Consider the following 72,089-nt stretch of genomic DNA (forward strand, 5'->3'; position numbering starts at 1 on the left):
GAGTCTAGCTAATGATGTTAGCTGCTAGCGTGGCCACATTGAATAGTCAGCACCGAATGCACTAGTCGTCTGCAGCGCATGTAACAAATCAGACATTGGGAGGACACGTTCACCTTCATGTCAAACTAGCTAACAACCGTAGAAAACAGTACTTCTGAAAAATATGATTCACTTGGCTTTATTCGCTATCACCTCACCTGTTGTCGTTAAACACAATACTTTCACCGTCTCCGTGGTCCGCCATTACAGAAAAATGAAACGACTCTTCCTGGAAACGCCTCCGCACACAAACTTTTACACAACATTGGCCAAATGCCCTATCGATCATACTATACGCCCGTCATTTAGAAAATCTGATTGGATGACAAAATAGTCGCCATCGTCTGCCCAGAGGGCTCTCCGTCCAGCCAACTGTGATGTCTTTGTTCAGTTAGGACTTTCCTAACTATTGATGGATAACATTTTCAAAACAGATGGCCAGACAGGCAACTGTACCATAACCTCATTTACATTTACTAAGAAACATGCATCATTGCATAGTTACATGCAAGTTATTAACAACATTGGATGCACAGTATTTGCTGTACTTGTGTAAAAATGGCCACTCTGCATGTATTATTGGTTCATTGGCATTTGTATCTGATTTCTATACAAAGAGCACAGTACTCTGAATAGGCCAGTAGTACCTATGTCTATGCCTGGACTCTCAGTCTGCATAAAACCAGCAAAGCACCCCCTTCTCCTTATAAACTAGGTATTTGTAGAACAAAAAAGGCATAAATAAATAGACTTCCTATTAAACACCTTAAAATACTGCAAAATGTAATCTTGTACAGAGCAGAGATCAATCTCATAAAACAGTATTTATCTTTAAAAAACAAATGACTTCAGAATAACAGTAACTATTAATTTATTTTTAGATCAAAACTTCTTGGGGTGTTTATATACAACACAATGTACTGATTCACTGAATCAACAAATTGTCTCTAACAGAGATTTTACTAAAGGATGTCACTTTGGTTTGATCCTAGAGAATTCTCATCACGTGTACTTCTTCCTCGTCCTCCTCATTGGTGACTTGGACCTCTTAGACACTGGCAGGGTTCTCTGGCGCAGAGTTGGTGAAGATGTTCTCCAGGTCATGCACATCCAGTGGTGGGACCTAACCCAGGAGCTCAGAGGTAGTAGGGGTCTACCTTTGACCTTGACATCTCTGCCCCGCCGAAACGGTTAGTCTCTGTTGGGAAGGGAGAACGTGGACTCGTGCTGATCGTAGTTGTCATCATAGGAGTAGCCTGGAGTAGACATAGGATTAATCATGGGGTTGGAGAACTCCTGGGGTTGGAGAACTGGGTAGGAGTATGGGAGTGTGGGTTGTGTGGGTCGTGTGGGTAATGTGGGTAAACAGCATGCTTTGCTTACCCTGGTGGATAAAACTGGGGTCCAGACATGAAGTAGGGCGGAGAAAATGGGAAGCGAGGGGTGGGGAAGAGGCCCACCGGATGTGGCATGGGAGATGGAGGATACATGTCTGGGTAAGTCAGGTTAGAGAGTGGTATTTGGAGACATCTGGAGCTGGATGGCATGATTGTAGAGAGAATCACACTGGCAGAATTGTAGTATGCCTGTTGACTGCTGATTTTCCTGGGTTTGAGAGCTTCTTCAAGGTTGCTGCCAGAGTGTCTGGCTTCACGCTTGCGTTCTCCAGGCTTACCACCAGAGGTAGTGGCTGTTGGGTGGGGATGTGGGCAGGCAGTAGTCTGGAAGAATATGGAGACTGGGCTGGTACTCAGAGGCTGCTGCTGTATCACCCTCGACATCAGAGCCTGGGGGAAGACCAAACCAAAACAACTACTGTATTAATCTTCATACTGCAATGTATTATTACAGTTCACTGTTATAGCAGCTACTGTGGCTCCTGAGGGGCGCAGCGGTCTAAAGCACTGCATCTCAGTGCAAGAGGTGTGACTACAGTCCCTGGTTCAAATCCAGGATGTATCACACCCGGCCGTAATTGGGAGTCCCATAAGGCGGCGCACAATTGGCCCAGCATCGTCTGGGGTAGGCCGTCATTCTAAATAAGAATTTGTTATTAACTGGCTTGGCTAGTTAAATAAAGGTTAAATAAAATGTTAGTTTTTTAAAATAATGCCATCCATCTCTATTAAAACATGAACTGTAGTTTTAGATTTGTCATGTTGATAAAAGTGTGTTTTTATAGTCTGTGTAAGTTGTATGGAGAGACTAAAATCTGTACGTTTATGTTTTTTTATACTTGTGCACTAAATGAAAGTGTGTCTGGTGAGGGATAGCCAGACAGTGATCTATTGCTTTATCTGCAGCCCGTGTGTATGCAACAGAGGAGCTGGTGGTATTGGTGACCATTGTCATCACGGTCATGGGACAAGACTACGCCCCAGGAACACTTGTCCCTGCAGAGCAGCAGGACGGTTGAGGGGTGAAGGACATCACGGTCATGGGACAAGACTACGCCCCAGGAACACTTGTCCCTGCAGAGCAGCAGGACGGTTGAGGGGTGAAGGACATCACAGAAGCGTAGCACTTTCTTTTTCCAGGTCTGGGCTGATAGATCCAACCGGTGATGATTATGGGTGAAGATTGTGAATACACAATTGAGATGCAAGTAAAGGTCAGTTATATGAATTTTGAAATATGATAAATATATGAAACAATAATTATACATGTTTAAATGGACTTGAATGGTGTGAGTAAGTAGACAGCCTGCGCTATGTTGACGTGCTTTCTCATAGTAGGGCCTCTTCTCTTCCTCAGTGAGCTTGCTCCACTCTGCTCCTAGCTGCACACTGACGTCTGGATTGTTGGCTGTTGGGTTGGACTTGGACAGGCCTGTGGATTCTCGCTCAGACCATGAACACATTCATAGGCTTCTTGATATAGCCATTTCTGTGTATTCTCCATGTTACTTCCACATTTTCTAGAAGGAAAATGTTCACATAGATTATTGGTTTGTGAATGAACTTAATAGGTGACTATGGTGTGCTGAAAAGTATAAACCGTCCGTATGTATAATTTAGGTAAGCTCGTATTCATACCTGCGTCTGATGGTGGCATGGTGAGATTCATCCCTCTAGTGTTCACCTTCATGTCTGGAGGTGGTGGACCATTCACCTGAACAGCTGGTGGGTATGGAACTTTACTGAGCGTTATGGCTTTACCATCCAATACTGTGAAGGTCATCCCATTTTTGTGGACAACATGGATCGGTTTGGAAAAGTCTATAGTGGGAGCTGCAGGTGGACATCCTTGACGATGAGTTTTTGGTTCTCAAGCAACTTTTACCTTGGCCTGACCTGGAGCAGGTGTGAGGATCTCCCCCTTGATGACCTGCACTTGAGAGTTCATGGGATGATCAGATTTGGCTTTAGTCTGTTTACTGACTGATGATGATGCCCTCTCCTTCTCAAATGTAACTGGTCGACCTTGAATGTCTTCCTTGAGGTGTGTTGAACTTGTGGGCATTAGATAGATGCAGGGCCCGCTCTTTCATTGGCATTTTTCTTACTGTCATCTTTGTTTTTACCTTGTTCACTTTTCTTGAATATCATTTGAGCTCTTCGCTTGGGATGCCTATCCATTTTTTTGTAAATATTAGCAAGTTAGCTCAATTTGAGAGAAAACCTTTGTGACAGACATCAACCCCCCCAAAAAACTACTGATTGATTGTTGGTTGTAACGATAAACAAACCGTCATGGAATGTTTGGGAACGATTTAAATTGTTGTGCGAGCGGCCTTGTTAAAAACCACAACAATTGGGTGGGATTTGTCATAAATAAATAATTGTTTGGCAATGAAAGGAACGCAACTAGTTTACTTGTCACAATGATTTATACACCCTAAAAAAACTAAAATACGTGTCGACAAAACAAGCAGTTTAGTCATAGCAAAACAAGGCAATGGTAATCTCCCGTCCTAAATCCTGTAGAACGCTGTCATAAACAAATGCCAATGACCGTATGACGGATGTGTGAATGTGTGCTGTACCCGCCACTGTACTACAGTTAACCACTAGATGGCGACATTAGACTAATAATAAATCTGGCAAAATGGAAATTGCAGTGAGCGTGCCATCTTTTATCACTTTTATCTGCTTATCAAATACATATGGTCAACACGAATTATTAAGCTCCTGAATTGTAAATAACATTCAGATGCCATTTTTTATTTCTACATTTCTGATGACGTTTTACTGGGCACATGATCCCCAAACACACTATAGCTACTGTTTGCCTATCTTAGGGATGGGCAACTTTGATGGGGGGGGTGTAGAGTTTTTCCATGGGGTGCAGAGAATATTTAGCAATTTTATAACTACTTTCATGCAATTCTACTAATTTACCACGTGGCGGAGAGGAAGATGAACTGTTTTACAGATGATTTCCTGCAATTATACACATTTTGCCATAGGGTGGAGAGAAATGTTTCCAGTTTTTAATATATCTGAGTGAGACTGACGAACAAAATCAAATGGGGGCCCCCAGACAGTAATTCGACCATGATAACACGTTTAGATAGCTGGCCGCCAAACTAAATTAGCAATAAAAAAAATGTTAGTTGATGGGCTCATTAACTATCAGTGTACAACCACATTTCTAAAATGCACCTTTGTATTCTACCTCGACTGAGGGCTTTCAAAAGGCACTATCTCATGGAATTCTGGTCTATCTCATGGAATTCTGGTCTTTCTCGTGGAATTCAACAACTACCTCCCTCAAACTTGCCTTCAGTGATAGGACAGCCCACATCAGTACACATTCAAAAGCAATCTTAATTCATAGGGTATAAGGCAGTTAACCCCCCACTATGGTGGAATAGTGAAAAGACAAATTGTCTGGGGTGAACATGGGTATCTAACTGGGCAGGTTTCAAAATCTGACAATTAGTTGTGTTCTATGGCAACCTTGCATGTTACACAATCCTCCCTACAAAAAAGATTCATCATTAGTCTGTAATTATGCAAAATACTGTCTGCATTTCATAAAGGTGAAAGGATGCACAACTGCAATAATATTTAAAGGGTTATATATAGTCCCTGTACATTGTATTGTGTGCCAAAACTCTATGCAATAGAATAGCCCAACAAGGAGAAGAAAGTGGAGGCCCTTACTTGTGTTGCTGGCGGCTCCGGGGAGAGGCAGTGGAGGAATCCCAGGGGACATCTGCTCCCCAGCTTCACTGACACACTTCAAGAGCTCTGCAGAACAACGCAGGACTCATTCGAATACGGTCACGTCCTTAAACACACACACACGCTTGGAGATTTATTTTCAAGACAAACATCTGCAAAGGTGCTCCAACTCTCTGCAGTCTCCCTTCCTCTTTTGAAAGCCTCTCTTCTGACAACTTCAATGAGCACTCTCATGTTCAAGTAAGGCCCCAGTCTCCTCTTCCCAGTGCCCACAGCAAAGTCACTTCTCTATTCTGTTGTTTGAGAGATCAGAGACGTTATTCCAAGTAGTAGTGATAATGAAAACGAATAATAATAATCTGTCCAAATGATGTGTCTACTGTACTGCAGTGACCTTGTTTAAAGAATAGAGAACATAGGAGTGGCCACAGGAAGAGCATTTTAATGACTTCTCCTCATATAAAGATTGCCATCTCCTGCATAACATCCTGGGAGATGAAGGCAGTAAGTGCAAGATGACAAAACCAGCAGCTGGCCGAGGTTTCGGTATGACTAGCTAGTGTAAAATAATAAACCACTCCTCGCTGTCGGAGTCTCCAGTGTGTTAGCACTGCCAACACGTTCAGGAAGAACACATACAGGTGACTCTCCTCTGCTCTCTGACTGAACAGATGCCAGGATACCCACGCTGTCAAGGCACATTGGGCATCCTGTAAACTGGTATCCCTGACACCTCAGCGCTCTAGCCAAAGGTGCCAGGGCCTTTGAAGTGACTGAAAAACCAATCAGAATTCCCCTAAGACATCACATGCTTTAATTATCCCAATCTTGTTACTAATGAATCACTTTCATGCCTCGCTATCCCACCTTCTTCACTCTCTGGTTCAACCACAGACTTCATTTGCATCCAATTTGGAACCAAAAATGGATATTTGATGAAATGTACACTATACAAGCAAAGTGACTGTTGATGTTGCTATTAGGTTTGTCAATGAGTATCTCTAAGCTCAAAACAGAAAATAACTTTAAATAAAAGTTCTGCAAGAGAATGTCCTTTCAGTCATGATTTAATAAACAGTTTAAATACAGAAATTATATTGAGTACAATCCAAAACAGTACAGTTGAAATCGGAAGATTACATACACCTTTGCAAAATACATTTAAACTCAGTTTTTCACAATTCCTGACATTTAATCCTAGTACAAAATTCCCTGTCTTAGGTCAGTTAGAATCACCACTTTATTTTAAGAATGTGAAATGTCAGAATAATAGTAGAGAGAATGATTTAGTTCAGCTTTAATTTATTTCGTCACATTCCCAGTGGGTCAGAAGTTTACATACACTCAATTAGTATTTTGTAGAATTGCCTTTAATTGTTTAACTTGGGTCAAACGTTTCGGGTAGCCTTCCACAAGCTTCCCACAATGAGTTGGGTGAATTTTGGCCCATTCCTCCTGACAGAGCTGGTGTAATGGAGTCAGGATTGTAGGCCTCCTTGCGCGCAAAAGCTTTTTCAGTTCTGGCCACACTTTTCTATAGGATTGAGGTCAGGGCTTTGTGATGGCCACTCCAATATCTTGACCTTGTTGTCCTTAAGCCATTTTGCCAAAACTTTGGAAGTATGCTTGGGGTCATTGTCAATTTGGAAGACCATTTGCGACCAAGCTTTAACTTCCTGACTGATGTCTTGAGATGCTGCTTCAATATATCCACATAATTTTCTTTCCCCATGAAGCCATCTGTTTTGTGAAGTGCACCAGTCCCTCCTGCAGCAAAGCACCCCCACAACATGATGCTGCTACCCCCGTGCTTCACAGTTGGGATGGTGTTCTTCGGCTTGCAAGCATCCCCCTTTTCCTCCAAACATAATGATGGTCATTATGGCCAAACAGTTCTATTTTTGTTTCATCAGACCAGAGGACATTTCTCCAAAAAGTATGATCTTTGTCCCCATGTGCAGTTGCAAACTTTTTTATGGCGGTTTTGGAGCAGTGGCTTCTTCCTTGCTGAGCTGCCTTTCAGGTTATATCGATATGGGACTCGTTTTACTGTGATATAGATAATTTTGTACCTGTTTCCTCCAGCCTCTTCAGAATGTCCTTTGCTGTTGTTCTGGGATTGATTTGCACTTTTTGCACCAAAGTACGTTCATCTCTAGGAGACAGAACGCATCACCTTCCTGAGCAGTATGATGGCTGTGTGTTCCCATGGTGTTTATACTTGCGTACTATTGTTTGTAAAGATGATTGTGGTACCTTCATGCATTTGGAAATTGCTCCCAAGGATGAACCAGACTTGTGGAGGTCTACAATTTCATTTCTGAGGTCTTGGCTGATTTTTGATTTTCCCAGGATGGCAAGCAAAGAGGCACTGAGTTTGAAGGTAGGCCTTGAAATACATCCACAGGTACACCTCCAATTGACTCAAATGATGTCAATTAGCCTATCAGAAGCTTCTAAACCATGACATAATTTTCTGGAATTTTCCAAGCTGATTAAAGGCACAGTCAACTTAGTGTATGTAAACTTCTGACCCACTGGAATTGTGATACAAGTTAAATAAGTGAAATAATCTGTCTGTAAACAATTGTTGGAAAAATTACTTGTGTCATGCACAAAGTAGATGTCCTAACCGACTTGCCAAAACTATAGTTTGTTAACAAGAAATTTGTGGAGTTGTTGAAAAACGAGTTTTAATGACTCCAACCTAAGTGTATGTAAAGTTCCGACTTCAACTGTATGTACTGAAAATAAACTAGTTTATGAGAGATGCTTTATCCTTATTTTTTACATTCGCATAAACTAATAATGATTGTAGTAACCCTCCGATTCATACAACATAATATAAATGAACATACTACAGTCTGTTTAATGTTAAGTATTCAAATATTAAACGTCTGTGAGCAGCAAATGCTCACAAAAACGTTTGATCCAAGACACGTATTATTATTTATTTTTTTACCTACCCCGGCCAAACCCTAACCCAGACGACGCTGGGTTAATTGTGCGCTGCCCTATGGGACTCCCAATCACGACTGGTTGTGATATAGCCTGGAATCGAACCAGGGTCTGTAGTGACACCTCTAGCACTGAGATGCAGTGCCTTAGACCGCTGCGTCAGTCGGGAGCCCACGGGTACCTTTATAGTGACACAAGCATTCTTTGAAACAACCTTTACATTTGGAGAGAGACACGAGACAGACACACCCGTTGGATCGGCCTTCACAGTGGAGAGAGACACGAGACAAACACCCGTTGGATCAGCCTTCACAGTGGGGAGTCGTGAGACAGAAACACCCGTTGGATCAGCCTTCACAGTGGAGAGAGACACGAGACAAACACCCGTTGGATCAGCCTTCACAGTGGAGAGAGACACGAGACAAACACCCGTTGGATCAGCCTTCACAGTGGGGAGTCGTGAGACAGAAACACCCGTTGGATCAGCCTTCACAGTGGAGAGAGACACGAGACAAACACCCGTTGGATCAGCCTTCACAGTGGGGAGTCGTGAGACAGAAACACCCGTTGGATCAGCCTTCACAGTGGAGAGAGTTGTGAGACAGAAACACCCGTTGGATCAGCCTTCACAGTGGAGAGAGTTGTGAGACAGAAACACCCGTTGGATCAGCCTTCACAGTGAAGAGAGATGAGGGGTACCACTGGGCAGATCAGAGTGACTCAATCTAGGCCCAATTGCTCTCTCCCCCATTTAAGTGCTAGGCAGGGATGCAGTCTCACTCATCATCATCAGTCAATAGTCTCCTCCCTCCACAGTCCCAATAACCCCCAGTATCCACATCACCACCAGGCCTGCCAGAACACTCCTGCTGACCACACAGTTACACACATCCCCACAATGACCTCACAACACGCCTCATACCTATATCATGCTGTGGCAAACATGGGCTTAATATCCATGAATATACTTAAAATGCATGGGCTGAATATCCATGAATATAGCGACGTTTAAAGGACTAGAACGATCAAGGATCTCGATCAAATACTGATTTATTCTTGTATCAGCCTTTGTGACCACATCCCTCATCAGAGACAAGGTATGGGGTTTACTGTGAGGCACCCTAGAAGGAAGGAGAGGACAGTCTCTGTCTGGGCAACACTGGAACACTGCCACTGTACATGATCCCATTGGGATGGAAAAGCAGGGAGTCCCAAATGGAACGCCGTTACCTTCACGGTGCCCAAATGGAACCCCGTTACCTTCACGGTGCCCAAATGGAACCCCGTTACCTTCACGGTGCCCAAATGGAACCCCGTTACCTTCACGGTGCCCAAATGGAACCCCGTTACCTTCACGGTGCCCAAATGGAACCCCGTTACCTTCACGGTGCCCAAATGGAACCCCGTTACCTTCACGGTGCCCAAATGGAACCCCGTTACCTTCACGGTGCCCAAATGGAACCCCGTTACCTTCACGGTGCCCAAATGGAGCCCCGTTACCTTCACGGTGCCCAAATGGAACCCCGTTACCTTCACGGTGCCCAAATGGAACCCCGTTACCTCCACGGTGCCCAAATGGAACCCCGTTACCTCCACGGTGCCCAAATGGAACCCCGTTACTTTCACGGTGCCCAAATGGAACCCCGTTACCTTCACGGTGCCCAAATGGAACCCCGTTACCTTCACGGTGCCCAAATGGAACCCCGTTACCTTCACGGTGCCCAAATGGAACCCCGTTACCTTCACGGTGCCCAAATGGAACCCCGTTACCTTCACGGTGCCCAAATGGAACCCCGTTACCTTCACGGTGCCCAAATGGAACCCCGTTACCTTCACGGTGCCCAAATGGAACCCCGTTACCTTCACGGTGCCATTTGGGAAGCAGAACAGAAGCTGCTGCTGCTTGTGGTCACCAGCCCCCGTCGTTAACTCATAATATTAACCTTGATTCAGATGGTTAACCCACTACGATGGTAGAAAGTGCAGTTTAGACATACACCAGTAACAGACTGTAGGTTGGAGATATAAATGTTACATGAAAACACAAAGAAAAGTAACAGAGGAATTGAATGACTTGGGGGACTGTTGTCCTTAAAGCACATACTTTCCAAGACATCTTTAATAGCGCAATAATACTTTTTGTTTTGCACACCCAAAATATATTTACATATTTTGCCATTCCTGTTCTGAGTCCCGGCATGAAGTATGGTCAATGTGAGGTAATTCCTGAACACTCTTCTGACATGTTTGAAAACAGAGACATGACAACATGAGAGTAGAAAAGGGACACAGTAACACCCTTAACATGTTTTCTGAAGTATTTATCTGGTGTTGGTAGAAACACCAAGAAAGTATCATGTATATGCTTTCAACCATATACAACATGTTAAGCCCTTCCCGCCCAAAACTAATTCAAACTCTTGATTACACACACACTCTCTCTGAGTGTGCAAAACATGAAGGACACCTGCTCTTTCCATGACAGACTGACCAGCTGAATCCAGGTGAAAACTATATTCCCTTAATGATGTCACTTAAATCCACTTCCATCAGATAGATGAAGGGGAGGAGACGGGTTAAAGAAGGATGTCTTGAGACATGGATTGTGTCAGTGTGCCATTCATAGGGTGTTAAGTGAACAGGGCATAGTAGTTTGTGCCAGACGCACTGGTTTGTGGCAAGAACTGCAACGCTGCTGGGTATTTTTCATGCTCAACAGTTTCCCGTGTGTATCAAGAATGATCCACCACCCAAAGGACATCCAGCCAACTTGACACAACTGTGGGGAAGCATTAGAGTCAACATGGACCAGCATCCCCTGTGGAACGCTTTCCACACCTTGTAGAGTCCATGCCCCGATGAACTGAGGCTGTTCTGAGGGCAAAAGGGAGTGCAAGTCAATATTAGGAAGGTGTTCCTAATGTTTTGTACACTCAGTGTATATAAAGAGAAGGGATTGAAGGGTAACACCATTAGATATTTCTCAAGTAGTCCGTGTACGCAGCTTTCCGTTCATAATGGTGTATTCTGAACAGAACTCTTCCACAGAAATCCTTCAGCTCGCTCATTTCCCGAAGTTGCCGAAGTTGGCGAAGGCATCTTGTTTGGTTTGCACCATGGCAGCGTTGACCATGGCAGGGTTGACCATGGCGGGGTTGACCATGGCAGGGTTGACCATGGGCTGCCCTACGCCCATCCCTGGCATACCCAGGGTGCCTGCGGGGGCCACAACCATGTTCACTCCCATAATTCCCTGATTGACAGGCACTCCTCCCATTCGCATGGCGCCCATCCCCATGGTACCCGTTGCCATGGTGGGAGGCATGCCTAGGCCCATGGCACTGGCGGGCATCATGGGGTTGGTGGAAAGTCTGATGGGTGTGGCCTGGATGTTCAGATTCAGACCTCCAAAACTCTGAGTCAGGTTGATGGGCGGCTGGACTCCTGAAAGCAGGGGATCTGAAATTACAAATATGGTGATATTACCGCCAGTTAGACCTTCCTGCAAGGACACATAGAAATTTAAAGTTGACGGTCAACAGAGAAATAAGTGATGACAGTGAGTTAATAACAGACCTTGTCGTAACATGTTGTTGAGGCTGGGCTTGCAGGTGGTCATCTGCATACCAGGAGACAGGAAGTCCAGGCTAATGTTGACGCTGGGGTCTGACCATGTGGAGGGGAGGCAGGGCTTCTGGAGCTCCATGTGCTGGGGCAATAAGCCCCCTTGCATTGGTCCAAAGTTCTACAACAACCCAAAGAAGAGACAACACAAAAACACAGGCCAGTTTATCACAATCATCTATCCTACAAATCACACTACATGAAAATATGAAAGCCCATAGGTGCTACTCTACATGACCAAAAGTATGTGGACACCTGCTAGTCCAACATCTCATTCCAAAATCATAGGCATTAATATGGAGTTGGTCCCCCCCTTTGCTGCTATAACAGCTTCCACTCTTCTGGGAAGGCTTTCCACTAGATGTTGGAACATTGCTGCGGGGACTTGCTTTCATTTAGCCACAAGAGCATTAGTGAGGTCAGGCACTGATGTTGGGTGATTAGGCCTGGCTTGCAGTTGGCGTTCCAATTCATCCCAAAGGTGTTCGATGGGGTTGAGGTCAGGGTACTGTACAGGCCAGTCAAGTTCTTCCACAACAATCTCGAAAAAACGTTTCTGTATAGACCTTGCTTTGTGCACAGGGGCATTGTAATGCTGGAACAGGAAAGGGTCTCCCCCAAACTGTTGCCACAAAGTTGGAAGCACATAATTGTCTAGAATGTCATTGTATGCTGTAGCGTTAAGATTCCCCTTCACTGGAACTAAGGGGCCCGAACCATAAAAAACATCCCCGGGAACATTATTCCTCCTCCACCAATCTTTACAGTTGGCACTATGCATTGGGGAAGGTAGCGTTCTCCTGGCCTCCGCCAAACCCAGATTCATCCGTCGGACTGCCAGATGGACAGAGGCAGTTTGGAACTCGGTAGTGAGTGTTGTAACCGAGGACAGAGGCAGTTTGGAACTCGGTAGTGAGTGTTGTAACCGAGGACAGAGGCAGTTTGGAACTCGGTAGTGAGTGTTGTAACCGAGGACAGAGGCAGTTTGGAACTCGGTAGTGAGTGTTGTAACCGAGGACAGAGGCAGATTGGAACTCGGTAGTGAGTGTTGTAACCGAGGACAGAGGCAGATTGGAACTCAGTAGTGAGTGTTGTAACCGAGGACAGAGGCAGTTTGGAACTCGGTAGTGAGTGTTGTAACCGAGGACAGAGGCAGTTTGGAACTCGGTAGTGAGTGTTGTAACCGAGGACAGAGGCAGTTTGGAACTCGGTAGTGAGTGTTGTAACCGAGGACAGAGGCAGTTTGGAACTCGGTAGTGAGTGTTGTAACCGAGGACAGAGGCAGTTTGGAACTCGGTAGTGAGTGTTGTAACCGAGGACAGAGGCAGTTTGGAACTCGGTAGTGAGTGTTGTAACCGAGGACAGAGGCAGTTTGGAACTCGGTTGTGAGTGTTGTAACCGAGGACAGAGGCAGTTTGGAACTCTGTAGTCAGTGTTGTAACCGAGGACAGAGGCAGTTTGGAACTCGGTAGTCAGTGTTGTAACCGAGGACAGAGGCAGTTTGGAACTCGGTAGTGAGTGTTGTAACCGAGGACAGAGGCAGTTTGGAACTCGGTAGTGAGTGTTGTAACCGAGGACAGAGGCAGTTTGGAACTCGGTAGTGAGTGTTGTAACCGAGGACAGAGGCAGTTTGGAACTCGGTTGTGAGTGTTGTAACCGAGGACAGAGGCAGTTTGGAACTCGGTTGTGAGTGTTACAACCGAGGACAGAGGCAGTTTGGAACTCGGTAGTGAGTGTTACAACCGAGGACAGACGGTCTCGTTCTATGAGTTTGTGTGGCCTACCAATTCCCGGCTGAGCCGTTGTTGCTCCTAGACATTTCCACTTCAGAATAACAGCACTTACAGGTGACCGGGGCAGTTCTAGCAGGACAGAAATTTGACCAACTGAAAGGTGGCATCCTATGACGGTGCCACGTTGAAAATCACTGAGCTCTTTAGTAAGGACCATTCTACTGCCAATGTCTGTCTATGGAGTTTGCATGGCTGTGTGCTCGCTTTTATTCACCTGTCAGCAACGGTGTGGCTGAAATAGCCAATCAAGCAATTTGAAGGGGTGTCCACATACTTTTGTATATATAGTATACATCCTTTGTATTCACAACGTAGACCTCTTCCATGATAATGAGGCACTTCCATCTATAACAATGGTTCATGTAGTGAGGAGTCCTGTGAGCCACCCGTACCTGTGATCTGGAGATGGGCAGGCCGGTGGTTAGGGCAGGCCGGTGGTTGGCGACACCCACACTCTGGGTACCACACATGGAGAAGGTCATGCTTTGGGAGGCGCTGAGGGAGGTGTGATTGGAGCCAATCAGGTCAAATAAGTCAGCTGAGGGTGGGGTGGGGGCCGGTGGACTGGAGAACGCATTCCAATCCCCAAACTGACCCTTCCCACTGGAGCCTGGCCCTAAGGAGTGAAGATTTCATTATCCACAGTGTTCAGCATTTGCAAAAACTTGAAGAGAAATTAACAAGGCATGAGGCATGTCCCATTTCTTCTGTAAGGGGGAGTTTTTCTACCCTGTCAGGCAGCAGGTGAACAGTGAAGGTAACAGAGATCGACCCAAGGGGAGTACCAGCTCACACAGCCCAGTGGGATCAGGACCAGGACCAGAGGGTACTGCACGGGACCAGCGGGTACTTCACGGGACCAGCGGGTACTTCACGGGACCAGCGGGTACTGCACGGGACCAGAGGGTACTGCACGGGACCAGAGGGTACTGCACGGGACCAGCGGGTACTGCACGGGACCAGCGGGTACTGCACGGGACCAGAGGGTACTGCACGGGACCAGAGGGTACTGCACGGGACCAGAGGGTACTGCACGGGACCAGAGGGTACTGCACGGGACCAGAGGGTACTGCACGGGACCAGAGGGTACTGCACGGGACCAGAGGGTACTGCACGGGACCAGAGGGTACTACACGGGACCAGAGGGTACTGCACGGGACCAGAGGGTACTGCACGGGACCAGAGGGTACTGCACGGGACCAGAGGGTACTGCACGGGACCAGAGGGTACTGCACGGGACCAGAGGGTACTGCACGGGACCAGAGGGTACTGCACAGGACCAGAGGGTACTGCACGGGACCAAAGGGTACTGCATGGGACTACAAACCAGGACCAGAGGGTACTGCACGGGACTACAAACCAGGACCAGAGGGTACTGCACGGGACTACAAACCAGGACCAGAGGGTACTGCACGGGACTACAAACCAGGACCAGAGGGTACTGCACAGGAACGTGCACACACACATCCAGAGAGGACTCTGACAATAGCAGATAAACTGCCAAAGACTTGTTGCTGGGGCTCTCATTCCCCTCCATCCTTCTCTCTTTTCTCCCATCCATCCACACATCCATCCATCCACACAGCACAGAGCAGAGGGTGGAGGCTGGGGGACATGAGCTGTGTGAAATGAGAGCTGACGTGTGTCTATCCTCATAAGGCTCAGCAGGTAGGGCCTCTGGTCTCATCCCAGACACATCAATATTACACCACCTTCACTTCCACAGGACATCATGTGGTCCGCAGCCACAACCCCCTGGGCAGGAGATGGCACGGAGAGGGACGGGAGGCGGGACTCCCCCTAAACACCTCTGTGGCATGGCTGTTCACCTCAGTTTTCTCCTCGCTGCTACCAGGTTTATGGAAAGGTTTTCTGCTGGAGTTATTGGGAAGTGGCTTGCCTCAGATTGAAGCTGTAATACAGACAGCAGAGTGTGTTCAGATGATAGAGAGGGGAAGCACTGAGACGTACCGGCTGATGAAGGGAGACTGGCTGAGGCAGCTGGGGAGGAGAAGTCAGCAAAACCACAGAGGAGGTCTGAACTGCCACCTGGATGGTACACACACACACACACACACACACACACACACACACACACACACACACACACACACACACACACACACACACACACACACACACACACACACACACACACACACACACACACACACACACACACACACACACACACACACACACACACACACACACACACACACACAGAGTGAGAACAGTATCAGTGGAGGAGATGAGGACATCGTCTCCCCTCCCTCCCTCCCTCCCTCCCTCCCTCCCTCCCAGTGTATGGCTGAGCGTGAGAGACAGGCCCGAGCTCTTTTGGTTGGAGAAGGCAACGACACGAGGGACCGCAGCAGCTCTCTGTGTGTGTGAACATGCATCATTTGCTTCCCAGCAAACACTGGCTCAGTCTCAGACAGCTGGCCATGCCATGCTCTTCCTCCCTCTCCTCTCCTGTTCTCTCCTCCCCTCCCGTTTTCTCCCTACGCTGCCTGGAACACTGGTCTGACATCTTGGCATCTTAGGCCTGCCTGCTCCCTCCCCTCTTGTTCGTGGTGATTCTGTATGGCTTTGAGCCATCTTACTTTAGAGTGCTATCACTTTATATATAGCGACCTCGTCTCAATGTGTGTAGCACTGTGGCTGACTGGCTCATTAGATGAGTGAGTGATAGGTCTCACCTGCTGGTGCAGTCTGACTGGACTCAGAGTCCACCATAAGAAGGTCTGCAAGGCCACAGCTTGAAGACTGGCTAACAGACGTCTGAAGAGGGCACAGAGAATTTAGATAAGGACACTCACACAAGCTGTTCACTTTTAATTTGAGTTGGAATAAAACACGGTGCTACACTTCCTAAAGCTGCCACAAGAGAGCAGCATTAGTCTAGAAACAGTTTGGATTAGGCATCCCAGGAGCTCCTCCTGTTCACTGGTCCTGCTGCCATGTCATTTAGTCTAGATCAGTTTGGATTAGGCATCCCAGGAGCTCCTCCTGTTCACTGGTCCTGCTGCCATGTCATTTAGTCTAGATCAGTTTGGATTAGGCATCCCAGGAGCTCCTCCTGTTCACTGGTCCTGCTGCCATGTCATTTAGTCTAGATCAGTTTGGATTAGGCATCCCAGGAGCTCCTCCTGTTCACTGGTCCTGCTGCCATGTCATTTAGTCTAGAAACAGTTTGGATTAGGCATCCCAGGAGCTCCTTCTGTTCACTGGTCCTGCGGCCATGTCATTTAGTCTAGATCAGTTTGGATTAGGCATCCCAGGAGCTCCTCCTGTTCACTGGTCCTGCTGCCATGTCATTTAGTCTAGAAACAGTTTGGATTAGGCATCCCAGGAGCTCCTCCTGTTCACTGGTCCTGCTGCCATGTCATTTAGTCTAGATCAGTTTGGATTAGGCATCCCAGGAGATCCTTCTGTTCACTGGTCCTGCTGCCATGTCATTTAGTCTAGATCAGTTTGGATTAGGCATCCCAGGAGATCCTTCTGTTCACTGGTCCTGCTGCCATCCGTTTCTATCATGTCATTAGACAGTCAGAAGAGATGAAACACAGCTTTCTTCTGTCCCACGGGAGACAGTCTCTAGAAACACTCAAAGAGGAAAATAGATTCCGCAGACAACTCAACAGTGTCTCTATAGGCTTCAAAAGCAGGTTCTGTTGAGTCTACACAGCCTATTGGCCTACATTGACATGCAGGACCACTAGGTCAGAGTGAGATACAGGGAGGCCAGAGTGAGATACAGGGAGGACAGAGTGAGATACAGGGAGGACAGAGGGAGAAATAGGGAGGACAGAGGGAGAAACAAGGAGGACAGAGGGAGAAACAGGGAGGCCAGAGTGAGATACAGGGAGGACAGAGGGAGAAACAGGGAGGCCAGAGTGAGATACAGGGAGGACAGAGTGAGATACAGGGAGGACAGAGTGAGATACAGGGAGGACAGAGTGAGATACAGGGAGGACAGAGTGAGATACAGGGAGGACAGAGTGAGATACAGGGAGGTCAGGGGTCAGAGTGAGACACAGAGGTCAGAGGTACCTTTACGTTGTCTGCGTCCAGCCTGCCCCTTTCCCCCGTGTAGTGTGCAGCGGCCCCCAGGTCCACGGTTTTGGAGCGGATGCCGGCCCGTTTGCGTGTGGTGGTAGTCTCCGTTGCATGGCTGATCTGGATGCTCGTGGTTGTAACAGTCTCCTCCTCATCTCTGAACTCCGACAGCTTCTCTGACCCCGACACCGGCCGGCCGTTCCGCGATACCCTGTCCTCCTCGTTGCCACTATGGGGGGAGAAAGAGAACAACACACACATGAAAGAAATGCTCATTAAACAGATGGATTGACTTAAGCCAGCGTTTCCAAAACTCGGTCCCGGGGACCCCAGGGGGTCCACGTTTAGTTTTTTTTGTGTGAGCACTACTCTGCTGATTCAGACAATCAAAGCCTGATGAGTTGATCATTTGAATCAGCTGTGTAGATCCCTGGGGTCTCCGGGACACGTTCAGCATAACATCTCCCTTTTCTTTTGCCCTTAAATACAGTCAGGAATACCTGGTTCTGTCGGGCGAGTCATCCCTCTCATTCTTGCGGAACTTGTTGATAGTGTCGTCGATGGTGCTGCCGATCTTGTCGCTGATTTCTCCCAGCTTCTCACTGAAGGGGAAGGCTCCTTTGCTCTTGTCCCAGTCCTCATCCCACTTCCCCTTGGGCTCAGAGTCAAACATTTCCCCCGCTGAGGGGGAGGAGAGGGGCAGACAGGGGGGAAACAGGGGTACAGGTTTATGCTGAAAAATCAAGTGTGGTTTGGTACCAATAACGTGTTTTGTAGCTATGCAGAGTGAGCCTCACTTCACGAACACAATGAGCGCCGCTGTGGGAATGCAATGCATCTATCTGGAATGCCAATTAAGATGTGCAACAGATAATTGGTTATTCTGCATTGAAAATGGATGGGCCCATTGCCAACACAAGCACTGCACAGCTACAGTATGTCTGCTGAAACAGAGCGAGCATCTCTATGTGAATGTCTCCATCGCAGTGTTATTTTTGATCCTGTGCGACAAAAATAATTCCCCCCCCCTGCCACATCATTAATTGACAAATGGGAACTCTGGTTTAACTAATGAAGTGGGACATCGCAGCAGCAAATCAAAGGGTGGAATCAATGGCACATGAAAATAAAGCCTGTCAGTCAGGTGTCTCCAACCGAATCCTAATGAAATGGCAAGGGACTCGCCCTTGATTAGATATCGGAATAGCAGATCAGAAAGCAGCGAATCAAAAACAGATATGGGGAAAATATATTCTGTTACATCGTGAGGGTGTTGAGGTTTCTCTCGTACAAACATGATCAGAAATCTCACTGATGAAGATGTGAGAAGACATTATTTGCCCCGGATTGAAAATCGCTCGAATCAAAAGATCAGTGATGAGGAGGAGGAGGCAGCGTGAGAGGAGGGAGGAAGAGGTCTGTGGGGAATAGAGGAAGGCATAGAGGAGCGATATTCTGGAAGCCTTCTGAGACTGCAGACAGAGACCTGCAACAAGACTCACAGTAACAGGGACTAGAGGTAAATTACAGGGACTAGAGGTAAATTACAGGGACTAGAGGTAAATGACAGGGACTAGAGGTAAATTACAGAGACTAGAGGTAAATGACAGGGACTAGAGGTAAATTACAGAGACTAGAGGTAAATTACAGAGACTAGAGGTAAATTACAGGGACTAGAGGTAAATGACAGGGACTAGAGGTAAATTACAGGGACTAGAGGTAAATTACAGAGACTAGAGGTAAATGACAGGGACTAGAGGTAAATTACAGAGACTAGAGGTAAATTACAGGGACTAGAGGTAAATTACAGGGACTAGAGGTAAATTACAGGGACTAGAGGTAAATTACAGTGACTAGAGGTAAATTACAGTGACTAGAGGTACAGTGACTAGAGGTAAATTACTGTAACAAGTACTAGAGGTAAATGACAGGGACTAGAGGTAAATGACAGGGACTAGAGATTCATTTACCTCTAATCCCTGTCATTTACCTCTAGTCCCTGTCATTTACCTCTAGTCTCTGTCATTTACCTCTAGTCCCTGTCATTTACCTCTAGTCCCTGTCATTTACCTCTAGTCCCTGTCATTTACCTCTAGTCTCTGTCATTTACCTCTAGTCTCTGTAATTTACCTCTAGTCTCTGTAATTTACCTCTAGTCCCTGTCATTTACCTCTAGTCTCTGTAATTTACCTCTAGTCCCTGTCATTTACCTCTAGTCCCTGTAATTTACCTCTAGTCCCTGTAATTTACCTCTAGTCCCTGTTACTGTGAGTCTTGTTGCAGGTCTCTGTCTGCAGTCTCAGAAGGCTTCCAGAATATCGCTCCTCTATGCCTTCCTCTATTCCCCACAGACCTCTTCCTCCCTCCTCTCACGCTGCCTCCTCCTCCTCATCACTGATCTTTTGATTCGAGCGATTTTTAATCCGTGGCAAATCATGTTTCAATGAACCTCTAGTCCCTGTCATTTACCTTTAGTCCGTGTTACTGTAATTTACCTATATTCCCTGTAATTTCAGTAACAGGGACTAGAGATAAATTACAGTAACATGGACTAGAGGTAAATTACAGTAACAGGGACTAGAGGTAAATTACAGGTACTAGAGGTAAATTACAGGGACTAGAGGTACATTACAGGGACTAGAGGTACATCACAGGGACTAGAGGTACATCACAGGGACTAGAGGTACATTACAGGCACTAGAGGTACATTACAGTGACAGTGACTAGAGGTACATTACAGTGACAGTGACTAGAGGTACATTACAGTGACAGTGACTAGAGGTACATTACAGTGACAGTGACTAGAGGTACATTACAGTGACAGTGACTAGAGGTACATTACAGTGACAGTGACTAGAGGTACATTACAGTGACAGTGACTAGAGGTACATTACAGTGACAGTGACTAGAGGTACATTACAGTGACAGTGACTAGAGGTACATTACAGTGACAGTGACTAGAGGTACATTACAGTGACAGTGACTAGAGGTAAATGACAGTGACAGTGACTAAAGGTACATTACAGTGACTAAAGGTAAATGACAGTGACAGTGACTAGAGGTACATTACAGTGACAGTGACTAGAGGTACACTACAGTGACAGGGACTAGAGGTAAATGACAGATTTGTGAGTGCATGGAAATGAGAGAGCATAGCACATTCTCAACAGAGCATCACAGATAATCTGCTCCCGTGTGGTGACACTTACAGCTGGTCTTGTTGAATCCTCCTCCTCCTCCAGTGCCGTCTGAGGACACGCCGATGTACTTGTCCTTGTTTTTCTTGGCCTTCTTCCTCTCCTCCCGGAGCCGGTCGTCATCCTGAACAAACTCCACCATCTCCTTCACCTTCTGACGCACGTTGACGCCCTGGTCCTTCCCATTCTCATCTGGCGATGGGAGGGGGAACAACACGATCGGACACTTTAATACACTGGCATTCACCAAATTAAAAAAGGGTGGAAATCATTTCACTTTTGGCTTCCCACATTACACCACGGTGGGGGTCATTTGAATTGAAAACTGACAATAGAATCAACACCATCCATAAACCTGACCTCTCATTCGCCATAGTGACAGGGTTAGGCAGTTAAAGGGGAAGTCAACACTGAAGAAAATAAAGTGATGTTTGTTTTGGCTGAGAGAGAGAGAATGAGAACGAGAGAGAATGAGAGAGAATGAGAGAGCGAGAGAGAATGAGAGAGTGAGAGAGAATGAGAGAGCGAGAGAGAATGAGAGAGCGAGAGAGAATGAGAGAGCGAGAGAGAATGAGAGAGCGAGAGAGAATGAGAGAGCAAGAGAGCGAGTGAGAGCGAGAGAGAATGAGAGAGAATGAGAGAGCAAGAGAGCGAGTGAGAGCGAGAGAGAGCGAGAGAGAATGAGAGAGCAAGAGAGCGAGTGAGAGCGAGAGAGAATGAGAGAGCGAGAGAGAATGAGAGCAAGAGAGCGAGTGAGAGCGAGAGAGAGCGAGAGAGAATGAGAGAGCGAGAGAGAATGAGAGAGCGAGAGAGAATGAGAGAGCGAGAGAGAATGAGAGCAAGAGAGCGAGTGAGAGCGAGAGAGAGCGAGAGAGAATGAGAGAGAATGAGAGAGCGAGAGAGAATGAGAGAGCGAGAGAGAATGAGAGAGCGAGAGAGAATGAGAGAGCGAGAGAGAATGAGAGAGCGAGAGAGAATGAGAGAGAGAGAGAGAATGAGAGCAAGAGAGCGAGTGAGAGCGAGAGAGAGCGAGAGAGAATGAGAGAGCGAGAGAGAATGAGAGAGAGAGAGAGAATGAGAGAGCAAGAGAGCGAGTGAGAGCGAGAAAAAGAACAGAACAGTGCAGTGCAGCTCCAGGCCAAAGCAGCTTTGGATGAGGGTCTGGTAGAGCTTGGGACCAGGCCTTTATGAAGCTTCTTCAGGAGGAGGAACACAGGCACCATTGTTTTACTGCCACAACAGGCCTGTCCTGGAGACAGTATTTGTCTCAGTGGGGACTTTATGTAACAGAGCCTAGTGAGTGCTCATGCCATGCACCAAATGCTAACTCTTGAGAGCGAAGCATGAAAAAAGATTAACATAGACCTACAGTAAATCTGTTAGCCCCTTACTCAAATATTTAAGTATTACCCCTTTTTTTTCTCAATTTTCGCCTAAAATTACATTCCCAAATCTAACTGCCTATAGCTCACGCCCTGAAGCAAGGATATGCATATTCTTGGTACCATTTGAAAGGAAACACTTTGAAGTTTGTGGAAATGTGAAAGGAATGTAGTATAATATAACACAATAGATCTGGTAAAAGTTAATACAAAGAAAAAAACAACCGTTCTTTTGTGGTTTTTTTTTGTACCATCATCTTTGAAATTCCAAGAGAAAGGCCATAATGTATTATTCCAGCCCAGGTACAATTCTGAGTTTGGCCACTAGATGGCATCAGTGTATGTGCAAGGTTTAAGACTGATCCAATGAACCATTGTATTTTTGTTCAAAATGTTGTATCAAGACTGCCCAAATGTGCCTAATTTGTTTATTAATAACTTGTCATGTTCAAAATTGTGCACTCTCCTCAAACAATAGCATGATATTCTTTCACTGTAATAGCTACTGTAAATTGGACAGTGCAGTTAGATTAACAAGAATTTAAGCTTTCTGCCAATATCAGATATGTCTATGTCCCGGAAATTGTTCTTGTTACTTACAACCTCATGCTAATCGCATTAGCCTACGTTAGCTCAACCGTCCCGTGGAAGGGACACCAATCCCGAAGTTAAATGCCATTATCCTAAATTAATTTCCATATGGTATTGGATTACGAATAAAATAATATAAAACACAATGCTTGAAACAGAGGCAGAGTTGTGAATTTCTCGAATCAAGAGTGACTTACAGTAGTGAGTGGATACATTGTTTTTCCTTTAACTTGTCTGCAGTGGGAATCGAACCCACAACCCTGGCGTTGCAAGCACCATGCTCTACCAACTGAGCCACACAGGACCACTGATACACAAACTGTACTTCTAAAGAGAGAGAATCCACATTTCTGTCTACCTATCCTAAAGGGACAGTTCAATCAATCAAATGTATTTATAAAGCTCTTTTTACATCAGCCGATGTCACAAAGTGCTGTCCAGCCTAAAACCCCAAACAGCAAGCAATGCAGATGTAGAAGCACGGTGGCTAGGAAAAACTCCCTAGAAAGGCCGGAACCTAGGAAGAAACCTAGAGAAATCAGGCTCTGAGGGGTGGCCAGTCCTCTTCTGGCTGTGCCGGGTGGAGATTATAACAGAACATGGCCAAGATGTTCAAATGTTCATAGATGACCAGCAGGGTCAGATAATAATAATCACAGTGGTTGTAGAGGGTGCAACAGGTCAGCACCTTAGGAGTAAAATGTCAGTTGGCTTTTCATAGCCGATCATTCAGAGTTAGAGACAGCAGGTGCAGTAGAGAGAAAGTCCAAAACAGCAGGTCTGGGACAAGGTAGCACGTCCAGTGAACAGGTCGGGGTTCCATAGCCGCAGGCAGAACAGTTGAAACTGGAGCAGCAGCATGACCAGGTGGACTGGGGATAGCAAGGAGTCATCAGGCAGGTAGTCCTGAGGCATGGCCCTAGGGCTCAGGTCCTCCGAGAGAATAGAGAAAGAGATAATTAGAGGGAGCATACTTAAATTCACACAGGGCACCAGATAAGACAGAATAAATACTCCAGATATAACAGACTGAGCCTAGCCTCCTGACACAAACTATTGCAGCATAAATACTGGAGGCTGAGACAGGAGGGGTCGGGAAACACTGTGGCCCTGTCCGACGATACCCCCGGACAGGGCCAAACAGGCAGGATATAACCCCACCCACTTTGCCAAAGCACAGCCCCCACACCACTAGAGGGATATCTTCAACCACCAACCTACTAACCTGAGACGAGGCTGAGTTAAGCCCACAAAGATCTCCCCCGCGGCACGAACATGAGGGGGGCGCCAACCCGGACAGGAAAATCACGTCAGTGACTCAACCCACTCAAGTGACACACCCCTCCTAGGGATGGCATGGAAGAGCACCAGTAAGCCAGTGACTCAGCCCCCGTAATAGGGTTAGAGGCAGAGAATCCCAGTGGAGAGAGTGGAACCGGCCAGGCAGAGACAGCAAGGGCGGTTCATCGCTCCAGTGCCTTTCCGTTCACCTTCACATCCCTGGGCCAGACTACACTCAATCATAGGACCTACTGAAGAGATGAGTCTTCTATAAAGACTTAAAGGTCGAGACCGAGTCTGCGTCTCTCACATGGATAGGCAGACCATGGAGCTCTATAGGAGAAAGCCCTGCCTCCATCTGTTGGCTTAAACATTCTAGGGACAGTAAGGATGCCTGCATCTTGTGACCGTAGCGTACGTGTAGGTATGTACGGCAGGACCAAAATCGGACAGATAGGTAGGAGCAAGCCCATGTAATGTTTTGTAGGTTTGCAGTAGAACCTTGAAATCAGCCCTAGCCTTAACAGGAAGCCAGTGGAAAGGCTAACATTGGAGTAATATGATCACATTTTTTGGATCTAGTAAAGATTCTAGCAGCCGTGTTTAGCACTAACTGAAGTTTATTTAGTGCTTTATCCGGGTAGCTGAAAAGTAGAGCATTGCAGTAGTCTAATCTAGAAGTGACAAAAGCATGGATTACATTTTTTGCATAATTTTTGGACAGAAAGTTTCAGATTTTTTGTTTTGTTACGAAGATGGAAAAAAGCTGTCCTTGAAATATTCTTGATATGTTCATCAAAAGAGAGATCAGGGTCCAAAGTAATGCCGAGGTCCTTCACAGTTTTATTTGAGATGACTGTACAACCATCAAGATTGTCAGATCCAACAGAAGATCTCTTTGTTTAAAAGTAAAAAACTTGCCGCCATCCACTTCCTTGTGTCTGAAACACAGGCTTCCAGGGAGGGCAATTTTGGGGCTTCACCATGTCTCATCGAAAGGTACAGCTGTGTATCGTCTGCATAGGAGTGAAAATTAACATTATTTTCCTGAATGACATCACCAAGAGGTAAAATATATAGTGAAAACAATAGTGGTCCTAAAACGGAACCTTGAGGAACACCCGACATTTACAGTTGATTTGTCAGAAGACAAACCATTCACAGAGACAAACTGATAAGACAGATAAGATCAAAATCAGACCAGAACTTCTCTGTGTAGTCCAATTTGGGTTTACAATCTCTCCAAAAGAATGTGGTAATCGATGGTATCAAAAGCAGCCCGTCCAGGATTTCGCATTTTTTTGTGTGTGATTTCTGCAGCCAAAAATGCTCTCAAAAAACCAATAGATTCATAGCTGATCAATCACTTTCAGTTTGAGGATTGATTTTTCTTTCTAATAAGTTGTCTTCAAAATTCTTGAGATTGTGATTTTTTTCTGAAAGGGTCGTAAGATGAAGAACAGAACACGTAAAAATAGTTGTGGTTGATTATTATTCCATTTTTTTTAAATCCAGAAAAATTGTGCTTTCGTGATCCGTTTTAAGTTTTAAAGAGAGTTTAAAAACGGCAAAACTGCCAAATTGCACTCAGTGCTTTGAGCAGCGCTCTCCATAGACAGACTGGGGAGAGCAGTGTGTCGACCACCCTACTAAAGCCAAGGTTAGCGGAGTAAAAGTTTGAGTAAAACGCCACTCACCTTGATTCTTTCAGCGCTTGCCACAGTCTTCCCCGCTACCACTTCAGTCATGGTGATCTGCCGCTGCTATGGGAACTGTTCTGACATTCTCATATGCTTTGTTGATTCGAAGTGACTGTTGATTGTCGACCCTCTCTAGTTTCCAAAAACACTTGGAAATTGTTTCGTTATTTTTATCGGCAATTGAGATTGATATCTGTTCACTGTACTGCCTGGAGGGACTGACTAAGGTCTAGGAGCACGAGGACAAATGCAGAGCCTTGGTATGACGCCATTAAAATTTAATTTACCACCTTTACGAGTGCAGTCTCAGTGCTATGATGGGGTCTAAAACCAGACTGAAGCGTTTCATATACATTGTCTTCAGGAAGGCAGTGCTGCGCAACAGCTTTTTCAAAAAAATTTGAGGAGAGGAATGGAAGATTCGATATAGGCCGATAGTTTTAAAAATATTTTCTGGGTCAAGGTTAGGCTTTTTCAAGAGAGGCTTTATTACTGCCACTTAGTGAGTTTGGTACACATCCGGTGGATAGAGAACCATTTATTATGTTCAACATAGGAGGGCCAAGCACAGGAAGCAGCTCTTTCAGTAGTTTAGTTGGAATAGGGTCCAGTATACAGCTTGAAGGTTTAGAGGCCAAGACTATGTTCATCAATGTGTCAAGAGATATAGTATTAAGAAAACTTGAGTGTCTCCCTTGATCCTAGGTTTGCAGTGTTGTGCAGACTCAGGACAACGGAGCTTTGGAGAAATGCGCAGATTTAAAAAGGAGTCCTTCATTTGCTTTCTAATGATCATGATCTTTTCGTCAAAGAAGTTCATGAATTTATCACTGCTGAAGTGAAAGCCATCCTCTCTTGGGGAATGCTGTTTTTTAGTTAGCTTTTTTTTTATTGTTCTTATTATCCTCAATTAAGTTGAAAAAATAGGATGATCGAGCAGCAGTGAGGGCTCTTCGATACTGTACGGTACTGTCTTTCCAAGCTAGTCGGAAGACTTTGTTTGGTGTAGCGCCATTTCCGTTCCAATTTTCTGGAAGCTTGCTTCAGGGCTCTGGTATTTTCTGTTTAGCAGGGAGCTAGTTTCTTATTACAAATGTTTTTTGTTTTTAGGGGTGTGACTGCATCTAGGGTATTACGCAAGGTTAAATTTAGTTACCCAGTTAGGTGGTTAACTGATTTTTGTACTCTGACATCCTTGGGTAGGTGGAGGGAGTCTGAAAGGGCACCTAGTAACCTTTAGGTTGTCTGAGAATGTATAGCACGGTTACCTGTCCTTTTAATGTACCTAAAACTTTATCTGACGTTTATCAGAGATTAGTGTGTCTCTCTAGACAGGCTTGTCTGGCATGTAGATCAGCCTAGACACTTAACTGACATTACTAGGTGACTGGTCTGACCAAACGATGCACTTTCAGTCATTCAGTCACTCACTGGAACTCTGTACATAACAAGAGGATTCTCTGAGGGTCAGTGAGGTGGAGTTGTAAAGCAAACTGTGGTACGTAGATCCGCTCTGATATTCACAACATGTAGAACGTTCCACTGCAACACTAAGCGGAACCAAAACGGTTGAAGCAACATGCGCCTCTAAAACAGCACTTCCCTGAGCATATCAAAAGTGATGGTGATGCGATCTCATTCCTCTCATTCCTCAAAAACTACCAAAAATAAGAGAGGAACCAAGTCGTCCATGTTTGGAACATACATTTTCAGAGTTTCTCACATTCCTGTGATGCCATTAGGCTCCAAAGCATGTGTTGTTGTACCACTGAAAACAGATGCAGGCTCGGCCACACAAAGCATGTGTTGTTGTACCACTGAAAACAGATGCAGGCTCGGCCACACAAAGCATGTGTTGTTGTACCACTGAAAACAGATGCAGGCTCGGCCACACAAAGCATGTGTTGTTGTACCACTGAAAACAGATGCAGGCTCGGCCACACAAAGCATGTGTTGTTGTACCACTGAAAACAGATGCAGGCTCGGCCACACAAAACATGTTCAAAAACCATCCAAGGTTTTCACCTCTGTCATAGCAAATCACAAATGCATAAAGTTAGTATCCAAGGAGCCACTCAAGTTGATCATTTACATACTCTTAACTTGTGCACATTATATATGTACATATATACCAGGTTGAAAACCAGAACATGACTTGCATCTGGCTGACTCTTCAGTACTCCAGCTGTGGCCATGGAAACTTCCTCACTAATGAATACTCCTGGGTGTTCCATCTGAAACCAAGAGCCTCATCACTGAGGACAGCCTGATTGGTGTAGAAGAGAGGCGTGGGGATGGTTATGGAATCACTACCCAGGCTTAGAGTTCACACTGCTCTTGGTCTTTCAGTGCTGCTGTGTAGCGCCAGCCCCAAATGATTGCTTACCAACAAAATGGTAGTTTTCTAAGGAGCGAAGGTCGTAGATGTGTTCCCTCGCGCTGGTGACAACTCGCTCCGATCCGTTCCTGATGAGATATGCCAATAGTAGTAAGGCCTGGAGGAGAGGAGCATCTGTTAGAGGCAACATGGCACTAGGCTTCCTCTCCGCAGGCAACATGACACTAGGCTTCCTCACCACAGGCAACATGGCACTAGGCTTCCTCACCACAGGCAACATGGCACTAGGCTTCCTCACCACAGGCAACATGACACTAGGCTTCCTCACCACAGGCAACATGGCACTAGGCTTCCTCACCACAGGCAACATGGCACTAGGCTTCCTCACCACAGGCAACATGGCACTAGGCTTCCTCACCACAGGCAACATGGCACTAGGCTTCCTCACCACAGGCAACATGACACTAGGCTTCCTCAACACAGGCAACATGACACTAGGCTTCCTCTCCACAGGCAACATGACACTAGGCTTCCTCACCACAGGCGACATGACACTAGGCTTCCTCACCACAGGTAACATGGCACTAGGCTTCCTCTCTACAGGCAACATGGCACTAGGCTTCCTCACTACAGTCAACATGACACTAGGCTTCCTCTCCACAGGCAAAATGACACTAGGCTTCCTCTCCACAGGCAACATGGCACTAGGCTTCCTCTCCGCAGGCAACATGACACTAGGCTTCCTCTCCACAGGCAACATGACACTAGGCTTCCTCTCTGCAGGCAACATGACACTAGGCTTCCTCTCCACAGGCAACATGACACTAGGCTTCCTCTCCGCAGGCAACATGGCACTAGGCTTCCTCACCACAGGCAACATGGCACTAGGCTTCCTCACCACAGGCAACATGGCACTAGGCTTCCTCACCACAGGCAACATGGCACTAGGCTTCCTCACCACAGGCAAAATGACACTAGGCTTCCTCACCACAGGCAAAATGACACTAGGCTTCCTCACCACAGGCAACATGACACTAGGCTTCCTCTCTACAGGCAACATGGCACTAGGCTTCCTCACCACAGGCAACATGACACTAGGCTTCCTCACCACAGGCAACATGACACTAGGCTTCCTCACCACAGGCAACATGACACTAGGCTTCCTCACCACAGGCAACATGACACTAGGCTTCCTCTCCACAGGCAACATGACACTAGGCTTCCTCACCACAGGCAACATGGCACTAGGCTTCCTCACCACAGGCAAAATGACACTAGGCTTCCTCTCCACAGGCAACATGACACTAGGCTTCCTCTCCACAGGCAACATGGCACTAGGCTTCCTCACCACAGGCAACATGACACTAGGCTTCCTCACCACAGGCAACATGACACTAGGCTTCCTCGCCACAGGCAACATGGCACTAGGCTTCCTCACCACAGGCAACATGGCACTAGGCTTCCTCTCCACAGGCAACATGACACTAGGCTTCCTCACCACAGGCAACATGACACTAGGCTTCCTCACCACAGGTAACATGGCACTAGGCTTCCTCACCACAGGCAACATGACACTAGGCTTCCTCTCCACAGGCAACATGACACTATGCTTCCTCTCCACAGGCAACATGACACTAGGCTTCCTCTCCACAGGCAACATGACACTAGGTTTCCTCTCCACAGGCAACATGACACTAGGCTTCCTCACCACAGGTAACATGGCACTAGGCTTCCTCACCACAGGCAACATGACACTAGGTTTCCTCTCCACAGGCAACATGACACTAGGCTTCCTCACCACAGGTAACATGGCACTAGGCTTCCTCACCACAGGCAACATGACACTATGCTTCCTCACCACAGGCAACATGATCGTATGACTGAAACATAAGCAGTGGAACAGAGACTCGGCACCTTGTAAACTCTTCTCCAGTTCTTCTTATTGTCCTTCAGCATTCTGGTCCACAGCATGTTCATGACCTCAGGGAACTGCTCGTACATGAACGTCGACCTGAGAGGAACATCAGAAATATGGATGGGATTAGGGAGTACCTGTAAAGCCACAACTGCTACGCTAGTTATGCAAATGTGATTGGACTGAGCGTTGTGCTGTGGTTGTCCCTTACTTGGCGATCTCTCCCATGAGCTGTCCAGAGGGACCCCAGGGGTCATCGTTGGTGACCTCTCGCACCTTGGACTCGATCTCAGAGTAGTTCATCACCACGTTAGTGCTACAAGAGACAGGAAACACACGACACCGAACGACACTGGTGGGTAACCAATGTGAACTATGACCTCTATCACAGATGGATATTCTGCACGAGGCATGGCTTCCTGGTATTATACAGTGTGTTTTGAGTATTAGAGTGGTGGTGGGAGGATAGGTAGTGGAAAGGCTGGTCTTAACAGACCTTTGATTTAGCCTAGATGTCCAGCAAGGGCCTAGGCTAACTCCTCTGATCAGATTGAGCCTGTTCTGGGAGCAGGTTGTGAGGGCTCCTGTTGCCCTTAAAGCTCAGTGTGGAGTCTACACAACAATCAGCCATTTCCTGTCAGGCCCCATTTCACTCCTATCACCATCAGCAAACCTGCCAGTCACAGAGCAGACCTGCCAGTCACAGAGCAGACCTGCCAGTCACAGAGCAGACCTGCCAGTCACAGAGCAGACCTGCCAGTCACAGAGCAGAGAGCCAGGAAACAGCTGGGCTCTACTCATCACCATCAGCAGACCTGCCAGGAAACAGAGCAGACCTGCCAGGAAACAGCTGGGCTCTTCTCAACTTTCTCCTCTCAACTGTCAGAAGAAGTGGCAGAGCGTGCGGCAACTATAGGATATAAAGACAGTCATTAAATTGACTAATGAGTAAAAAGGGTTCTCAAGATCTATCCTGATTCGAGAAGCAGCTTGAACGGATTATGACAACACAAAAGACACACCCAAAAGCACTCAGGGATAAAAGATTAACCAGCTGACAACATAACTCTAATTCGAAAAGAAGGAGAAGAATGCATTTGAGAAAACAGGGGGAAAGAAAGACAAAGCAACATTAGAGCCGGGGCTAATGCAGCTGATCAGTGATAAACGTGAGGCAATGTTTTCAGGGACTCAGAGAGCACACCATCAGGGACTCAGAGAGCACACCATCGTTTCTAACCTACACTGTCACAGTTCAGCTGAGCCAGATAGGGGGGGGGGGGGGGGGGGGGGTTTACCTGACAGATATAACTAATGGAAGGTTAGAGTAATGGGAGACAGAACTGCTATGCTCTGTAATAAATTAGGTCAACATGGTAACGTCAGCCAACATCTAGGCTGAAACAACATGGCTGATCAACCGCACAACAGTGAAAGGAATGAAAAGGCACAAAAAAACTCATGGTATGCATAAGCCAATAGCTCTGGTTCCAGTCACATGTATTGAGATTCCCCACATGTAAAAAGCAGGATTAACAAGTCACATAATAAGTTGCATGGACTCTGTATGCAATAATAGTTAGTGGTTAACATGATTTCTAAATGACTAACTCATCTCTGTACCCCACACATACAATTATCTGTAAGGTCCCTCAGTCAAGTAGTGAATTTCATGCACATATTCACTCTTCATATTTTCAAGCATGGTGGTGGCTGCATCATGTTATTGATTTGTTTGTCATCGGCAAGGACTATGGAGTTTTTCTGGATAAAAATAAATGGAATAGAGCTAAGCAGTAATCCTAGAGGAAAACCTGGTTCAGTCTACTTTCCAACAGACACTAGGAGACAAATTCCTCTTTCAGCAGGACAATAACCTAAAACTCATGGCCAAATATAGACTGGACTTGCTTACCATGATGACCTTGAATGTTCCTGAGTGGCCTAGTTAACGTTTTGAATCTTAAATCGTCTTGAAAATCTATGTCAACACTTGACAACGGCTGTCCAACAATGATCGTGCAACCAACTTGACAGAGCTTGAAGAGTTTAAAAAATAAATGCAAATATTATACAATCCAGTTGTGGAAAGCTCTTAGAGACTTACCCAGAAAGACTCACAGTGGAATCACTGCCAAAGGGGATTCTAACATGTATTGACTCCGAGGGTTGAATACATACAGTGACTTCAGAAAGTATTCATACCCCTTGACTTATTCCAAATGTTGTTGTGTTACCGACTGAATTCAAAATTGATCAAACCCATCTACACACAAAACCCCATAATGTCAAAGGGAAAATATGTTTTTTTTAATTTGTAGCAAATTTATTGAAAATAAAATATAGAAATATCTCATTTATTAAGTATTCACATCCCTGAGTCGTTACTTTGTAGAAGCCACTTTGGCAGCGATTACAGCTGTGAGTCTTTCTAGGTACAGTTGAAGTCGGAAGTTTACATACACCTTAGCCAAATACATTTAAACTCAGTTTTTCACAATTCCTGAAATTTAATCCTAGTAAAAATGATCTGTCTTGGGTCAGTTAGGATCACCACTTTATTTTAAGAATGTGACATGTCAGAATAATAGTAGAGAGAATTATTTATTTCAGCTTTTATTTCTTTCATCACATTCCCAGTGGGTCAGAAGTTTACATACACTCAATTAGTATTTGGTAGCATTGCCTTTAAATTGTTTAACTTGGGTCAAATGTTTTGTGATGCCTTTCACAAGCGTCCCAAAATAAGTTGGGTGAATTTTGGCCCATTCCTCCTCCCTCCTGACAGAGTCGGTGTAACGGAGTCTGGTTTGCAGGCCTCCTTGCCATTTTCTATGGGATTGAGGTCAGGGCTTTGTGATGGCCACTCCAATACCTTGACTTTGTTGTCCTTAAGCCATTTGCCACAACTTTGGAAGTATGCTTGGGGTCATTGTCCATTTGGGACCAAGCTTTAACTTCCTGACTGATGTCTTGAGATGCTGCTTCAATATATCCACATAATTTTCTTCCCTCATGATGCCATCTGTTTTGTGAAGTGCACCAGTCCCTCAAAGCACCCCCACAACATGATGCTGCCACCCTCGTGCTTCACGGTTGGGATGGTGTTCTTCGGCTTGCAAGCATCCCCCATTTTCCTCCAAACATAATGATGGTCGTTATGGCCAAACCGTTCTATTTTTGTTTCATCAGACCAGAGGATATTTCTCCAAAAAGTACCATCTTTGTCCCCATGTGCAGTTGCAAACCGTACTCTGGCTTTTTTATGGCGGTTTTGGAGCAGTGGCTTCTTCCTTGCTGAGCGGCCTTTTAAGGTTATGTCGATATAGGACTCGTTTTACTGTGGATTTAGATACTTTTGTACCCGTTTCCTCCAGCATCTTCACAAGGTCCTTTGCTGTTGTTCTGGGATTGATTTGCACTTTGCGCACCAAAGTATGTTCATATCTAGGAGACAGAATGCGTCTCCTTCCTGAGCGGAATGACGGCTGCGTGGTCCCATGGTGTTTATACTTGCGTACTATTGTTTGTACAGATGAACGTGGTACCTTCTGGCATTTGGAAATTGCTCCCAAGGATGAACCAGACTTGTGGAGGTCTACAATTTTTTTTCTGAGGTCTTGGCTGATTTCTTTTGATTTCCCCATGATGTCAAGCAAAGAGGCACTGAGTTTGAAGGTAGGCCTTGAAATACATCCATAAGTCCACCTCCAATTGACTCAAATTATTTCAAATCAGAAGTTTTATTAACGCCAACCTAAGTGTATGTAAACTTCTGACTTCAACTAAATCTCTAAGAGCTTTCCACACTTGCGCACAAGCGTTTAGCCCCATTATTCTTTTAAAAATTCTTCAAGCTCTGTCAAGTTGGTTGTTGATCATTGCTATACAACAATTTTCAGGTCTTCCCATAGATTTCAAGTATATTTAAGTCAAAACTGTAACTCGGCCACTCAGGAACATATACGGTCTTCTTGGAAAGCAACTCCAGTGTAGATTTGGCATTGTGTTTTAGGTTATTGTCCTGCTGAAATGTGAATTTATCTCCCAGTGTCTGGTGGAAAGCAGACTGAACCAGGTTTTCCCCTAGGAACCAGCCCGCCCTACCGTACCTCCTTGCTAGTCCAAATAAAATATTGAAATATTGATACAAGCTGCGACAGAAAGAAACATCAATCTCAGTTAAAGCATCCGAGCGAGCGAAACAGGGCCCCCTGTCTGTCTCAGTATGTATAGACCATGTATCTGATGCAGTCTGGACAGCGAAACAGGGACCCCTGTCTGTCTCAGTATGTATAGACCATGTATCTGATGCAGTCTGGACAGCGAAACAGGGACCCCTGTCTGTCTCAGTATGTATAGACCATGTATCTGATGCAGTCTGGACAGCGAAACAGGGACCCCTGTCTGTCTCAGTATGTATAGACCATGTATCTGATGCAGTCTGGACAGCGAAACAGGGACCCCTGTCTGTCTCAGTATGTATAGACCATGTATTTGATGCAGTCTGGACAGCGAAACAGGGACCCCTGTCTGTCTCAGTATGTATAGACCATGTATCTGATGCAGTCTGGACAGCGAAACAGGGCCCCCTGTCTGTCTCAGTATGTATAGACCATGTATCTGATGCAGTCTGGACAGCGAAACAGGGACCCCTGTCTGTCTCAGTATGTATAGACCATGTATCTGATGCAGTCTGGACAGCGAAACAGGGACCCCTGTCTGTCTCAGTATGTATAGACCATGTATCTGATGCAGTCTGGACAGCGAAACAGGGACCCCTGTCTGTCTCAGTATGTATAGACCATGTATCTGATGCAGTCTGGACAGCGAAACAGGGACCCCTGTCTGTCTCAGTATGTATAGACCATGTATCTGATGCTGTCTGGACAGCGAAACAGGGACCCCTGTCTGTCTCAGTATGTATAGACCATGTATCTGATGCAGTCTGGACAGCGAAACAGGGACCCCTGTCTGTCTCAGTATGTATAGACCATGTATCTGATGCAGTCTGGACAGCGAAACAGGGACCCCTGTCTGTCTCAGTATGTATAGACCATGTATCTGATGCAGTCTGGACAGTGAAACAGGGACCCCTGTCTGTCTCAGTATGTATAGACCATGTATCTGATGCAGTCTGGACAGCGAAACAGGGACCCCTGTCTGTCTCAGTATGTATAGACCATGTATCTGATGCAGTCTGGACAGCGAAACAGGGACCCCTGTCTGTCTCAGTATGTAAAGACCATGTATCTGATGCTGTCTGACAAGCGAAACAGGGACCCCTGTCTGTCTCAGTATGTATAGACCATGTATCTGATGCAGTCTGGACAGCGAAACAGGGACCCCTGTCTGTCTCAGTATGTATAGACCATGTATCTGATGCAGTCTGGACAGCGAAACAGGGACCCCTGTCTGTCTCAGTATGTATAGACCATGTATTTGATGCAGTCTGGACAGCGAAACAGGGACCCCTGTCTGTCTCAGTATGTATAGACCATGTATCTGATGCAGTCTGGACAGCGAAACAGGGACCCCTGTCTGTCTCAGTATGTATAGACCATGTATCTGATGCTGTCTGACAAGCGAAACAGGGACCCCTGTCTGTCTCAGTATGTATAGACCATGTATCTGATGCTGTCTGGACAGCGAAACAGGGACCCCTGTCTGTCTCAGTATGTATAGACCATGTATCTGATGCTGTCTGGACAGCGAAACAGGGACCCCTGTCTGTCTCAGTATGTATAGACCATGTATCTGATGCAGTCTGGACAGTGAAACAGGGACCCTGTCTGTCTCAGTATGTATAGACCATGTATCTGATGCAGTCTGGACAGCGAAACAGGGACCCCTGTCTGTCTCAGTATGTATAGACCATGTATCTGATGCAGTCTGGACAGCGAAACATTTATTGGGAGGCCCAATTTGGGTATTGCGCATGGCAATAGAGCTAGCTGATTGAGTTGTGACTGTCAAATGAAAAGCGTCTAAAATGTGTGAAGATAATGTGTCGAGTAGTTGTAGTAGTTGTCGTAGTTGTAGTAGCGGTCTAAGACACTGCATCTCAGTGCAAGAGGCGTCACTACTGTCCCTGGTTCGTATCCAGGATGTATCACATCCAGCCGTGATTGGGAGTCCCATAGGGCGGTGCACAATTGGCCCAGTGTCGTCCGGGTTTAGCCGGAGTATACCGTCATTGTAAATAAGAATTTGTTCTTAACTGACTTGCCTAGTTAAATAAAAGGTTACATTAAAAAAAACAGTAAAATTTAAAATTTTGCATCAAGAAGAAGGGGAGTGTGGCGAAGATATGATGCGTCCATTTGGCAATGTCTGATTGTCTTAACTCACGATGTACACCAATCCGATTCCTCGCCTCACACAAGTCAACGAAAAATGTCAAACATTTAACAAAGTCCGTTTTTTTTTTTTTTAACATCCATTGCAAATGATAGTTCCTCAGTATTTGAAAAATCGTTCCAACACTCCCGGCCTCGATAATCACCAAGCCTCGGTGTAAAAGAGCAAAATATCATGATCTGATGATTGCATATATACAGTGGAAACGTCATAAAAAACATTTATTTCCCAAACACACTGGTGCAGGAACAAGGACTAGGCTAGCTGATACAATGTTACAAGTTCTCTAGCAACAGCTTCAGGCCAGACCAAGTGATGATTTGATACAATGTTGCACTTCAATAGCTCATGTCAAGACAGATAGAAAGGGAGGCAGGCGGAGTAGAGAAATTCATGTGAATGAAAGAACCGTAAATTGTCATCAAGATATTTTCCACTGTTTTTATTTGTCGGCTTTAGGCCTATGTATTTTACTTAGTTGACAAAGGAAGTTAGGCCCACTGCTGCATCTGAGTTCTGTGCTCAAATTTCTTTAGCTGCCAATGGATCACAGCGTATCAATGTGTCCATTGAATTTTAACTTTTAGATTACCATTTTACTTCATATCATGATTAACCATGTGACAATGATTTAGAGGAACAAAAGCCATATTATTGAAATTAAACTGTTAGACAAAAATGCGCATATAAAAATAATCAGAACTGGCATGTAGATAGGTAGAAATGGTAGAATATATTGTAAGCTTCACCAAACTTGAAACTCACAAGAATTCCTATGGTCTACTATTACAGCAATAATTTAAAAAAAGTGGTGAATGTGCTAGCACTTGCACAAAAGGGGGTCCCGTGAAAAAAACATGCCCCGCTATGGAAATCAAAGGCCTGTCCAACTGATTTGTTCTGGCGCCGGGTCTCTTAACGATTACAAGCATACCCATAACATGATGCAGCCACCACTATGCTAGAAAATATGGAGAGTGGTACTCAGTAATGTGTTGTATTGGATTTGTCCCAAACATAACACTTTGTATTCAAGACAAGAAGTGAATCGGTTTGCTACATATTTTGCAGTAGTGTCTTGTTGCAAACAGGATGCATGTTTTGGAATATTTGTATTCTGTACAGGCTTCCTTTTCACTCTGTCAATTAGGTTAGTATTGTGGAGAAACTACAATGTTGTTGATCCATCCTCAGTTCTCTTTTCACAGCTATTAAACTCCAACTGGAATTATGTTTTTAGAAATGTATTACAAATGAAAAGCTGAAATATCTTGAGCCAATAAGTATTCAAGCCCTTTGTTATGGCAAGCCTAAATAAGTTCAGGAGTATAAATGTGCTTTGTGCAGTGACCAAAAAACATAAATTTAATCAGTTTTAAATTTCAGGCTGTAACACAACATTTTGAAAAAGTCAAGGGGTGTGAATACTTTCTGAAGGCTCTGTATCTAATCAAGATATAGCCAGTGCATTTGGAAAGTATTCAGACACCTTCACCTTTTGTTACGTTACAGCCTTATCCTAAAATGTATGTATTTTTTAATTTGTCAATCTACACACAATACCCCATAACACCAAAGTAAAAAAACATGCTTTTAGAAAAGTTAGCAAATGTATTACAAATACAAAAAAAGAAATGACTTAATTTAACAAAGGTATTCAGACCCTTTGCTATGAGACTCGAAATTGAGCTCAGGTGCATCCTGTTTCCAATGATCATCCTTGAGATGTTTCTACCACTTGATTGGAGTCCACCTGTGGTAAACTCAATTGATTGGACATGATTTGGAAAGGCAAACACACCTGTCTATTGCTCTGACATGCACTGTCAACTGTGGGACCTTATATAGACAGGTGTGTGCTCAATTTCAAGTGTCATAGCAAAGGGTCTGAATACTTAAGTAAATAAGTTATTTCTGTTTATTTGTAATAAATGTGCAAACATTTCTAAAAACCTGTTTACTCTTTGTCATTATGTATGTAGATTGATGAGGAAATGTTTTTCTTTAATACAGTTTAGAATAAGGCTGTATAATGTAACAAAACGTGGAAAAAGGGAAGGGGTCTGAATACTTGTATGTATTTATTTATTTTGAATTACAATTTTTCTTCCACTTTGATAAGAGAATTTTGTGTAGATCGTTGGAAAAAAATAAAATGTTAGTTTTTAGTAATAAAAAAATTAAAATGTAAAATCACCAGGAAATCAGTAAAAAACGTGTTTAATTTAGGAAATCTGTTTTCAAGTATTCCCACGAAAAAGAAAAAGACCGTGTCAATATGATCAAGTTATGAAATTATTGTATTTGAAAATAACATCTCTTTTTGTGGTCAATTTGCAGTGTACAAATTATAATTACGTTTCCGACCCTCCCCCGACAAAAATCGACCCGAGGCTGAATCTAGTTGCCTACCCCTGCTCTAGAGACTATCCCTTCTCCTACAGCTGCCAGCACTTTTACTAATCATCCCTAATGTCATTTTGACAGAAAACTCAGACACTTCCTCCACTCTCACTAAATCCCACAGACCAACCCGCACAGGGAGGGAGCAGGTTGACAGGAGAGCCAGGCAGGCAGCTCTGGAAGCCATTACCACAGCGGGCCACGGATGATGTAGCGTTAAGTGTGAGAGGAACAGAAAAAAGGTGGTCAGGTCTGAAAGCTTGAACACCTGTTCTCACTGGGAAGGAAATGCAGCTCCTTCTACTACTTAAGTCTATAATGTATCAGATTAGTTCACTTTCACTCCGCTGCCAATTTCTTACACATGTTGTTGATGACAAAAACATATGATCCAATTCTATGGCTCTAGAGCGCTAACAAGAGGGAGGGAGATTGACTGAATTCCTGACCCTAATATTGGCCTAGCCAGGATATCGAACACACAAATGTACAATCCCCCCCCCCCCCCATTGAACCTATTCACACTCAGTCTATTTGCATATATTTGTTTGCACACCGTAGCCTAATGGCTGGAGTAGTTTGTTTTAAGCCAGAATGCAGTGTACCAGATCTAAAGGATCTTAAAAAATTAAACAGGACAGAGATATCCTGGAGTAGTGGAGGTGACCCTGTGTAACCACTGGTCTGATTAGTCTACAGATGGCTGCTGGGTTTAGCCTGGGCATCACCACAGACAGGTGGTCAGATCCTTACGAGGTCAAGGGTCAAGTGCTCAGTGACAGAGGGCCAGATGGAAGGACAACGGAACAGAGCTGGGGAAATAAGACGGCACCAGAGACTGATGAATGAGCCAATGATATCAAGTCTGAGGAAAACAGCCAACTGATCACACGTAGCCTACACAGAGATCCACAGATGGCAACGACTCAAACAGGTTTGTTCCAAACAGAACATTGGCTGGAACTAGATACTTCTTAAGTTCTATGAATCATGTGTGTTTCATGGTGGATAGATTAACATAAAACAGGGAAAGAAACTATACATTCAGTGCAGATCTGGGATAACTATCGTTTTAACTACGCTTTGTGGAAAGTAACTATTTCCGGGGGAATAATTACTTTGGAGGGGACTACAACTATTTGAATATAGATCCCAAAAAAATTACAACTTAAAAAAAATATTTGAATACAGATCTCAGGAAGTGACTACTTTTCTGAAACTATTAGATTAGCTGCCTTCAACTAGGCCTAACGGAGGGCTGTGTCTGGAACTGCATGTTGAAGACAGAAATAGAATGAATAGAACACACAATCTCCTATAGCATTCCAATCTGACGGTCACATTTGATCTACACAATACATTTCTATCTGAACATGTAAAATGTCCATTCTCCTGAATGCTCATTGGCCCAGGTATACATAATCAAAATGTACCCATTTTATGTTGTACAGATAAGTACAAGTTGTGATGATCAACTACTGTATGACTCTTTCAACATTTCCACTGAAAAAGTTGAAAGCTGCAATTCATTTTTAGAACACCTGAAAATACTGCAGAGTAATTCAAAGCTATTTGCAAACCACAAGTTGGATGCTTAGCAAAAACAACTTTGATCCCCTTTGTCCATCTGAGAGTAACTGCTCTTAATTCAAAACACACACAATCTATAAATGGTGTAGTGTAATAAAACTGTAGTTACTTTTGGATCAACATTTTATTAGCATGTTGTCACATAATACTTTGTTAATTGTATTTGAATTGCATAGCAATAAGCTGAGTTTAGCTACTCTACACAAGAGGAATAGTGACTGTTCCTTATTCCACTTATGTAATAGCTCTATTATTATGCAATTATAGAGCAATTTGCAAAGTTCTATGTAACAAAGGGTAACACTACACATTAAGGTTACATTTGTAAAAGGTTTATAAAAAGAGGCTATAATTACATTAACGTTATTTAATCATTTGTAAATGCCTTTTAAAGCAATAATAAAGTTATATCCCATTGGTCTCCATAGTGCAATAACTGGTCAGTGTTTGTCAAAACAGTGAGCCAAAATGTACCTCCAGTTATTAAAAATGCATAAATGCACTTACAAATGCTTATAAGATTAACCCTTATGTATCATCATGCATCCATATTTTCAATAGTTGCACTGTTGAACAAATAGTTATCTTCTCATTTTTGTGTGTGATGCATCGTTGCTCTGTCCCAGGAACACAATACGGTTGGGTTTTCGTGTCTTGACACCTTTGAAACCCGGAAGCCCTGGCCAAATTTACATCCAGGTCATTAATCAATCATCATTACGCCTTACCAGATGATATCAACACACACACGTATCACTTCTCTGTGATAGTCTCCAAGTATGGTAACAGTAATACCAGTGGAGGAGGTATCCTTTCACAATGTTAAATGTTTTGGACTTCATACCCCATATTCATTGACTGAATATGTTTAACAAAGTGTTGAATCTTCTCTCATGTAATGACGAGTACCCAATACTGCCTATAAGTATGTCTACGCTCTGAATGAACTCTCAAATCATCTAGAAATTATTTACCCATATGTATAAATGGTAAAAGTATATCCTATTTTAGTGACAGATCTACATGTACATATTACCTCGACACCGGTGCCCCTGCACATTGACTCTGTACCGGTACCCCCTGTATATAGCCCCGCTATTGTTATTTACTGCTGCTCTTTAGTTATTCTTATCTCTTTAAAAAAAAATGTATTAGGTATTTTCTTAAAACTGCATTGTTGGTTAAAACCTCTCTAGGGTATATGTGAAGGTAGCGTCTCACCTCGTCAACAGCCAGTGAAACTGCAGGGCGCCAAATTCAAAACAACAGATATCCCATAATTAAAATTCCTCAAACATACATGTATTTTACACACACTTGTTGCAAATCCAGCCACAGTGTCTGATTTCAAATAGGCTTTACGACGAAAGCAAACCAAACGATTATGTTAGGTCAGAGCCAAGTCACAGAAAAACACAGCCATTTTTCCAGCCAAAGAGAGGAGTCGCAAAAAGCAGAAATATAGATAAAATTAATCACTAACCTTTGATGATCTTCCTCAGATGACACTCATAGGACTTCATGTTACACAATACATGTATGTTTTGTTCGGTAAACTTCATATTTATATCAAAAAATCTCAGTATACATTGGCGCGTTATGTTCAGTAGTTCCAAAACATCCGGTGACTTTGCAGAGAGCCACATCAATTTACAGAAATAGTCATCATAAATGTTGATGAAAATACAAGTGTTACACATTGAATTTTAGATCCACTTCTCCTTAACGCAACTGCTGTGTCAGATTTTTAAAAAATCTGAGTACGGTGCTCAGACGACAAATCAACCCAAAGAGATATCCGCCATGTTGGAGTCAACATAAGTCAGAAATAGCATTATAAATATTCACTTACTCTCCCAGAGTGTTTTCTATCCAAATATACTAATACTATGCATATCCTAGGATCTGGGCCTGAGTAGCAGGCAGTTTACTCTGGGCACGCTTTTCATCCGGACGTGAAAATACTGCCCCCTACCCCAAAGAAGTTAAGGGCTTGTAAGTAAGCATTTCACTGTAAGGTCTACTACACCTGTTGTATTCAGTGCATGTGACAAATAACATTTGATACCTCTAAACATTTATAAATTCAAAAAGAATACCTTATTTTAAAAAGTGACAGACTTATAACCATTTATAATTGAGTTATCAACATTTAACTGCTAAAAAGAAATATGACTTTAACAACAAAAGTGAAATACAAGATTCTTTATTGCCACGCAACTAAGGTCGGTGGTATGTGTATACGGTACAGCATGGGGTAGCTCCTACACGACTAATATACACATATACCCCAGCCTCACAAACATTCAAAACTGAACCAGCAGCTGTTGTTTAACCCTGTACTTTTTTCAGTTGTCTTAGAAAGCAGTCTCTGCATTCAGTATATTATTAGTCTTTTACTGTTGTCATTGTAGGAGTGGACACGTTGTTTGCAGAGTGCACAACCAAGGCTACACTTGTGAGAAACAAGTTTCGGTTTATTTCATTCCATTTACGAGTTGTCAATTTATTCATTGTGTTTTGTTTGTAGCGCTCCTGTCAATGTTGAGTAACGATGCACACCTGATTAGAAGTATAGAAGTAGTCCCAGGCTACATGGCCTGCGCGCAAATGTTATAAAATATTATAAAATGTGCCCATTTGGGGATCTCATAGTATTTCTGATGGTCGTAACTAAAAGAGCTGTGGAGCTTCTCAAAGTAATTTTTTCTTCACCTCAAACAGCAAGTAAACAAAGTATTTCTTTAATATCCATTGATAATGACAATAGTTCCTCAATGTAGCCTATTTAAAAAAATATTTCCAGCTCTCTCCCTTTCCATAACCACTGAGTGAAAGGGGGGGAAATGGTCATGCTCTGATGCTGTGAAAACGTTATAAAATAGGCCTACCTGATAACTTCGTATCCCTTGCGCAAATACCCTGCAGCTGTGTCTGTCCGGAGCTCACTGGCTCAGGAAACTCAGGAGGGTGCAGAATATTTGATTAAACTTTGCAAGTTTGGTAGCACCTGCTTCAGGCTGGACCAAGTTGTTGGTTGATACAATGTTTCAAGTTGCAGACAGGTCATGTGTAGCCAATGGGATTTCTTTTTAATAGGATATTTTCTACCTGCAGGCTGCTATGTTTTTATTTTTTGGCTTTAAGTAGGCTATTTTTACCTAGTTGGCAATGGAAATAGTGGTTCATTTTAGATTTGTATAATTTCCATTGAGATATACATTTGTATTAATCACATGACATTGATTTTGAGATATGACTTTCATAAAATTAATTTAACTTTTCCACGAAAATGTACATATGAACATAACTGGCACGCAGATCGGAACACCCCTGGTGTAGCCTATTACCGGTAACGTCGGGAGCTTAATGGCAGAATCTGCAAAGGCCAGCAGCAGTGGAAGGTGGTTCGGGAAAAGGATTTTTGTCTTCTGATAAAGCTATCTTGATCTCTGGCTCTCTCGAATCATTTGTGTGTCTTAAATGATTTAAATCACAGTGTGCTTAAAGCATCAGACAAGCTCAGTAGCCTACATATAGTTGATTTTATTAAAACACATAGGGTGTGTCTATATACGGAAAAATACACGTTAAAACATTTCTGGTCGATAGAACAGATTACTTTTTTGTTGTTGTCAGGGACAGCATAAAACAAATTAAGTTAGTTGAGCATGACATAAAAAAATAAGAAAAGTAATTATTGTTTTAACTTTTTAACTAGGCAAGTCAGTTAAGTAGCATTGTTTTTAAATGTGTGTATGTTTTTCTCCTCTGACAAAACAAATGATGATTCAAAAGGGGTGTGTCAGATTTCTAAACTCTTCTGTGGTAGAATACACGAGTAACCTTGATGACAGGTGGCTATCGAGGAGGGGAAGACACTCTTTCATTTGTCTACTAATGAAATGACACACCCCTCGACCACTCATCAGTTTCCGGGTCATGGAGGAGAGAGGACGATCTTTTCCCCAAACGAGAATCTCCCTATTTAAAAAAATATATTTAAAAATCAAACCTTTATTTAACTAGGCAAGTCAGTTAAGAACAAATTCTTATTTACAATCACGGCCTACCCCGGCCAAACCCGGATGACGCTGGGCAAATTGTGCGCCACCCTATGTCACTCCTAATCACAGCCGGATGTGATGCAGCCTGGAATCGAACTAGACTTCCCTTCCAACTCTCCCAAACAGAGACAGAGACCAGGCTTCCCTCCCATGTATTTAAATATAGGCTACATGCTATATTAAGATTCATATCTAAGAGCCCCCCAAACCATGTACCATGAACAATTCGACTGTTGTAGTTTTTGGTTTCTTCATCAAATATTTGGCAGCCATCAAATAAATATTTTTTGTTTTCAAATAACTTCCTTATATTCAAATACTATTTGGTTTTCTGAAAGGTATTAAAATACTTCCAAATATTTGTTTTTCATTATGAGACCAGTATTTGAATATCAAAGAAAATTGTTGTTTTTTTGTAGCTGAAACTTACACTGGGTATACAAAACATAAAGAACAACTGCTCTTTCCATGACAGACTGACCAGGTGAATGCTATAGTCTCTTATTGATGGCACTTGTTCAATCCACTTCAGGAGGAGACAATTTAAAGAAGGATTTTTAAGCCTTGAGAAATAGATTGTGTATGCGCCATTCAGAAGGTGAATGGGTAAAACTAAATATTAAAGTGTCTTTGAACAGGGTATGGTAGTAGGTGCCAGGTGCACCGGTTTGTGTCAAGAACTACAACGCTGCCGGGCTTTTCATACTCTAAAGTTTCCCGTGTGTATCAAGAATGGTCCACCACCCAAAGAACATCAGCCAACTTAACTTTGGGAAGCATTGGAGTTAACATGGGCCAGCATCCCTGTGGAACGCTTTTGACACCTTGTAGAGTCTATGCACCGATGGAATTGAGGCTGTTATGAGGGCAAAAGGGGGTGTGCAACTCAATATTAGGAAGGTGTTCCTAACGTTTGGTATAATCAGTGTGTGTGTGTTTATGTAAACTCAGCAAAAAACAGAAATGTCCTCTCACTGTCAACTGCATTTATTTTCAGCTAACTTAACAGGTGTAAATATTGGTATGAACATAACAAGATTCAACAACAGACATAAACTGAAAAAGTTCCACAGACATGTGACTAACATAAACGGAATAATGTGTCCCTGAACAAAGGGGGGTCAAAATCAAAAGTAACAGTCAGTATCTGGTGTGGCCACCAGCTGCATTAAGTACTGCAGTGCATCTCCTCATGGACTGCACCAGATTTGCCAGGTCTTGCTGTGAGATGTTACCCCACTCTTCCACCAAAGCACCTGCAAGTTCCCGGACATTTCTGGGGGAATGGCCGTAGCCCTCACCCTCCGATCCAACAGGTCCCAGATGTGCTCAATGGGATTGAGATCCGGTCTCTTCGCTGGCCATGGCAGAACACTGACATTCCTGTCTTGCAGGAAATCACGCACAGAACGAGCAGTATGGCGGGTGGCACTGTCATGCTGGAGGGCCATGTCAGGATGAGCCTGCAGGAAGGGTACAACATGAGGGAGGAGGATGTCTTCCCTGTAACGCACAGCGTTGAGATTGCCTGCAATGACAACAAGCTCAGTTTGATGATGCTGTGACACACTGCCCCAGACCCTGACGGACCCTCCACCTCCAAATCGATACCGCTCCAGAGTACAGGCCTCGGTGTAACGCTCATTCCGTCGACGATAATTGCAAATCCGACCATCACCCCTGGTGAGACAAAACCGCAACTCGTCAGTGAAGAGCACTTTTTGCCAGTCCTGTCTGGTCCAGCGACGGTGGGTTTGTGCCCATAGGCGACGATGTTGCCGGTGATGTCTGGTGAGGATCTGTCTTACAACAGGCCTACAAGCCCTCAGTCCAGCCTCTCTCAGCCTATTGCGGACAGTCTGAGCACTAATGGAGGGATTGTGCGTTCCTGGTGTAACTCAGACAGTTGTTGTTGCCATCCTGTACCTGTCCCGCAGGTGTGATGTTCGGATGTACCAATCCTGTGCAGGTGTTTTTACACGTGGTCTGCCACTGCGAGGATGATCAGCTGTCCGTCCTGTCTTCCTCTAGCGCTGTCTTACGCGTCTCACAGTACGGACATTGCAATTTATTGCCCTGGCCACATCTGCACTCCTCATGCCTCCTTGCTGCATGCCTAAGGCACGTTCACGCAGATGAGAAGGGACCCTGGGCATTTTTCTTTTGGTGTTTTTCAGAGTCAGTAGAAAGGCCTCTTTACTGTCCTAAGTTTTCATAACTGTGACCTTAATTGTGACCCCCCCACCCCCCCACACTGATTAGCATCGCTAGCATAGCGTCACAATTAAATAGTAGCATCTAAATATCATTAAATCACAAGTCCAAGACACCTAATGAAAGATACAGATCCTGTGAATAAAGCCACCATTTCAGATTTTTAAAATGTTTTACAGGGAAGACACAATATGTAAATCTATTAGCTAAACACGTTAGCAAAAGACACCATTTTTTTACTCCAACAGTTTTTTCCTGCGTCAGTAGCTATCACTAATTCGACTAAATAAAAATATATATAGCCACTAACCAAGAAACAACTTCATAAGATGACAGTCTGATAACATATTTATGGTATAGCATAGTTTTTTTTTGAAAAATGTGCATTTTTCAGGTATAAATCACAGTTCTACATTGCAGCTGCAATCTGAAATAGTGCCGACGCAGCCAGAACAATTACAGAGACCAACGTCATATAACTAATTACTTATGTTAAAACATTTCAGAAAAAATACACAGCGTACAGATATTGAAAGCCCAACATCTGGTGAATCCAAACAATATTTCTGATTTATTAAATGTTTTATAGCGAAAACAAAATGTAGCGCTAAATTAGCATAGCCACGCCAGCCAGAACCAGCCTGGCGCCCACGACCAGTTCACATGCACGACAGATATATGAAATAACATCGTAAATTGGGTCTATTGCTGATCTTTCATCAGAATGTTGATCAAGGTGTCCTTAGTCCTGATGAGTCGTTCAATCCATTCATAATGGCAACTTTCCCTCTTCATTTAGCATATGTACTGGTCGACTGGCCAAAGTAAAAAAAGTCACAGAACGGAACACGGCAAAACTCCCGAAAAAATTCAAATAATCTGATTAAACTATATTGAAAAAACATACATTAGGATGATATGGTCACATGTATCAAACAAACTTCGAGACGGAGATAGTTTTCATCCGTAACGGCAGCAAAACAGTAGACAATCGCACCTCCAAATCGCGCGATTCAGAGAACCGGAAGTTGTCGGTCACGCCAAAGAAATAGGTCTTATTTCACGTCAGTACAAGATAAACAAAAAAAATCTCCTCTGACGTCCTCTTGACACCCAGAGGAAGACGAATGAAGTGTGTTTCGGGTCATAGGTGGCGTGACCATATATAGGCAGAGCGTTGAAGCGAGCATACACATCTTGCATTCTTCTTCTTGGTCAGGGAAAGTGCTGTCAAATGACTTCTGTTTCACTCAGAGACAAAATTGAAACGGTTTTAGAAACTATAGATTATTTTCTATCCAATGGTATTAATTATATGCATATAGTAAGAGCAATAATTGAATAAGAGGCAGTTTAATCTGTAGAGGAAATTATGCTAATGCGAAAACAGCACCCCCTGTATTCTCAAGAAGTTAACAACCGTTCCACAAGTGCATGTTCATTAATTGTTTATGGTTCATTGAACAAGCATGGGAAACAGTGTTTAAACCCTTTACAATGAAGATCTGTGAAGTTATTTGGAGTTTTACGAATTATCTTTGAAAGACAGGGTCCTGAAAAAGTGACATTTATTTTTTTGCTAAGATAAAAAAATATATATATACTGTATATATTTAGAAGTTGGTATTTTCAAATGAACTACAAAATACAACTACACTGAACAAAAATATGAAACTCAACATGCAAAAATTTCAAAGATTTTACTGAGTTATAGTTCATGTAAGAAAAATCTGTAAATTTGAATAAATTCATTAGGCCCTAATCTATGGATTTCACAGGACTGGGAATACAGATATGCATCTGTTGGTCACAGATACCTTTAACAAAAAGGTAGGGGCGTGGATCAGAAAACCAGTCAGTATCTGGTGGACCCCCATTTGCCTCATGCAGTGCTACACATCTCCTTTGCATAGTTGATCAGGCTGTTGCTTGTGGAATGTTCTCCCGCTCCTCATGGGCTGTGAGCGAAGTTCCTGGATATTGGCTGGAACTGGAACATGCTGATGTACACGTCGATCCAGAGCATCCCAAACGTGCTCAATGGGTGACATCTCTGCTGAGTATGCAGAACTGGGACATTTTCAGCTTAAAGTAATTGTGTACAGATCCTTGCGACACGGCGACGTGTATTATCATGCCGAAACATGAGGTGATGGCGGTGGATGAATGGCATGACAATGGGCCTCAGGATCTCGTCACGGTATCTCTGTGCATTCAAATTACCATCGATAAAACGCAAATTGTGTTTGTTGTCCGTAGCTTATGCCTCACCATACCATAACCCCACCATGGGGCACTGTTCACAACGTTGACATCAGCAAACCACTCGCCCACACGACGCCATACATGCTGTCTGCCATCTGCCCGGTATAGTTGAAACTGGGATTCGTTCGTGAAGAGCACACGCCTCCAGCGTGCCAGTGGCTATCGAAGGTGAGCATTTGCCCAGTGAAGTCGGTTACAACGCCAAACTGCAGTCAGGTCAAGACCCTGGTGAGGACGACAAGCACGCAGATGAGCTTCCCAAAGACGGTTTCTGACAGCGGCAAGGAGTTATTGTCCCCAGCACAAGGTGCACCTATGTAATGATCTTGATATGCCACACCTGTCAGGTTGATGGATTATCTTGGCAAAGGAGAACCGCTCACTAACAGGAATGTAAACAAATTTGTCCACAAAATTTGAGAGAAATACGTTTTTTGTGCGTATGGAACATTTCTGGGTTCTTTTATTTCAGCTCATAAAAACAACAGTGTCCATGTTGCGTTTATATTTTTGTTCAGTGTATTTTTTGCCCAGGTGTGCAGCAGTATGACTGACAGAGACAGCAAGATGAGATCTCCACAGCAAAGCTGTTCCAAGATTTTAAGGAAAATCTCAGTCCACTGAATAATGAATGACAGCGGTGTATAAAAACAGATGGCCTGAACGGCAAGTGAACCGGCGATGTGCTTACATTTCAAGCAGACTAGGAAACACACGCACACAGAACGGCCCGCTATGTTAAAAAATATTCCGCTGGGGATGAGACAAAAGAAGACGAGCTGTGGGTCTGAATGAAAGGTACAGGCAAACAGACAGAGCCCAGGCTTCTCTTCCAACTCTCTCAAACAGAGACAGAGACCAGGCTTCTCCTCCAACTCTCCCAAACAGAGACAGAGACCAGGCTTCTCCTCCAACTGTCTGCATCCTGGGCCTCTTTGTTGTGCAGGCCCGCCGCAGCAGCGTTACTCCTGCACTACTGAGGATGAGCCTGCTTACCTACACATGCAGCCTGCTGAAAATCCAAAGCACTGCACATGAAACAGTCTTTCACTCTCCCTCCTACTACACTAGAAGAAAAACACCTCATCCTGCTTCTGAGGAACAGTGGTTCTAGGCGTCAGTTTTCAGATGGAGATAGTGGTGATGAAGGGGGCACAGGGGACAACAGCAGCGAGGGAGGAGGGGCAGGGGGCTCACTGATGCATATTAGAAGTAGGAGGCCCTGGTCTGACGAGGACGTTTGCAGGGAGAAGAGGCCCTGGTCTGACGAGGATGTTTGCAGGGAGAAGAGGCCCTGGTCTGACGAGGACATATGCAGGGAGAAGAGGCCCTGGTCTGACGAGGATGTATGCAGGGAGAAGAGGCCCTGGAGGACACAGCTGGCAGCCGGGCTGATGTAGAAGCTACTCCTGAAGCTACTCACACAGAAGACATGTTACATTCAAGTCATTTAGCAGACACTCTTATCCAGAGCGACTTACAGTATTGAGTACATATATTTTCATACTGGTCCCCCGTAGGAATTAAACTCACAACCCTGGCATTGCCAGCGCCATGCTCTACCAACTAAGACACACGGGACCAGAAGAGAGAAGAAATCTATACCAGTGGTGCTGATTACTCTGCAGTGTGCTGGGAGGATATAGAATACCGTACTGCTGGAAGTCATGCCTACTAGGAAGAGCATTTACTGAGAACATGGATTTGCAGGTTGTCTGAATGACTAGCTGAAGTTCTGCTCATTACTGTAATCTAAAGGCAGAATTAGCATTTCCCAGACGTGTGACTCAGACATTCAAGCCATAATAAGCCGTGGTTCATAGTAAAGCTGTAAGCCTAGACAGTGAGGCCAGCTAAGGGCAAGCTAAAGAACTTATGCTACCATATCATCTAATAAAAGGAAGTCAACTTGGACAAATGATTTCCTTTCAAACAAGGAGCCAAATTAACAAGGTGAGGAAGGTGTTTTATATTTGTCTTCACAAGAGTTTGAGAAGAGGGTTCAGTCTTCAGATCTTATCTGAGCGAGAGTTGTCAAAACGTCCCTCCTCTTTCATGTCTTCAGGACCAGGTTTCTTCTGCTCCATTCAACAGATAATATCTTTCCACATAATAGCGCAATGTTTGACATTTTCATTCACCACAGTGTGACGCCGTCTGAGCTCTTCAAAACATTGCCATCGTTTCAGCCATGATTTCGATCTCACTGCATTGGCTGATGGGACTTGCAGTCCATTAACTGGCAGAGAACATCCAAAGACTCAAACACTTACACAGGACATGAAGACTGCCTTTAGAGTGGCTATCGTTAGTCACTACAATGTAATGATATCATACTGAGAAAAAGCTTCCACTGAACTCATGCCTATACCACTTTACATTTGGAGTGGGCCTTGAATCAAAGTAATCATTCAAAGAAATTCATGATTTGACTCTCAATTCTTAACTTCTCTCCTGTGTAATAACTGACATGGGAACAGACCTAATAGGCTACAAGTAGATGACAAAACTCAAAACAAGCAATAGGAATACTACCAAAGCCCCTCCCATCCAGCAATAGGAGTACTACCAAAGCCCCTTCCATCCAGCAATAGGAGTACTACCAAAGCCCCTCCCATCCAGCAATAGGAGTACTACCAAAACCCCTCCCATCCAGCAATAGGAATACTACCAAAGCCCCTCCCATCCAGCAATAGGAATACTACCAAAGCCCCTCCCATCCAGCAATAGGAGTACTACCAAAGCCCCTCCCATCCAGCAATAGGAGTACTACCAAAGCCCCTCCCATCCAGCAAGGCTCATTAACAGCTTCTACCCCCAAGCCATAAAACTGATAAACAATTAATCAAATGGCCACCGGACTATTTACATTGACACCCCCTCCCCTCCATTTGTTTTGTACACTGCTGCTACTCGCTGTTTATTATCTATGCATAGTCACTTCACCCCTACCTACATGTACAAATTACATCAACTAACCTGTACCCCCGCACACTGACTCGGTACCGGTGCCCCCTGTATATAGCCTCGTTATTGTTATAATTAATTGTGTTACTTTTTACTTTATTTGGTAAATATTTTCTTAACTCTTCTTAAACTGCACTGTTGGTTAAGGGCTTGTAAGTAAGCATTTCACAGTAAGGTCTACACTTGTTGTATTCGGCGTATGTGACAAATAAAGTTTGATTTGACTAGATGACCAATCTCAAAGCCCCTCCCATCCAGCTATGATCTTGAGTCTCAGACAGCTAGTATTGATCAGCCACAGAACAATCCATGATGACCATGGGTTCTGCTCCTCAGTTATGGGAGGGACAATATACCCAAACATGCATCTAGCCTAAATGCATATTCTGCTAGACGTGAAAAAACACCAGTCCTCAACAAAAATACCATTCAACTGGCTAACCCACTGAAGCAATGTCCCTCCCTGTGCTGCAATCACACCACAAACAACTGATGGCAGTGACACAATCCACAAGGTGTGGCGGTAGATAGTCTGTTCTCTAAAAGCTCAGGGTCTGCAGGGAGCTCTCTGGGACCAGGGTGGCAGGAGAAGGCCTTCTCGCCAGCTGTATCAATAACAGGCCCTATTCAGCTGAAATCAGGCATGCCTAACAGGTGGCACCAGCTCAGGCAGCATCCGTTACTGCAACCTGACTGCAGGCTCCATGAAACAGGCACTCGGCTGGAACCTTTTTCTGACATTGCTTGCAAATCGGGAAAACTATTAGACTAAGGAATTATGTGTCACACAGAGTCTTTCACTCATTATCATAACGGTCTTTAAATAAATGGTTGCAATAAGCAATTTGCACTTTTCCAATACTGATGCATGAATAACTAAACGTTGCCAGGGTATGGAAACGTCAAAACCCTCTAGCTATCCATTTAAATAATGTATGTTATGCACATGATGCAGTGAACAATTCCATACACAACACATACAGATCCTTTGCGATACACTAACTTAGCTAGCTAAGAGATATTGTGTCATGCTCCATTAGTCGTGGGTCAGGTCCACTTTCAGTCGTTTGATGAGAGGCACGAGCCTGGTATGACCAATATTCGGCAGACAGCTTTATGGCGCAGCTGCAACGTCTTCCGTCTAACGGTAACCAGGAACGCTACAGCCTAATGCACAGACAAATGCTAGTTGATGGCTTAGATAGCGAACTAACGTTACATTGTGGTCGTGTAAAAACGTTTCAACCAGAAAACAATACAATGGTCATGAAGTTCAACTTCTATAGTGAGTATTGTAATGAACATAATGAAACGAAAAAGTGCAAATGACAGGTTTGATGAAGGTCTTGACAGACATTGTGGCTAGCTTACTGGTGTTAGCTAACGTTAGCTAGCTAGTGAGCTAACAATGATAAATTAAAGTTAGCCCGTTTTGTAGCTAGCTAACGTTAGCTGTGAGTTAACGACGGCGTCCCATTGTTATTGAACGATACGATGTCATTATTTGGTAAGACATAATCTAGCCAACTAGTTAGTTTATAGTTAAGGTTAATACATTCCTCCAAAATATTGCTAACATGGAATAAATGGGTGTTACTTTCCATATTGGAGTCTGTATGTTTATAATGGACAGTAGGATATCAAAAAGATCACAGAGGAATATATATCGTTACATTTTGTACACAAGGCTGATATACAGTAACGTTAGCCACACTGAGCTATCAGTTGAGAAAATAGCGTGACGTCACGAGACCAGTGTTTCCCTGGTCGGTTGTCAAATGTAAACTAGCCAGCTAACGGGCCTTGCAACAAAATGACAAGCAGACGACAACAGCAAGACTACTCACGCTTTATCCACCATTTCCCTGACTTTCCACATATTTAGCATGTAAACGCTCTATCAGTGGCTCGCCGCCTCAATAATGCGTCGTCCAGTCCGTTTCCAACCACAGATGGATTTGTGTCACCGACAACAGAATTCGGAGTCCCTTCCACTAGCCAGCACTGTGGGCACATTACTACGGGAGACGTCCTCTATACGTCAGTGTAGCTCACCCAGGTTGTGTTTGGGGAAAAAATCATTTTGGCCTAAAAGTTAAAGAAAAGCAACCTGCTTCATTATGCCTGTACCCAGAACCAATCTGCATATGAACATAGGAGAAGTATCTTTATGTTCCTACTTGCTAGACCTCTGCCAGCCCAATCACTCTTTAGTAAAATACACAAGTATGAGATTTGATGTTGTAACTGAATTGAATAGTTACAACTTTTCGCTGTTTGGCCGCATAGTTGGCTCTGCTTCTTTTTGTATGCAGATGTTAATTGTTATATTTGACAGTTTTGTGTAGATTTTGTCCCTTGTGGTAATGCAACAAAGTAAGATCTACCTGGAAACGTGCAGCGTTTTCCTTTTTATGTTCCACTTTCTTTCTGTTAGGCCACACCCCACAAACTGTTCAGGCAAACAATTGACACCTTTCTCTTGTTGAAATGGAATTGTATGGAACTGCACCTTATTTCAAAGTCTTGAGAGGACTCTTTCTTTCATGATCAGAATGATTGTATATTTGTAAGTGGAAAAATAGCTCAAAGAAACTAGTAAGGGATGGGTGACACGTAACACAGCGGGTGCATCTGAACGTACACAAGGAGAGGGTGACCTGTGTCCTTTTATTTAAACAGGTTGTTCTTTACGGCTTCATTGATGGTTTTCAGGTAACATATTTTAGATTATTTAAAGTCAATGGCAAATCTCAAGGATTCCATGCTGGTTTGGTTTGAAAGAGGCTAATGATTGCAGGTGGGGGCATTTAAAGAGGTAGCCTATTTTAGGTGGACATGATCTGGTTGGTTATATTAATCCCACCCGTGTAGGCGTGCTTTGCATTGGCTGAAAGTTGATCGGAACCGGGCTGCCTCCCGAGCGTGAGTTCAAAGCCCACAGCGAAGCCGGCGCAAAAGGGACGTCATTAAGCACACGTAGTAATTACTATGATTCTGTGGTTTCCCTTGCAAAAGGGATTGCTTTTCTAACATTTATTTTATGGCAAGAGATGTATGTTTCTGGATGATGCACCATGCTGCCTTATTGACAAAATTAGGTCGAAGCATAAGGACGTGTCTCAACGTTCGGAGGGGGCAGTGTAGCGATCTTTACTAAATGAGCCACGTTACAATTCCTACTAAGTGGGGTAAACCCTATTGGTGCGATGCATAGGGTGTTTGGCTTTCATGCCAGTGAACCCAGCTTTGCTTCCCTGCGCCACCATTTGCTACATCATTATTATATAAAATGACTATATTGAATTATCTATAGGGCCTCAACCTCCTTGGATCTTGAAGGCTCATGTATCTCTATGTCAGGGGCAAATTATTCAAGAAGAGACATCATTGTGGAGGACAAGTGAAAAGGTAATGGGATTTTGTGGTGCAGGCAGCCATCTACATGAGTACACATTCAGCTTGAAGAGTGCTGTCCTCAACAACGGTGGTGACATTCAACAACAACGTCATTGCTCTTACTGCAAATCCAGTCTGGCAGAGGAGTGAGGCCTGATCTGATGCACATACCTAAGCACAGTTCGCACGTTGTCATCCTGAATCCATCGTGCCTGTCTCCATGACGGACAGGAGACAGCTGTGCAGGACGTCCCGGTGTCAGCTCCGATCCTCAGGCCATTTCTCAGGATACCGTCTGCTCCTGACTTTGAGGGAGAACGTTTACATGATCAGGAGACCCAGTTCATCAGCAAGAGGACCTCTGCTCCTTGTAAGCATAGACAGGAAATAAGTGAGAGGGGAAAATGACAACGTTCTGAATACAGATGAAAAAAAGTGACGATTTTAATTCAAACAAAGCATGACTCGAGACAGCACTCACTGTTCCTATCTGTACTGTGTCCTTTGAGAGCTCACAACCCATCAAAACTGAACGGCCAATGAAGAAGCAGCCCACAGACTGTCAGGCCTGCAGAAGAAATAAGAACATTCCAAAACAATTTCATCATTTTGACACGGGAGGAGTGGCAGAGATTGAGAGGGCCTTCTTTACGGACTTGTTTCTGGCCTCTTAATAAAGTATTCCGGAGTGTTGAGGTCACAGGGAGAGGCTATAAGTAGTAAACAATGTATTTTAGATGCACTACGTCAGTGGGCTGCCAAGAGGAGTGCTGAGTTCTGTCAACGCCATCAGGCATGAATCGACCACTCCACTCTCCTGACTGTCACGCACCTGCCTTCCTTCACTATACCTCAGGTTTCACTATTTCTCCTCAGGACCTCATATTGCTGCTTTGGATGGATTTTATACAAGGAAGTGGAATGTTGAACATATTAATAAATGTATATTAAATTGTATCCTCTTTCATTCACATACTGTACCAGTCAAAGTTTGGACACACCTACTCATTCCAGGGTTTTTCTTTATTTGTACTATTTACTACATTGTAGAATAATAGTGAAGACATCAAAACTATGAAATAACACATGGAATCATGTAGTACCCAAAAAAGTGTTAAACAAATCAAAATATATTTGAGATTCTTCAAAGTAGCCACCCTTTGCCTTGATGACAGCTATGCACACTCTTGGCATTCTCTCAATCAGCTTCATGAGGTAGTCACCTGGAATACATTTCAATTAGCAAGTGTGCCTTGTTAAAAGTACATTAGTGGAATTTCTTTCCTTCTTAATGTGTTTGAGCCAATCAGTTCTGTTGTGACAAGGTAGGGGTGTTATACAGAAGATAGCCCTATTTGGTAAAAGACCAAGTCCATTTTATGGCAAGAACAGCTCAAATAAGCAAAGAGAAACAACAGTCCATCATTATTGTAAGACAGGGCTGCCCAACCCTCTTCCTGGAGATCTACCATCCTGTGGGTTTCCAGTCCAACCCGAATTTAACACACCTGATTATACTAATTAGCTTAACTAGCTGAGTCAGATATGCTAAATTAGGGTTGGACTGAAAACCTACAGGACAGTAGATCTGCAGGAAGAGGGTTGGGCAGCCCTGCTATAGGACATGAAGGTCAGTCAATTTGTAAAATTTCAATAACTTTGAAAGTTACTTCAAGTGCAGTCACAAAAACCAAGCTCTATGATGAAACTGGCTTTCATGAGGACCACCACAGGAAAGGAAGACCCAGAGTTACCTCTGCTGCAGAGGACAAGTTCATTAGGGTAACTGCACCTCAGATTGCAGCCAAAATAAATGCTTCACAGAGTTCAAGTTACAGACACATCTCAACATCAACTGTTCAGAGGGGACTGCGTGAATCAGGCCTTCATGGTCAAATTGCTGCAAAGAATACCATTACTAAAGGACACCAATAAGAAGAGACTTGCTTGGGCCAAGAAACACGATCAATGTATATCACCGGTGGAAATCTGTCCTTTGGTCTGATGAGTCCAAATTTGAGATTTTTGGTTCCTACCACCATGTCTATGTGAGACGCAGAGTAGGTGAACGGATAATGTGTGGTTCCCGTCATGAAGCATGATGGAGAAGTGTGGGGGTGCTTTGCTGGTGACACTGTCAGTGATTGATTTAGAATTCAAGGAATACTTAACCAGCATGGCTACCACAGCATTCTGCAGCGATATGCCATCCCATCTGGTTTGAGCTTAGTGGGACTATCATTTGTTTTTCAACAGGACAATGACCCAAAACACCTCCAGGCTGTGTAAGGGCTATTTGACCAAGAAGGAGAGTGATGGAATGCTTCATCAGATGACCTTGCCTCCACAATCACCCAACCTCAACACAACTGAGATGGTTTGGGATGAGTTGGACCGCAGATTGCAGGAAAAGCAGCCAACAAGTGCTCAGCATATATGGGAACTCCTTCAAGAATGTTGGAAAAGCATTCCAGATGAAGCTGGTTGAAAGAATGCCAAGAGAGTAGCCCTATTTGGTAATCAAGACAAAGGGTGGCTAGAATCTAAAATATATTTTTATTTGTTTAACAATTTTTTGGGGTACTTTATGATTCCATATGTGTTATTTCATAGTTTTGATGTCTTCACTATTATGTATGTAGAAAGTAGTGAGAATATAGAAACCCTTGAATGAGTAGGTGTGTCCAAACTTTTGACTGGTGCTGTACCTGCACTGTAACTGCAAGCTGTTGGCTAGAGTGCATGTCCCAATACCAGAATAATGCACATTCACTATACCTACGGAAAAAAAAATTGGGGGACAAAACCATCAGTACGCCTAGAGTTGAAAATGGGATGGAAACCCATTTAACTTGTATTTTTTTTATCAGGTACATGGGAATTTAACCTAAAAATTATTTTTTTATGTGCGCTACGTATTTATGCACAGACTTTTATCTGCAAGAAGTCAATTTGATGGAAACAACTCTGATGGGGAAAATGCTCCAGGGTTTCCCTTAGCTGGTAATTGCCAGGCATTTAGCCAATTTAAAAACATATTAACGCCGATTTTACATAAAATTATTGCAGGCCAAATTGTCCAGGAGAAGCTGTTTATTATAGCCTACACCCCAAATTTGCCATTCAGCATCCTTCTCTCAAGCCTTGCAAGCAACAGAGGAGCCTTGGCCTATTGCTAAAATGGAGGTAAACAAAAGTTAGAGGGAGAAAGTGTATGCCTATAATGAACAGCCTACAGGGGGAATTGAATATATGTTTAATTATTGTAATGGACTAAGATGAGAAGAATACAGGCTACTGTGCAACTCCCTATTCAGGCAGGATGCAATTTTGGAACTTACATTTATAATTTGTTTTATCATTATTGTATATCATTGTTAATATTGTAGGCCTATTTAATAATATGCTAAACCTGTTTTGTTTAATTCTGAGACATTTTCACATTTGCTCAATTCAATTTGATCTGTCTTAATTGTGTGCTCCATTTTTAAATCAAGATCGGTTATAAGTAGGTATGTTGTAAAATAAATAACATTAGCCTATTTCTGTCATTTGTTGGGTACGGTAGGCACTTGCCTTTGTTGGTAATTGCTGCAATATAGCCTGTTCAAAACATTTGTGCAGGTTTAAACCAGTTCCCAAGTATTTTGTTTCATTCTGTTGAGCCTTTTTCTTTGTCCAAATTAAGTTCCAACTAATGCTGTGTTTGCCGCAATATACACTGGACAAAAATATAAACGCAACATGTAAAGTGTTGGTTTCATAAACTGAAATAAAAGATCCCCAAAATGTTCCATATGGACAAACATTTCTCTAATTTAGTTAGTTTACATTCTTGTTAGGGAGCATTTCTCCATTGCCAAGATAATCCATCCACCTGACAGTTGTGGCATATCAAGAAGCTGATTAAACAGTATGATCATTACACAGATGCACCTTGTGCTGGGGACAAAAGTCCACTCTAAAAGGTGTAGGGTTGTCAAACAACACAATGCCACAGATGTCTCAAGTTTTGAGGGAGTGTGAAATTGGAATGCAAATGTTAATTTCTCTACCATAAGCCACCTTCAATGTTGTTCTAAAGAATTTGGGAGTACGTTCAACCAGCCTCACAACGTGCATATTGTTTTTAATGACGATTTTTAAATATTCACATGAAAATCTGTCACCAATTGGATGGAAACCTATAGACACCCTAAAGATTCTGTAAAGTGCGCTAGTCCAGTGTCACTTTGATTATGCTTGCATATCATGGTTCACAAGCACACACAAACATCTAAAGAATACACTACAGACTAGGATTGAATATTTTCCATGTATTTTACAAATGTTCCATCCAGAGAATAATCACTTTTCTCACTGGCAACCCGATATTTCGTGCCCAAACTGTAAGTATCATTCTAAAGCATTATAAAGCATATTAATATCTAGATTTGATTAGAGCTTTGATTGTCATGAAAATTCAAGTCTGATGCTACCTGAGTCTGATGATCCCTACATTAAATACATTTTATAAGCCATACATTAAAGACATTTTATGATCCCTACATGAATGATATTTTATGAGCCCTACATTAAATACATTTTAAAAGCCATACATTAAATACATTTTATTAGCCATACATTAAAGACATTTTATGATCCCTACATGAAATACATTTTATAAGCCCTACATTAAAGACATTTTATGATCCCTACATTAAAGATATTTTGTGAGCCCTACATTTAAATACATTTTATGAGCCCTACATTTAAATACATTAAAGATATTTTATGATTCCAACATTAAAAATATTTTATGAGCCCTACATTAAAGACATTTTATTACGCACGCCAGAAAAATATAAAAGCCCATAGATGCTACACTGCATATATGTGGACATCTGCTTCTCGAACATCTCATTCCAAAATGTATGGGCATTAATATGGAGCTGGTCTTCCCTTTGTGGCTATAACAGCCTCTGCTCTTCTGAGAAGGCTTTCTACTAGATGTTGGAACATTGCTGCAGGGACTTGCTTCCATCCAGCCACAAGAGCATTAGTGAGGTCGGGCACTGATGTTTGGCGATTAGGCCTGGCTCGCAGTCAGCGTTCCAATTCATCCCAAAGGTGTTTGACGGGGTTGAGGTCAGGGCTCTGTACAGGCTAATCAAGTTCTTCCACGCTGATCTCGACAAACCATTTCTTTATCGACCAGATTCGTCCGTCGAACTGCCAGATGGTAAAGGGTGATTTATTACTCCAGAAAACACATTTCCGCTGCTCCAGAGTCCAATGGCGGCAAGCCTTCACCACTCCAGCCGACGCTTGGCAGTGCGCATGGTGATCTAAGGCTTGTGTGCGGCTGCTCGGCCATGGAAACCCATTTAATGAAGTTCGCGACGAACAGTTCTTATGCCGACGTTGCTTCCAGAGGCAGTTTGGAACTCAGTAGTGAGTGTTGCAACCGAGGACAGACGTGTTTGTCTATGGAGATTGCAATGTTTGGCTATGGAGATTGCATGGCTGTGTGCTCGATTTTATACACCTGTCAGCAACGAGTGTGGCTGAAATAGCAGAATCCACTAATTTCAAGGGATGTCCACATACTTTTTTATATATAATGTATGTTAAAAAATAAGGTGACTCCCGAAGCAAGATGGAGATGTGTAAATTAGATGTGGATTCAGTCCTTATATTACTGTATCATATGCTGCAGAAAATGTAGGGACCACAATGTAAATACACCTCTGACTTTATTGTGCAGTCACATTTACTTTTTAAAAATGATTTGTGTGTGTGTGTATATATATATATATATATATGTTTGTTTTTTTACTGACAGAAAATCAATCAATTAATCCAAACTGTGCATAGGCAATTTAATAAATGTAAATTCACCAAAAGTTGAATAACATTCAGAGATTGTCAAGCCAAGCATTCGATACTGGGTAAGCCTATAAGGCAGGAAGGGATGTGTTTTCCGTTTGTCCAGATTTACAGTCTATTAATTGTGGTGTTGAAAACACAAATCATATTGCTATGCTTTGTTTATTGGTTTTGTGGTGCATTGGCACAGAAACCTATTGGTGGAAAATGTGTTGCATATATTTTATATAACTTTAAATCAGACTTCCCCCGAGCTGACCATTGTCTGCAGACGGCTTTAATCGGACAGTAATGAAACAGGCAATGAGAGTGATTCTGTCTGTGGTGGTGGGAGAACCCTCAACCTTCTGGCCCCTAGCCCTGCATCAACTGTGACACAACAGCATGCTGAAGTGGCAAAGTCCATATCCATCAATATAAACACAGGGTCGCTACACTTATTGTTATTTGTGGTAATTAACAATATTTAGAGTTCATTCTATGAGAGGGAAGGGTGTTCAATTTATTTTACAGTACAAGGGGGAGTGTCATGTGAAAATATTTTGTTACGTTGGTGAGGGGGGTGCATTTTGTTATGACACCTTAAGTTGGACCAGACCCCCCCCCCACAGTACATTTTGATCCGTACCTTATGAATTCAGAACTACAGGTCCACAAAAGTGTGTATGAGGGTAGGAGCTACGGAGTAGTGTACAAGCGATTCTGATTCGATAAACTACCAATACTCATTGTGCGGATTACTGATGATCACACAATTGCATTTTAATTGTATTTTCACATACTTGTATGAACAGTTGATTGGTCAATATTGACAGGACATATTTTCAAACAGTTCACCCTGATCACTACACAATCCTTCAATGTAAATTGTAATATTCTGTCTTTCCAATAGATGGCACTGTGTCTCCAGATAAACCGTGATGGATGGAAACAGGAGAACGGATAAATCTCTTTGAGTGGGGAGTTCTTTTAACAGTCACTACTATAATCATAATATATATTTATAGCTTTTATTTTGAGCATATGTAACATTTTATGATATAATAGTAATAATAATAATTGTAATAAATAACCAATTATTGACTATAGTTTTCAGTGTAAATATTAAGGAATTTATAAAAGACAGATTATCAAGACATCGTAGAAAATGGCGTTCCACTTACAAAATGTCCCATAAAGCAAATAGATTTCCATGTAACAGGAATAAACCTTTTTTCTATTTGTTTACATATGATTTTTTCCAGGGAAAGAAGCTGTGGTGAAAATGGGTTTGCATGTGGGGCAGGATCAAATGCTGTATGGTATGTGGGTGTATGACATGTATATCGCTTGGGAAAAGAACCTAAGGTCTGACTGTGGTAGTGGTAGCCAAAAATAACAACTCAAAATAAAACAGTGGAGAGAGGGAAAGATATCCCGTCCAACAGAGAGATTACAAACCTGAGAACCAAGTCATGGACATGGGTATGTAACATTAGAGCTACATCAATGAACAAAGAACATTGTATTTCAAAAGAAAAGGAAATGGAAGAAAAACAGAACTCACCCGCATGGTTTCACAGCATTTCAACTGATTGGATCCATATGTAAAAAGAATAATGGGAAATTTGGATTGTTTTATTTGTGCTCTTTTTTTTGTTTTGCTAAACTATGAAGTGGGAGAGGAAGATGGAGAGCATCCATGACTGCAGATGAAGATCAGTCATGGGAAATTCAGCTGCGTTAACAGGTCTGCTCCTTTTAAGCTCGGGGAACGTTCAGTCAAACTCCTGGGCCAGTCACCTCCTGTCGTTGTGAGAGCTGTCTGTCTATGTGATGGAACAGCACGTGTTTACCAGGTATGATGATGCATCGTGACCTGGGCCATATTCATGGTGTCCACTGTGGTGGTTCCAATCAGGCCTAACAAAGCCTGTGTGGGCTGGAAGGACCAGAGCCCTCACCAACTTCAGTGGGCGGGCATACTGCCCAGCAGATCATTTTCTGCTATCTGGGCATGCTGCCAATGTTTCGCCCCCGCACTGGAGAAAATCAGATCTGATGCCTCCTTTATATACCGTTTGAACTGGCTTCACCACAATCACTTTAAATGTTCATTTTCCCTTCAAAATCCTTTGTCTAAACTGTTGTCGTTCTTCTGCCCCCCACAATAGAGGCAGCGTGCATTCCTAGGGGGTAAACAACAATGTGTGCACTCCACTTTCTGGCTCAGCCTGCGGTGGAGCCTGTCATTGTTCATGGAGGAGAGGGAACAAGGGAACGGTGAAAGGATACAAGACGTCCTCCATTTCTAGTGCCATAAGAAGTCCCGATATGGCCCCACAGCACAGGACCTTACAGAGGGAAGCTGCAGTCCCGGTATGGCCCCACAGCACAGGACCTTACAGAGGGAAGCTGCAGTCCCGGTATGGCCCCACAGCACAGGACCTTACAGAGGGAAGCTGCAGTCCCGGTATGGCCCCACAGCACAGGACCTTACAGAGGGAAGCTGCAGTCCCGGTATGGCCCCACAGCACAGGACCTTACAGAGGGAAGCTGCAGTCCCGGTATGGCCCCACAGCACAGGACCTTACAGAGGGAAGCTGCAGTCCCGGTATGGCCCCACAGCACAGCACCTTACAGAGGGAAGCTGCAGTCCCGGTATGGCCCCACAGCACAGGACCTTACAGAGGGAAGCTGCAGTCCCAGTATGGCCACACAGCACAGGGGCTTACAGAGGGAAGCTGCAGTCCCAGTATGGCCCCACAGCACAGGACCTTACAGAGGGAAGCTGCAGTCCCAGTATGGCCACACAGCACAGGGGCTTACAGAGGGAAGCTGCAGTCCCAGTATGGCCCCACAGCACAGGACCTTACAGAGGGAAGCTGCAGTCCCGGTATGGCCCCACAGCACAGGACCTTACAGAGGGAAGCTGCAGTCCCGGTATGGCCCCACAGCACAGGACCTTACAGAGGGAAGCTGCAGTCCCGGTATGGCCCCACAGCACAGGACCTTACAGAGGGAAGCTGCAGTCCCGGTATGGCCCCACAGCACAGGACCTTACAGAGGGAAGCTGCAGTCCCGGTATGGCCCCACAGCACAGGACCTTACAGAGGGAAGCTGCAGTCCCGGTATGGCCACACAGCACAGGACCTTACAGAGGGAAGCTGCAGTCCCAGTATGGCCCCACAGCACAGGACCTTACAGAGGGAAGCTGCAGTCCCGGTATGGCCCCACAGCACAGGACCTTACAGAGGGAAGCTGCAGTCCCAGTCCCGGTATGGCCCCACAGCACAGGACCTTACAGAGGGAAGCTGCAGTCCCAGTATGGCCCCACAGCACAGGACCTTACAGAGGGAAGCTGCAGTCCCGGTATGGCCAAACAGCACAGGGCCTTATAGAGGGAAGCTGCTGTCCCAGTATGGCCCCACAGCACAGGACCGTACAGAGGGAAGCTGCAGTCCCGGTCCCGGTATGGCCCCACAGCACAGGACCTTACAGAGGGAAGCTGCAGTCCCGGTATGGCCCCACAGCACAGGACCTTACAGAGGGAAGCTGCAGTCCCGGTATGGCCCCACAGCACAGGACCTTACAGAGGGAAGCTGCAGTCCCGGTATGGCCCCACAGCACAGGACCTTACAGAGGGAAGCTGCAGTCCCGGTATGGCCCCACAGCACAGGACCTTACAGAGGGAAGCTGCAGTCCCGGTATGGCCCCACAGCACAGGACCTTACAGAGGGAAGCTGCAGTCCCGGTATGGCCCCACAGCACAGCACCTTACAGAGGGAAGCTGCAGTCCCGGTATGGCCCCACAGCACAGGACCTTACAGAGGGAAGCTGCAGTCCCAGTATGGCCACACAGCACAGGGGCTTACAGAGGGAAGCTGCAGTCCCAGTATGGCCCCACAGCACAGGACCTTACAGAGGGAAGCTGCAGTCCCAGTATGGCCACACAGCACAGGGGCTTACAGAGGGAAGCTGCAGTCCCAGTATGGCCCCACAGCACAGGACCTTACAGAGGGAAGCTGCAGTCCCGGTATGGCCCCACAGCACAGGACCTTACAGAGGGAAGCTGCAGTCCCGGTATGGCCCCACAGCACAGGACCTTACAGAGGGAAGCTGCAGTCCCGGTATGGCCCCACAGCACAGGACCTTACAGAGGGAAGCTGCAGTCCCGGTATGGCCCCACAGCACAGGACCTTACAGAGGGAAGCTGCAGTCCCGGTATGGCCCCACAGCACAGGACCTTACAGAGGGAAGCTGCAGTCCCGGTATGGCCACACAGCACAGGACCTTACAGAGGGAAGCTGCAGTCCCAGTATGGCCCCACAGCACAGGACCTTACAGAGGGAAGCTGCAGTCCCGGTATGGCCCCACAGCACAGGACCTTACAGAGGGAAGCTGCAGTCCCGGTCCCGGTATGGCCCCACAGCACAGGACCTTACAGAGGGAAGCTGCAGTCCCGGTATGGCCCCACAGCACAGGACCTTACAGAGGGAAGCTGCAGTCCCGGTATGGCCCCACAGCACAGGACCTTACAGAGGGAAGCTGCAGTCCCGGTATGGCCCCACAGCACAGGACCTTACAGAGGGAAGCTGCAGTCCCGGTATGGCCCCACAGCACAGGACCTTACAGAGGGAAGCTGCAGTCCCGGTATGGCCCCACAGCACAGGACCTTACAGAGGGAAGCTGCAGTCCCGGTATGGCCCCACAGCACAGCACCTTACAGAGGGAAGCTGCAGTCCCGGTATGGCCCCACAGCACAGGACCTTACAGAGGGAAGCTGCAGTCCCAGTATGGCCACACAGCACAGGGGCTTACAGAGGGAAGCTGCAGTCCCAGTATGGCCCCACAGCACAGGACCTTACAGAGGGAAGCTGCAGTCCCAGTATGGCCACACAGCACAGGGGCTTACAGAGGGAAGCTGCAGTCCCAGTATGGCCCCACAGCACAGGACCTTACAGAGGGAAGCTGCAGTCCCGGTATGGCCCCACAGCACAGGACCTTACAGAGGGAAGCTGCAGTCCCGGTATGGCCCCACAGCACAGGACCTTACAGAGGGAAGCTGCAGTCCCGGTATGGCCCCACAGCACAGGACCTTACAGAGGGAAGCTGCAGTCCCGGTATGGCCCCACAGCACAGGACCTTACAGAGGGAAGCTGCAGTCCCGGTATGGCCCCACAGCACAGGACCTTACAGAGGGAAGCTGCAGTCCCGGTATGGCCACACAGCACAGGACCTTACAGAGGGAAGCTGCAGTCCCAGTATGGCCCCACAGCACAGGACCTTACAGAGGGAAGCTGCAGTCCCGGTATGGCCCCACAGCACAGGACCTTACAGAGGGAAGCTGCAGTCCCAGTCCCGGTATGGCCCCACAGCACAGGACCTTACAGAGGGAAGCTGCAGTCCCAGTATGGCCCCACAGCACAGGACCTTACAGAGGGAAGCTGCAGTCCCGGTATGGCCAAACAGCACAGGGCCTTATAGAGGGAAGCTGCAGTCCCAGTATGGCCCCACAGCACAGGACCGTACAGAGGGAAGCTGCAGTCTCGGTCCCGGTATGGCCCCACAGCACAGGACCTTACAGAGGGAAGCTGCAGTCCCGGTATGGCCCCACAGCACAGGACCTTACAGAGGGAAGCTGCAGTCCCGGTATGGCCCCACAGCACAGGACCTTACAGAGGGAAGCTGCAGTCCCGGTATGGCCCCACAGCACAGGACCTTACAGAGGGTAGCTGCAGTCCCGGTATGGCCACACAGCACAGGACCTTACAGAGGGAAGCTGCAGTCCCAGTATGGCCCCACAGCACAGGACCTTACAGAGGGAAGCTGCAGTCCCAGTCCCGGTATGGCCCCACAGCACAGGACCTTACAGAGGGAAGCTGCAGTCCCAGTATGGCCCCACAGCACAGGACCTTACAGAGGGAAGCTGCAGTCCCGGTATGGCCAAACAGCACAGGGCCTTATAGAGGGAAGCTGCAGTCCCAGTATGGCCCCACAGCACAGGACCTTACAGAGGGAAGCTGCAGTCCCGGTCCCGGTATGGCCCCACAGCACAGGACCTTACAGAGGGAAGCTGCATTCCCGGTATGGCCCCACAGCACAGGACCTTACAGAGGGAAGCTGCAGTCCCAGTATGGCCCCACAGCACAGGACCTTACAGAGGGAAGCTGCAGTCCCGGTATGGCCAAACAGCACAGGGCCTTATAGAGGGAAGCTGCAGTCCCAGTATGGCCCCACAGCACAGGACCGTACAGAGGGAAGCTGCAGTCCCGGTCCCGGTATGGCCCCACAGTACAGGACCTTACAGAGGGAAGCTGCAGTCCCGGTATGGCCCCACAGCACAGGACCTTACAGAGGGAAGCTGCAGTCCCGGTATGGCCCCACAGCACAGGACCTTACAGAGGGAAGCTGCAGTCCCGGTATGGCCCCACAGCACAGGACCTTACAGAGGGAAGCTGCAGTCCCGGTATGGCCCCACAGCACAGGACCTTACAGAGGGAAGCTGCAGTCCCGGTATGGCCCCACAGCACAGGACCTTACAGAGGGTAGCTGCAGTCCCGGTATGGCCACACAGCACAGGACCTTACAGAGGGAAGCTGCAGTCCCAGTATGGCCCCACAGCACAGGACCTTACAGAGGGAAGCTGCAGTCCCGGTATGGCCCCACAGCACAGGACCTTACAGAGGGAAGCTGCAGTCCCAGTCCCGGTATGGCCCCACAGCACAGGACCTTACAGAGGGAAGCTGCAGTCCCAGTATGGCCCCACAGCACAGGACCTTACAGAGGGAAGCTGCAGTCCCGGTATGGCCAAACAGCACAGGGCCTTATAGAGGGAAGCTGCAGTCCCAGTATGGCCCCACAGCACAGGACCTTACAGAGGGAAGCTGCAGTCCCGGTCCCGGTATGGCCCCACAGCACAGGACCTTACAGAGGGAAGCTGCATTCCCAGTATGGCCCCACAGCACAGGACCTTACAGAGGGAAGCTGCAGTCCCAGTCCCGGTATGGCCCCACAGCACAGGACCTTACAGAGGGAAGCTGCAGTCCCAGTATGGCCCCACAGCACAGGACCTTACAGAGGGAAGTTGCAGTCCCGGTATGGCCACACAGCACAGGGCCTTATAGAGGGAAGCTGCAGTCCCAGTATGGCCCCACAGCACAGGACCTTACAGAGGGAAGCTGCAGTCCCAGTCCCGGTATGGCCCCACAGCACAGGGCCTTACAGAGGGAAGCTGCAGTCCCAGTCCCGGTATGGCCCCACAGCACAGGACCTTACAGAGGGAAGCTGCAGTCCCAGTATGGCCCCACAGCACAGGGCCTTACAGAGGGAAGCTGCAGTCCCAGTATGGCCCCACAGCACAGGACCTTACAGAGGGAAGCTGCAGTCCCAGTATAGCCACACAGCACAGGGCCTTACAGAGGGAAGCTGCAGTCCCAGTCCCGGTATGGCCCCACAGCACAGGACCTTACAGAGGGAAGCTGCAGTCCCAGTATGGCCCCACAGCACAGGACCTTACAGAGGGAAGCTGCAGTCCCGGTATGGCCCCACAGCACAGGACCTTACAGAGGGAAGCTGCAGTCCCAGTATGGCCCCACAGCACAGGACCTTACAGAGGGAAGCTGCAGTCCCAGTATGGCCACACAGCACAGGGGCTTACAGAGGGAAGCTGCAGTCCCAGTATGGCCCCACAGCACAGGACCTTACAGAGGGAAGCTGCAGTCCCGGTATGGCCCCACAGCACAGGACCTTACAGAGGGAAGCTGCAGTCCCGGTATGGCCCCACAGCACAGGACCTTACAGAGGGAAGCTGCAGTCCCGGTATGGCCCCACAGCACAGGACCTTACAGAGGGAAGCTGCAGTCCCGGTATGGCCCCACAGCACAGGACCTTACAGAGGGAAGCTGCAGTCCCAGTCCCGGTATGGCCCCACAGCACAGGGCCTTACAGAGGGAAGCTGCAGTCCCGGTATGGCCACACAGCACAGGACCTTACAGAGGGAAGCTGCAGTCCCAGTCCCGGTATGGCCCCACAGCACAGGGCCTTACAGAGGGAAGCTGCAGTCCCAGTATTGCCCCACAGCACAGGACCTTACAGAGGGAAGCTGCAGTCCCGGTATGGCCACACAGCACAGGGCCTTATAGAGGGAAGCTGCAGTCCCGGTATGGCCACACAGCACAGGGCCTTATAGAGGGAAGCTGCAGTCCCAGTATGGCCACACAGCACAGGGCCTTATAGAGGGAAGCTGCAGTCCCGGTATGGCCACACAGCACAGGGCCTTATAGAGGGAAGCTGCAGTCCCAGTATGGCCCCACAGCACAGGGCCTTACAGAGGGAAGCTGCAGTCCCAGTATGGCCCCACAGCACAGGACCTTACAGAGGGAAGCTGCAGTCCCGGTATGGCCCCACAGCACAGCACCTTACAGAGGGAAGCTGCAGTCCCGGTATGGCCCCACAGCACAGGACCTTACAGAGGGAAGCTGCAGTCCCAGTATGGCCACACAGCACAGGGGCTTACAGAGGGAAGCTGCAGTCCCAGTATGGCCCCACAGCACAGGACCTTACAGAGGGAAGCTGCAGTCCCAGTATGGCCACACAGCACAGGGGCTTACAGAGGGAAGCTGCAGTCCCAGTATGGCCCCACAGCACAGGACCTTACAGAGGGAAGCTGCAGTCCCGGTATGGCCCCACAGCACAGGACCTTACAGAGGGAAGCTGCAGTCCCGGTATGGCCCCACAGCACAGGACCTTACAGAGGGAAGCTGCAGTCCCGGTATGGCCCCACAGCACAGGACCTTACAGAGGGAAGCTGCAGTCCCGGTATGGCCCCACAGCACAGGACCTTACAGAGGGAAGCTGCAGTCCCGGTATGGCCCCACAGCACAGGACCTTACAGAGGGAAGCTGCAGTCCCGGTATGGCCACACAGCACAGGACCTTACAGAGGGAAGCTGCAGTCCCAGTATGGCCCCACAGCACAGGACCTTACAGAGGGAAGCTGCAGTCCCGGTATGGCCCCACAGCACAGGACCTTACAGAGGGAAGCTGCAGTCCCAGTCCCGGTATGGCCCCACAGCACAGGACCTTACAGAGGGAAGCTGCAGTCCCGGTATGGCCCCACAGCACAGGACCTTACAGAGGGAAGCTGCAGTCCCGGTATGGCCACACAGCACAGGACCTTACAGAGGGAAGCTGCAGTCCCGGTATGGCCCCACAGCACAGGACCTTACAGAGGGAAGCTGCAGTCCCGGTATGGCCCCACAGCACAGGACCTTACAGAGGGAAGCTGCAGTCCCAGTCCCGGTATGGCCCCACAGCACAGGACCTTACAGAGGGAAGCTGCAGTCCCAGTATGGCCCGACAGCACAGGACCTTACAGAGGGAAGCTGCAGTCCCAGTATGGCCCCACAGCACAGGACCTTACAGAGGGAAGCTGCAGTCCCAGTATGGCCCCACAGCACAGGGCCTTACAGAGGGAAGCTGCAGTCCCAGTCCCGGTATGGCCCCACAGCACAGGACCTTACAGAGGGAAGCTGCAGTCCCAGTCCCGGTATGGCCCCACAGCACAGGGCCTTACAGAGGGAAGCTGCAGTTCCGGTATGGCCCCACAGCACAGGACCTTACAGAGGGAAGCTGCAGTCCCAGTCCCGGTATGGCCCCACAGCACAGGACCTTACAGAGGGAAGCTGCAGTCCCAGTCCCGGTATGGCCCCACAGCACAGGCACTTACAGAGGGAAGCTGCAGTCCCGGTATGGCCACACAGCACAGGGCCTTATAGAGGGAAGCTGCAGTCCCGGTATGGCCCCACAGCACAGGACCTTACAGAGGGAAGCTGCAGTCCCAGTCCCGGTATGGCCCCACAGCACAGGACCTTACAGAGGGAAGCTGCAGTCCCGGTATGGCCCCACAGCACAGGACCTTACAGAGGGAAGCTGCAGTCCCAGTCCCGGTATGGCCCCACAGCACAGGGCCTTACAGAGGGAAGCTGCAGTCCCGGTATGGCCCCACAGCACAGGACCTTACAGAGGGAAGCTGCAGTCCCAGTATGGCCCCACAGCACAGGGCCTTACAGAGGGAAGCTGCAGTCCCAGTATGGCCCCACAGCACAGGACCTTACAGAGGGAAGATGCAGTCCCAGTATGGCCCCACAGCACAGGACCTTACAGAGGGAAGCTGCAGTCCCAGTCCCAGTATTGCCCCACAGCACAGGGCCTTACAGAGGGAAGCTGCAGTCCCAGTATGGCCCCACAGCACAGGACCTTACAGAGGGAAGCTGCAGTCCCAGTATGGCCCCACAGCACAGGACCTTACAGAGGGAAGCTGCAGTCCCGGTATGGCCCCACAGCACAGGACCTTACAGAGGGAAGCTGCAGTCCCAGTCCCGGTATGGCCCCACAGCACAGGACCTTACAGAGGGAAGCTGCAGTCCCGGTATGGCCCCACAGCACAGGACCTTACAGAGGGAAGCTGCAGTCCCGGTATGGCCACACAGCACAGGACCTTACAGAGGGAAGCTGCAGTCCCGGTATGGCCCCACAGCACAGGACCTTACAGAGGGAAGCTGCAGTCCCGGTATGGCCCCACAGCACAGGACCTTACAGAGGGAAGCTGCAGTCCCAGTCCCGGTATGGCCCCACAGCACAGGACCTTACAGAGGGAAGCTGCAGTCCCAGTATGGCCCGACAGCACAGGACCTTACAGAGGGAAGCTGCAGTCCCAGTATGGCCCCACAGCACAGGACCTTACAGAGGGAAGCTGCAGTCCCAGTATGGCCCCACAGCACAGGGCCTTACAGAGGGAAGCTGCAGTCCCAGTCCCGGTATGGCCCCACAGCACAGGACCTTACAGAGGGAAGCTGCAGTCCCAGTCCCGGTATGGCCCCACAGCACAGGGCCTTACAGAGGGAAGCTGCAGTTCCGGTATGGCCCCACAGCACAGGACCTTACAGAGGGAAGCTGCAGTCCCAGT

The 72,089-nt window shown here is 45.7% G+C and overlaps 2 protein-coding genes and 1 non-coding gene across 4 annotated transcripts in view; all 3 read right to left on the reverse strand.

The window, feature by feature from the left end:
* LOC129868252 (transcription elongation regulator 1-like) overlaps positions 1-297 on the reverse strand; it is a 15,139-nt gene extending 14,842 nt beyond the window's left edge. Inside the window, exon 1 of the mRNA XM_055942056.1 lies at positions 198-297. Within this exon, the coding sequence (XP_055798031.1) occupies positions 198-244 (47 nt within the window). The 5' untranslated portion in view covers positions 245-297. The remainder of the gene's footprint in view (positions 1-197) is intronic.
* A 9,930-nt stretch (positions 298-10,227) lies between these two features.
* Positions 10,228-53,931, reverse strand: LOC129868254 (clathrin interactor 1-like). Of its 2 annotated transcripts, XM_055942061.1 has the most exons (12): positions 53,723-53,929; positions 30,221-30,325; positions 30,009-30,105; positions 28,143-28,251; positions 20,815-20,994; positions 18,106-18,286; positions 17,600-17,834; positions 16,246-16,327; positions 15,515-15,592; positions 13,936-14,159; positions 11,703-11,871; positions 10,228-11,585 (listed from the first exon to the last, which is right to left on the reverse strand). In XM_055942061.1, exons 1-12 carry the CDS (start codon positions 53,761-53,763, stop codon positions 11,191-11,193), a joined length of 1,896 nt encoding a protein of 631 aa, XP_055798036.1. In that variant the 5' UTR covers positions 53,764-53,929; the 3' UTR covers positions 10,228-11,190. The 2 variants fall into 2 exon arrangements, with proteins under 2 accessions (XP_055798036.1, XP_055798037.1); XM_055942062.1 differs by lacking the exon at positions 20,815-20,994 and having other exon boundaries at positions 53,723-53,931.
* Positions 23,007-23,080, reverse strand: trnaa-ugc (transfer RNA alanine (anticodon UGC)). The gene has a single exon. It is a non-coding gene; the product is annotated as a tRNA-Ala (tRNA).
* Positions 53,932-72,089: the final 18,158 nt, after the last annotated feature.

This window comes from Salvelinus fontinalis, chromosome 13 (genome assembly GCF_029448725.1).
Source record: "Salvelinus fontinalis isolate EN_2023a chromosome 13, ASM2944872v1, whole genome shotgun sequence".
Taxonomy (NCBI): domain Eukaryota; kingdom Metazoa; phylum Chordata; class Actinopteri; order Salmoniformes; family Salmonidae; genus Salvelinus; species Salvelinus fontinalis.

Bases quoted from the DNA above. Each gene is read 5' to 3' on its own strand.
- LOC129868254 (XM_055942061.1), bottom strand. From the start codon at position 53,763: ATGCTAAATATGTGGAAAGTCAGGGAAATGGTGGATAAAGC. The intron at 30,326-53,722 runs GTGAGTAGTCTT...TGTCTCTTGTAG, and splicing joins AGGGAAATGGTGGATAAAGC to CACTAACGTGGTGATGAACT. The intron at 20,995-28,142 runs GTAAGCAATCAT...TCCCATCGCCAG, and splicing joins AGAAAACTACCATTTTGTTG to ATGAGAATGGGAAGGACCAG.